Source organism: Tenrec ecaudatus, chromosome 12, assembly GCF_050624435.1.
Source record: "Tenrec ecaudatus isolate mTenEca1 chromosome 12, mTenEca1.hap1, whole genome shotgun sequence".
Classification (NCBI taxonomy): domain Eukaryota; kingdom Metazoa; phylum Chordata; class Mammalia; order Afrosoricida; family Tenrecidae; genus Tenrec; species Tenrec ecaudatus.
Genome location: NC_134541.1, coordinates 120422836 through 120483783, shown reverse-complemented (window position 1 = coordinate 120483783; position 60948 = coordinate 120422836). Strand labels below are relative to the sequence as shown.

Genomic DNA, 60948 nt, shown 5'->3' with positions numbered 1-60948 from the left:
CTCCCTCCAACCACTTCATCAATCCTTTTTGTATCAGTTTCCAAAGTATCATTCTTAGCAGTCCAATTCGTTTTAGTAGCTTTCAGTTGCTCAAAGGACACTTCCCAAACCACAACCTGTCAGAAACCCAACACAATCTTGGCTATTACTTCTGAATTGATGACTGCTTGCTTCTGTCACAAGGTGTTAAGACACTGCTCTGCACCAGCGTCTTCTTTCAATGGCTGCTTTATCAAGGAATTTCATACTCCTTTGTCAGGGTTTCAAGAAAGTGAATAAACATGGTAAAGTTTACTGAAAACTTTTATTGTAATCAAAAAGTGACATAACGGGGTTGTAATGAATTCAGCAAATCATTCTGCTGATATTTTAGAACTGATATCAGCTTCTGCCAGGCAATTAAAAAAATTTAAATGTGAAAATTTCACAGTACAGTAAACTCCACCCCAACTAATCAATGGTGGTTAAAAATAATAGGCCCTAGCAAAACCTCTTCTGTTACATGGTCACAACTCACAATTCTGTACAAAAGTTCGTGTTATAAAGCTCTGATGTAAAAATCAAATAATCAAGCAGCAATATTTTAAGTGCAGCACAGGGTCTTCCATGTCATTATTTACAAGGTTTGAATTTCTTTACATTATAACAAAATTCAATATAGATGACTTAGTAATTAAGTCAATTTAAAAAAATCTGTCCTTTTACACAGTGACAGATTTCACTTTTTGGTCATCTTTCTCCTTCTCCTTTTCTTTATCTTTGTTCTTCTTTGACTTCTTTTTCTTGTGTTTGTGTTTTTGGCTCTTTTCCAATTCAACTTCAGTACCTGCATGCTTCTTATGTTTCTTATGCTTTTTATGTTTCTTGTGCTTTTTCTTTTCTTTCTTCTTCTTCTTCTTCTTACTATCTTGACTTTCTGCTGAGCTGGCACTGCTACTGTGGCTTCGGGTTTGGCTTCCAGAAGGGCTATGACTTCTACTGGGACTAACACTTGGGCTGCTTTGACTCTGACTCCTGGTTATGCCTAATTGGCCCACAGTTGCTGTGTCCAGATTCTCTTTTGCTTTCTCCATCACTTTATCTTTCAGTTCCTTGGAATTTTTCCCTGATGTTTCTTCTTCTTTTACAGATACATTACTTTCACTGTCACTTTCATTATAATCTGGTTCAAAAGCCGCTTCATCGGTTTCTCTAGTTAAGTCAGAGGATAGTCGAGAGGAGTGGCTTACCTGGGGCTTAGGTTTGATAGCATTCTTGTCAATTTGCGCAGTAACTTGTTCTTTTTCAATTGGTGTGTCTGGTGGGTTAAGTATATACAGTAATTTATTGCCACTTGACTCTTTAGTATTCCTTGCTTCTGAGACATGCTTCTCACGATCCTTACATGTATTTTTATCTACAGACTTTATCTCTTCAGTTGAGCGTTTAGTATCATAAGTAACTTTGTGATCGTGAGGTTTTCTGTCTCTTGGGGGACTTACATTACTTTTTTTGGAATCTGCTGTTCCCTTCTTAGGCAAATCTCTCTCATCCCTTGGTTTATTTTTCTGTCCGGATGCAGAATCTTTATTGCGAGGGGGAGAGTCTTTTCGTCTTGACTCACTTCTTTCATCCCTACGCTTGGAACTGGAATAATCTCGGTTGTCATACTCAGGTTTTTTGTCTCTATTGGGAGTGAAGTCTTTATTTGAGGAGCCACGAATGGAATCATGCTTATCTGAGGTTCTAGTTTCTTTGGAAGATTGAGACAGATTTTTAAAACTCACTTGTTCATTTAGACGGTCCAAATTACTGTCTTTCTCTGGTTGACTGCTGCTTTTACGCTTCTCAAGGTTGTCTTTTTCCAATATAGAATGATCTCGATCTTTGGTTTTACCCTTTTCACTAGATGCAGAGGTTTTTGAACTTCTAATCTCATGCATTATTTCATGACTCACTTCCTTGGTGAGTTTCTGAACTTTCTCTGATGGCTCACCCTCTCTTTCATTATACTTGACTGTATTTGAAGTCTTAGTGCCAACATTTTTAATAACACTGGAAGGTTTTCCTACACTTGATACAGGTTGTGTAGATTTAACATCATCTTCTTCAGATTCAAAGTCATCTTTATCCCATTTGGATTGAGGAACCTGAATCATAATAATAACATCTTCAGCAGGAGCTGTATTGTCATTATTATACTCTTCCATAGTTTTAATGACAGTTCGTTTTGCATCTGTTTTTTCTTCAGATTTCCGCACAGGACTGCCACCAGTTGAGCTTGTACTGAAAAAAAAGAAAAGAAAAAATAAAACTAATTAATGATAAACTATTAATTGTTAAGCACTGATAATTTTAAAAACTGCTAAAATTTCACTTAGACATGACGTCTGGATAGCATTAAAGATCAACTATTCTGCTATCCTAGCTATAAATGATTTAAAGACAGTTATTATACAAAAGTAAAGGGATCTAATATATGAGTATTAAAACAAACGTGTTCGTTCTCAACTTTTTTTGCAGTAATTTCTTTAAAATAAAAGAACCTGCCTAACCCTCAGATCAGGACAATTTAATGTATTTCACTTTAATAAAAATGTAAAACATAGGTAAAATGGACATCCCCTATTCAAACATAATCGTATATCCATAATCATAAATACCTGGTGTAATCCACAAGAGTTGAGGTGGATCCTTCAGTTCCAGTTACTTTTCGCCTGACCTTTCCTTTGACTTTTTCTTGTTTAACTTTGCTAGAGGTTGACTCCAATTTTTCAGAGGGTTCTTTTACATTGGCTATAGTTTCTGTACTTCCAATTTTTTTCCCGGTTTCTCTGTTGAGCTTGATCTTTTTGGCTGGGGCAGTTGATGATGGAATTTTGTCCTTTTCAGGGGTCCTATCCATCTTTTCATTATCAGGTTCCATTTTACGTTTTGGTGACGGTTTCACTGTTTCAGTTCCTTCTGGTTTGGAAATTTTCAAGGAAGATGATTCAAAATCTTTATCCAAACCCTTTTCTTCAGTTTTCCTTTTTCTTTTTTCTCCCTTGTTATCAAGTGACTTACTTTTCTCACTGGGCTTCTTAGCCTTTTCTTCCTTACTAGCTAGCTTTTCCAGTTTGACATCTTTGGAATAGTCCTTTTTCACTTTTTCCTCTTTGACTGGTTTTGTCTCTTGGTGTTCTTTTGCTGACTTGGAGTGAGCTTTTCTGGGGGTACCAATGATTTTTTCATCTTTTTGAGAGGAAGATGTTAATTTATTAGCAGTGTCAGCCTTTGGGGTCTCCTCTTTGGCTTTTTTAAGCGGAGGTTCAGATCGAGGAGATTTTTCACGTTCTCCATCTGCTTTTTCTTGAGGTCCTTTAGAAGGTTTTACATTTTCTTTTCTAGATACAGTGGTAGAGCCATCATTTTTACGTTTGGCCTTGTCACCTTTTACTTTCGGTTTTTCCTTTTCTCTCTTCTCTTTTTCAGATATTGATTTGTAAGTGATAGATTCTGCATCCATTGGTTCATCTCTGACAGGTGTAGCATCATCTCTACTTGGGATAACAAATAGCGAGTCTGTTTTATTTTCCTCACCCCCTGTAGGTTCTCTAGATTTTCTAGATGTCTCTAGTAGCTCTGGATTCAGAAAAGAGTCACTTTCTTCTCCTTTCCTCCTTTTTCTGTGTTTCTTATGTTTATTTCCTTTGCCGTCTCCAGCAGCATTTTCACTCTCCTTCTCTTTTGTTTTTGTATTATCCTTTTGATTATGACTATCTCTTGTTGATATCTTTTCTGGATAGTTGCCACCTATATTTCGACTCCTGTGACTTTGTCCAGCAGAATAGTCTTCTCTGCGGCCTCTTGTAAATGGAGAATTCCTGATATTGAGTGGCAAAAATCTCTCTGGAGAAAAGTTCTCTCTATTTGCTGATGGTCTAGGCTGTGCTCCAGTAGCATAACCTTTATAGTACTTTTCGTACCACTCTCGGTATTTTCTTTCCCATTCTCTGTAACGCTCCTTTTCAAACGGGTCTCTAAAGTCAACACTCCTCCCATAATAAGCTTTTATATCATAAGGTGGCGGAACTTCTCGGAATCTATTAAAATATTCACGCTCTGTTTCTCCTTGAGGTACAGTGCGTTTAGTAGGAGACTGTGCCCTAAAGGCTTGAGGTGATCTTGATCGTGAATGATACCGTCTATATTGTGGTGATCTTGACCTAGATCGATGGTATCCATGAGATCGAGACCGCGAACGGTAATTTCGACTCTTGCCTCTGCCTCTTCTGGGATATGGAGGTGATCGGGAATAGGAACGAGAATGAGAGCGGCTAAACGATCGAGAATAAGAACGTGAGCGTGTTGAACCAGATCTTGACTTAGAGTAAGTATATGAACTTCTTGAATATGATGAACCACTATAAGGCGATTTAGACCTAAAAATAAAAATAAAACAATAGTTGATAGTTGAGAAATATGTACAAAAGAAAATACAGTCCTCTCCTAGCAGTTTGTCTTTCTTTATATCAAGTTTTATCCTAGGGGATTCAAGGGGCACCTTGACATTCACTGTGATGGGAGTAACGTATAGAGACCAGAACGTCATCACTCTGTTAACAAAATAAAAGTGAAATCTAACAATTTGAGTGGAATCTAACAATTTGAGTGGAGTGCAATGTTCCATGAGTTATATGAGCTAATTAAACAAAATGCCAATTACATCTAAACTTTACTTCCTATCTGATCAATTTTTGGTCCTATATTGCTATAAACACATTTCAAATAAAAGCTTACAAACTAACATCTTTTAAATAAACTAGCTGAGTTTTTGCAATTCAATTATTCTACCAGTAATTTGTAGTCTACTGTTAATCATAATTACGCAGGTTAATGTTCCAGCAAGAAGCTGTAGCCTTATGGTAAAAAAAGTGCTCAGAAATGTCCTTGGGCTTTTCTCTCTCTTTCCATAAACAATTTACCAATTAATTCTTACTATAAATAACTTCAAGGGACAAGGGTAATTTAATCCCCATAACTGCTAGCTCTATACAATAGAATTTATGTAGAGACATTTCAATAAACTATATCTCCAATTCTGTAAGCCTAAACCAAATAAAAAAATTCCATTAAATGCAATGTTATTTATATCCATAGCTAATCCCTGGATATTCAAAGTCCCATTTGTATTTCTGTTGTGAAGGCTTGTAAAACACTAACCTGGAAAATGAGCGCCTACGCTCCTTTTGAATCTTTTTGTATTCCATCAATTCCTTAGCAAAATCATTTGTAAACTCATCTAGCTTGGACTTTTTCTTTTCCCTAGTAAAATAAAGTTAAAGAGTGAAAGTTAACAAAAACCATTTAAGAAAACTAACAAGACAAATGTAATTAGATCATGAATGAAATTGCCATTAGTTTTCTACCATAAAACTATAGACAACTAGGAATCCCTGAAGTTTCTTGTATGGCTCTGGTTTGATTTTTAGGTGATTTTTCTTGCACTACCTGGAAACACTGTAAGATTCCAAAGGCACCTATTTAATGTTCACATTCTCACTCAACTCACTGTCATGGGTCAATTCAGTCTGAGAGCGACCCTACAGGACAGAGTAGAACTGCCCTTTTGGGTCTCCTGAAACTTTAAATCTTTGTGGGAGTAGATATCATCATCTTTCTCCCAAGCAGCAGCTGGTGGGTTTGAACCGCTGACCCTGTGGTTAGCAGCTCACTGTATGGCCCACTATGCCACCAGGGCTCCCAATATTTACCTTAGAGAATGAAAAAGTGTATAATAATTTCAAATGAAAAACTCACTCTTCTTTTAGTCGCCGCTGTTCTCTATAGAATTCTTCCCTGGACAGAGGTGGTGCTTGTGTTGTTGGGATGGTATTTGAATGAGCTGTCTGCACTCCTGATGATACCCAAGGTGTTGATAAGTTGGCAGGAGCTGGAGGAAACCCTGGAGGAGGGACACTATACCCAGCAGGTGGTGGCTGGCCAGGAGGAAACTGAGGAGAAAACTGTGGGGGAGGAACGCCTGGAGGGAGAGGAAGCGTATGGGGAGGTGGTGGATACAAGGGAGGTGGTGGAACAGGCACAAAAACGGGAGTGGTTGGTAGTGATGGGCCTTGAGTTCTCGGTGATCTCTCGCTGTGGTGTCGTCCACGGTTTATACTTCTGGAGAAAGAAATCCCAAGATATTATTCCTTCCAACTGAGATCATCTGAAACAAGCAAGCCTGTCTTGTCTATCCTTGATTAATTTCAAATTTATAAACAATGGAGCAGAATAAACTACTAACGTACAGGAACATTAGTATCATCTATCTGTAAAACTAATTCTAAAATAAACCGCTAATTATTAAGGCTACTTAGGTACAAAAGTGATAAAAAGTTTATAGGATTCTGTATATGGTAATAATATAGTTATAACATGTTTTATGAAGCTCAGATTTAGTATCATTCCACACTTGCCAACCACCCGTTACTTCCTAATCTCTTAAAGTAGCTCACAGATCAATGTTTCTATGAATTGGTTTTCAAAAATGCCTCTTAAGGTCAAACCATTAAATGAAAATTACGTCCTGCAATCTCCTTTTTGAGGGAGAGCATGACTTAAGACACCTTCAAAGTGGAATGTCAATTTTAATGTTTGTAATTAACAAATGAAGATTTACATTTTCTCTCAGAATTAAGTATAAATACTACTGGTGAAAGTTTCTGAATTGTGACTTATCAAAGATTAAAAAGTAAGAAAGGATCACACTGGAAGGTCTTTGGTGGTGGTGGTCTGGTAGAACCCCTGAGACCACTGTCCTTCATCAACTTTCAGGTCAGGTACTGAACTCACCCTCAGGGCTCAAGTTTCAGCCAAGCACCATGAGGGGAACAGTAACATGAGTTAGGTTTGTAAATTTAAAAATAATTAACCATTTGTAACCAAAAGGGCAAAGTTCAGAAAATTGTAAAAACAAGGAGAAAGAGGGGTAAAATAAATGATGTTCTATTATGGGAATTGCAATCCACAACATTAAACAAATGTGTATGAAGTATTCAATGGAAAACATTCATCTGTTCTGTCAATCTTCACCCAATTCACATTAAAAAAATTAAAAACCAAAACAATACAGCAAGCCCTGATAGTGCTGCCCCTTGTATTAAAAGCCCTGATGGTCAGCACTGGCCTGTTAATTACAAGGCCAGCAGTTCAAATATACTAGTTGCTCCTCACGAGACATATTAAGACTGTGCTCCTATAAAGATTTACCCCAGAAACCCTATATAGTTGTGAATCAGAATCAAATTGATGAGAGTGAGGTTTTTGGATCAAACTGATGAGTGTGAGGTTTTTTGTTTGGCACCCAATATAGAAGCAGTGGCTTAGATTATAGCTATTATTCTTTTTTTAGTTAGAAAGCATAGTATTATTTTTGTACCAAACTGTCATGAAATCTACAGATAAAAGTAGCAGCTTTCACCAGCTTGGCAATTCTCAATGGGTTACAGAATATACTCTTGCTGTAATTGAAAATAATAAACACAATTTCCTCCTAAACTTCTTAAGGACAACTACTAAGAATTAAGATAAACATTAATAAGTCTTTCTCTAACAAGTTCTTTGAGTTGTAATTTTCCATATGCTCATGACATATACTTAATAGAAAATTAGCATTATTTAGCTCAAGTGTTCTAAGAATAAAACTGGAACTGGAGTTGTTCTGGCTAGTGAGATCTCCATCATCATTTCCACAAATTTGTTGCACCGTGGCAGTACCAATTCTTAGGCCTTTAATGATTTTATAAAAACAGACGAAAAATCACTTTGCTTAAGTAGGATTTGAAATGTTCTATTTTTAATCTACTTTTAAATACTATTTAGAAAACCTATTGGAAGTTTTATATTTATTTTACAAACCCTGAAATCAAAAGTCCCTAGGTTATACAAGTAACAGTTCAAATCTACCCAGAGCTGTCTTAAAGATGGGTCTGGCAATCTGTTTTAGAAATTTCACTTAAAAAAAAAAATTATTTTACAACTCATAACATTCCATACATCAATTGTATCAAGCATATTTGTACATATGCTGCCACCATCATTTTCTAAACATTTACTTTTTGAGTCCTTGATATCAGCCCCCCCCTTCCAATGACCCTTTGATAAACTAAAAATGATTATAATTCTCATATCTTACACCCACGTTTCTGTGGTTCATCACCCCCCCGGGGGGGGGGCGAGGAAAGATTATTCGTTGCCCGTTGCACTTGTTTCCCCTTCCGCCCATCCTCATGTTCATATTATTGCTTTCAGCATGCATACCTATAGCAGCTCCTCTCGCCCCTTCGTATTTGTTGTGGTGGAGAAACCAGATATCCAAGCTTGTTGGAACTACGTGAGGGGAAAAAAATGACGCTAAGTAATTCTACGTAGGTATAGGTACATGGCCTTTGAATACAAAGACTTTAAGACACTTATTTAAACTAAACAGAAAACTTTCTTATTCCCTGGTTCTGAAATTTGTTCCAGAGGTGTGAGCAATTATTACACTTAAATCATCTGTCTTTCTAATTAACTATAGCAATAATCAAACTTCAATATAGAATATTTTCCATATTGTGTTCAAGTAACATCTTGTAAGTTACTCTAACTTTTTGCTATATAAGCAGCTTAGACAGTAAGGTGGGTGGCACCATTTCAATTCTACATTTAAGGATATGGAAGCTGAATTATAAATGCTCATTTGCAATTACTATATAGGTAATAAAAGTAGCCCCGATTGTGCAGTAGTTCAGAGTTGAGAAACCCACAGGGGACAGTTCTACCCTGTCCTATAGGAGTTACTATGAGTAGGAATGGACTAGATGGTAGTGAGAGTAATGGAGAAGCTGGGATTCAAACTTAGGTCACCTGCCTATCATTATATCCCATGTTCTGTTAGTCTCTTATTTAACATACTTTGTTTCTGAGTTTTAGGCTATACAGCAGTCTTTATGAGTTTTAGGCCATAAAGCAACCTTAAAGTGGTGTTATATAACGATTGCAATAATTAGACAGAAATATAGTGCGTAAATAAATCTTAAATGTTACAGATTTTAAATATCACGCAGGATCAGCCAGGGTTTCATTTTGCTTTATAAAGGGTTGCTTCTGAGTAGGAATTAACTCAATGGCATCTAATAACAACAATAAAGATTTCATTAATGCAAACTCTACCAATAGAATTGTAGTATGCTGCAGTGAATTACTTAATATGGCTCTTCTAGTTATAATCTTTGTACCTCTCTCCAAACCACTGGGTAGGGGCATTGGAAATAGGATATACAGAATTCTAATAAAAAGACTGATCACATTTGCCGTATCACTGGGTACAAGATGAGCAATCTCAGAAGTCATTTTCCACTACCATAAGAGTCAGGAGGGGAGTGTGTCCTTTGGACCTACAGATCCCCATGTACTGAAGCTCCCCAACCCCCAGTAGACAGCTATGACATCAGAAAAGCAGTGGCAACAGAATCAAGAGTCAGAGCATGAGACTGAGAGGTGGGCTTCCTGGCCCAAAGAGTGAATAAAGCTCAGTGCCTTTAATTAGGAGGTTCCACGGTGGAGTTTGTTGCTTCCAGGTACTGAATTGTGGGAGCTAGGTTTGCAGACCTACAGTGCTAGAGTCAAGCGCCTTCAGGCTCAGGCTTATGTGGAGCAGAGTATCTGCTGGAAATTTATCAGCACCAATAAAGGAGCTTTGTAACACCTGCTTCACAGTGCAGAGGCCAAGGGACCACATGGCTACTATGCAACTAAGGACCAGAGAAAGGAGTGTATGCAAGCTGAATTATAACTTGTTAACTCCCTAATACACACCAAAGGCACAAGTATTGTCTGTGAAGTTCTGTGTGGCCACTGCAATGAATTATCGAACCCAGCCGAGACAGAGATGGTTAAGAAGATTGGTGGATGAAAACATTTTGGATCTCTGCCTCATTGGAATTGGCCTTGAGCTGATGTTGAGCTTAATTCTCTTTCCTTTTTTTGTGAAGTTAGCCATGACTCCCACATCATTCTCCTAGTAGACTTTAACCATAATATATTGATTTACACAAATAAAATTTTGATCTAGTTGAAGAAAACATTTACTGTATATAAGTGATACAAGCTGACCCGAATATCAGCCGAGACACCTAATTTTACCACAAAAACAGCATTAAAAATGTGCTTAACAACTTGGCCTATACATGAGTATATATGGTAACCTGTAAAGAAAACAGTTTAGTATCAAAAATAATTCCAAAGCAGAGAGAAGAAAATCGAATGTAGGGAAACAATTAATCAAAGGCCTAAAAGACCAACAAATCCGTCTTCACTAAGCCTGAGACAAGAACTAGATGGTAGCTGGCTACCAAATACCTACTACTACAACTTAGACAGAACAAGAGAAAAATATAGAACAAAATCCAAAATCATAAAAAGGACCAGACTTACTGGTCTGATAGAAACTGATGGAACCCTATACTCTGGTCCTTTTATACCCTCTAATCCTCTTAGAGAGTACCTTTCAGCCAAACAGTACACAGGTCTGTAAAGAGAGCAGGAACACTTGTGAGGAACATGCTCCTTAGAACCAAGCAACCACAGGAAACCAAAAGCGCAGTGAGTTAAATGGCAGAAGGGAAAGGAAAGATGGGTGACTGGACACTAGGAACTCAGGAAGGAAATGGGAAGAGTCCTGCTATGAGGGGGCTGTAACTAATATTACACACACACAAAATGTATACAAATTACTGAATGGGAAATGAATTTGCTCTGTAAATTTTCACTGAAACCATAAAAATGTTAAAAAGGGAGAAAAATTTGTTTACTCAATAACTGAAGAATTATCAAGATAACTATTTAAGACATGAACATAAAAAATGAAAGTATTTTCTATTTTAGAAAAGAAACTTTAAAAGAAAACAAATCTTATCATATTAAATTTGAAACAGTTTACATACAGTATTAATGTAGTAGCATATATATTCGAGTATAAGCTGAGTTTTTTTTTTTTACTTGAGCCCTTGGTATGAGCTCATCATTTTTTCCCCTCTCTCCCCACTCCCAAAGCAGAGTTTTGAAAGCATATTTTTAATGCATTTTTTGGTGGTAAAATGAAGTGCCTTGGAGGAAGGATATTTGGGTCGGCTTATACTCAAAGTATACATAGTATATACGATAGTTTACAATCAAGCCATCAAGTAACACGTTATCGTTTGAGTTTCATTACTTAATTAGAAAAAAAGCGTATGAAGATAATTTTAAACATATACTTACTGTTCCCAACCAGGTCGACCCCCACCTGGACGAGCAGTATTTATTCTTACTGGACCTTGCACACACACACAAAATATATAGATAGTTATGAAGTTGCACCTTAAATAAAGCTAAAATTATTTTTTAAAGGAAAAAGGGCCAAACCTGAATGCTTTTACTCACCAGTTGTAGGGATCAACTGTCCATGTAACAAGGACTGTCCAAGCAAAGATGGGGTCCCAAGGACAGGAACCTGGTAACCCTGTAAGAGAAAAAAAAGGAAAAACTTAAAAACAAGAATACAATTCCTCCTGTACACAGCACCTCCCCTAATTTAAACTGCCAGTAAAGCTTACCTTCTCTTCCATAAGAGCAGTGATTGCAATTGAGGGGGCTCCCTTGGAGTGCTCTGATGCCAGAGCTGCAGCTGGCAAGAGTTTATTATCAGAATCTCTGGAAAACAATGTAATTTAGAGTACACACATAGAAACGTTATCAGAAATAGAAAACAATACAAATAACTTCAAAATAAAAAACATTTTTGATGATTATGTTTATTATGTGTCATCTTCATTAAGAGGAGTTCAGAGAGAGAACTGAGCCTTTGGAAGTCCCTCACGCGTACACTGTCAAGTGGGAGAGTAAAGGAAGGACCTCCGCGAGAAGCGCTACCAACAGTACAGACAGTAGCACTTTCCAGATGCAGGCTTACAAGTGAACTCAAGTTCCAACTCTGCCACCAAGCTGAAGGGGTAATAGTGCATAAAATAACTTTCTGGGTCTTATTTTCATTATCAATCAAATAAAAGGTTAAGCTTCAATTGTGGGATTATTAATATGTAAAAGTTTCATCCTTAAGATTTCCTTTAGTTCACCCATAACAGATCCCTGACATTTCAAAAGATAACTGACATAAGAACATGTATTGAACGACATGGTCAAAGGTCTCTTTCATTTCTGAAATTCAATATTTAAATGAATTCTCACCACCTTATTTACATAATTGGAGCTCTAGTGGCACAATGAGCTAGGCCTTGGGCTGCTAACCTCGAGGCCAGCAGTTCAAAACCATCAGTAACTACTCAAGAAAGGCTTTCTACTCGCACAGAGTTCCAGTCTTGGAAACATACAGGGACAGTTTTATTTGGCTGAGTAGGGTTCACCAGGAGTCAGAAGCAAAGGCAGTGAGTTTGTCTAAATTTGTGTTACATTATTATATTCCAAAGTAAGTATTAGTAATGACTTCTCTACCTCTACCAATTTAAAATGTTTTTGTGGTAAAACTATGTTAACATAGAATTCATTACTTTAGCAATTTAGAAGTGTATTATTCAAAGGCATTACTTATATGCAATGTACAATATTTGCTATGTCAAAATCCCCCCCACAAACAAATAAACAAAACAACAGAAACTGCAGCCATTAAAACACGCTATTTTAACATTATTTATTTATTTATTTAGGATACAACTTTTCATTTCTGGCCCTCAACCAGTGGCAATCTCTAATATCTACCTATTTTTCTATGAGTTTGCCTAGTCTAGACATTTAACGTAAGTGCAATCACACAATTTTGGTTTTTTGGGGTCTGGCTTATTTCAAGGCTCATCTGTATCAGGGCTCAAGAGAAAACAAATGCCTAGAATATAATACTGGCAATATATGCACAAACATATCTGATATAAATGATGGATGGATTGTTGTTTTTTTTTGCAGGCTTTTATTTATTTATTTATTTATTTATTAGCATTTCCATCTTTGGATGGATTGTTTTAAGAGTTGTAAGAACCCTGAACAAAATGATCTTTAATAATAATAAAAAAAGTTAACCTAACTATAAGAAAAAGGGAAAGTATCAAAAATGTAATTTTTTTTTAATGGCAGAGTAATACATAGAATCCCTGTTGGAATAGTGGTTATAAGATGGGCTACAATTTGAAAAGTAAAGTCATTTTTATGAGCATACCTACTTTAAGGAGCATAGTAGTTCACACGAATGATACACACATGCTAAAAAAAAAAAGAGCTAAAACAATTGCTAAACTCCCCTCCCCTCAGAATTCACTTCTGAGAACAGCAACTGAAGCTACAACTCGGAAAGAGAGGCATGTCTGATCCAAGCACACAGGAGTAAGTGAAGAGGGAAGAAGAGTGTAACACATCCTGGTCCACCAAGCCCTGAGGACGATATTCCTTCTCAGAGCAGCCAATGCACAGAGAGGACCATAAGGCCGGCCCCACCAGAGACACAAAGTCTCACTGACTCATGGCGCTATGAGGGACAACACTGGAGGCAGTGTGGGTCTTGTGCCAGATCTAACCCCACCATAGTGGGCAAAACGCTAAGGGCGTGCAAGAGCAGCAAGGGGAGCAAAGCAATGAAGTCCCCGGGGAATGCCAAAAGTAGATTGTGGGGCCAAGACGTGGCACCCCATCAGACTCAACTAGAAAACAACTCCTAAAGGTCAACAAATAGACCTGGAACTATTTATAGGCTTTTCTTTTTTGTTGTTGTTTTGTTTTCTTTTGCTCTTATTTTTGTGCTTATTGTTGTCTGTGCATGTCTATCTAGGTAAGATAGACAGGATAAACAATCTGGAGGAGAAAACAACGAGACCAACAGTTCCAGGGGGACAAGGAAGAGGGAGAGGCAGGGGAAAGGAAGGGAGGGTTAACAAACCCAGGGCAAGGGAATAACAAGTGATCTAAAATTGATGGCAAGAAGGGTGTAAGGGTGCCTGGCAAGGCTTGATCAAGGGCAATGTAACCGAGAGGAATTACTGAAACCTAAATGAAGGCTAAGCATGATAGTGGGACAAGAGGAAAGTAAAAGGAAATAAGCTAAGAGGCAAAGGGCATTTAGAGGCCTAAATACAGTCATGTACATATGTAAATATAATTATGTATAAGGACAGGGAAATAGACCTATGTACATATATTTATATATGAAATATTAAGGCAGCAGACAGACACTGGGCCTCCCCTCAAGTACTCCCTCAACTTAAGGACACTGTTCTAATAACCTGGCATTCCGTGATGTTCTCCTTCCCAACACGATCACTGAAGACAAAATGGATGCTTAAGTAAATGTGAAGAAAGCTAATGGTACCCGGCTATCAAAAGATACAGCATCTGGGGTCTTAAAGGCTTGAAGATCAACAAGTGGCCATCTAGCTGAGAAGCAACAAAGTCCACATGGAAGAAGCACACCAGCCTGTGTGATCACAAGTTGTCAATAGGCTCAGGTATCAAAGAGCCAGAACAAAAAATCCTATCAACGTGCAAGAGGGGGAGTGTAGTGGAGACCCAAAGTCCATCTGCAGACAATTGGACATCCCCTTACATAAGGGTCACAAGTCAGGGTCCAGTATAGCACTGATGAAAAATACAACTTTCCTCTAGTTCTTTAATGCTTCCTCCTCCCCACTATCATGACCCAATTCTACCAGACAAATCCAGCCAGACCAGAGAATGTACACGGGTACAGATAAGAACCGAAATCTTGTTTTCGTGCATGTTAGTGTCTCCACAGGTCTGTCTGAATAGGACAGGCTGGATGAACTATCTGGAGGAAAAACAACGGGACCGACAGTTCCGGGGGGACTTGGGGTGGGGGGGTAGAGGGGGGGAAAGGAAGTGGTGTTAACAAACCCAGGGACAAGGGAAAAACATGGGACCCCAAATGGTAGAGAAGGGGGAGTGGCAGGCCTGGTGGGAAATGATCAAGGGTAAGGTTGCTTAGAGAAGAGGTATACTCTAGCCCAGGTGGCGACGAAGCATGGTAGTAGGGCAGGAGGAAAGTCAAGGGAGATGGAGGAAAGAGCTAGGAGTCAAAGGGCATTCATGGAGGTCTAGACAAAGACATGTACATGCAAATATATATAGGAGGATGGGGAAATAGATCTATGTGTCTATATTTATAGGTCAAGTATTAAGGTGGCGGAAGGACCTTAGGCCTCTACTCAAACACTCCCTCAATGCATGAATACCTTCTTTTATTAAATTGGAACTCTATGATGCTCACTCTCCTGACACAATGGCTGGAGCCAAAGTGGGTGAACAAGTAAATGTGGTGAAGAAAGCTGATGGTGCCCGGCTATCAAAAGAGATAGTGACTGGGGTCTTAAAGGCTTGAAGATAAATAAGCGGCCATCTAGCTCAGAAGCAACAAAGTCCACATGGAAGAACACACCAGCCTGTGTGATCGAGTGGTCCCAAAGGGATCAGTTACCAGGCATCAAAGAACAAAAAAATCATATCATTGACTGCACACCTCCATGATAGGATCGCTGAAGACAAATGGGTGCATGAGCAAATGTGGTGAAGAAAGCTGATGGTGCCCGGCTATCAAAAGAGATAGTGTCTGGGGTCTTAAAGGCTTGAAGGTGAACAAGCAGCCATCTAGCTCAGAAGCAAAAAAGCCCACATGGAAGAAGCACACCGGCCAGTGCGATCACGAGGTGCCAAGGGACCAGGTATAAGGCATCATGCAAAAAAAACCACGATATAAGTGTGTGTATGTATGTGTATATGTATATATATACCATATTAAATGAAGGGGGAAGTGCAGAGTGGAGACCCAAGGCCCAAGTGTCGGCCAATGGAGATCCCCTCATAGAGGGGTTTAGGAGAGGAGATGGGTTAATTAGGGTGCGAGGTAGTACCGATGAACAACACAGCTTTCCCCCAGATCCTGGATGCTTCCTCCCCCCAACTACCATGATCCGAATTCTACCTTGCAGGCCTGGATAGGACAGAGGCTGTACACTGGTACATATGAGGGCTGGAGGTACAGGGAATCCAGGGTGGATGATAACTTCAGGACTAAGGGTGTGAGGGACGATGCTGGGAGAGTGGAGGGTGAGTGGGTTGGAAAGGGGGAACTGATTACAAGGATCCACATGTGACCTCTTCCCTGGGAGAGGGACAGCAGAGAAGGGGGGAAGGGAGACTCCGGATAGGGCAAGATATGACAAAATAACGAGGTATAAATTACCAAGGGCACATGAGGGAGGGGGGAAAGGGGAGGGAGGGGGGGAAAAAAAAAAGAGGACCTGATGCAAGGGGCTTAAGTGGAGAGCAAATGCCTTGAGAATGATTGGGGCAGGGAATGTATGGATGTGCTTTATACAATTGATGTATGTATATGTATGGATGGTGATAAGAGTTGTATGAGTCCCTAATAAAATATAAAAAAAGAAAAGAGGAGAAAAAAATGATTAGGGCAAAGACTGTACAGATGTGCTTTATACAATTGATGTATGTATATGTATGAACTGTGATAAGAATTGTATGAGCCCCAATAAATTGTTAAAAAAAACCCAAAAGTTATAGCCCTGCATATTTGTTCTGTTATAATTTTATATATTATGTACTAGTTTCATAGGTATTCAATATTCAATTTTTAAAAATAGTTAAGTCAGTTTATATTGTGATAATTCTAATTAATTTGATTACACGGTAAACCTCAAAAAAAAAAAAAACAACAAAAAAACTGAAAACAGGGAATCCAGGACAGTTAAAACCCTCAAGACCACTGAGAGTAGCGAAACGAGCAAGGTAAGGGGATGGTGGGGTAACCAATCATAATGATGTACATATAACCCCCTCCCAGGGGTAAGGACAACAGAAAAGTGGGTGAAGGAAGACATCAGTAAGTGTGAGACATGAAAAAAATAACAATTTATAAAAATATCAAGGGTTCATGAGGGAGGGAAGTTGGGGGAGCAAGTTAAAAAATTAAGGAGCTGATACCAAAGGCCCAAGTACAAAGAAAATGTTTAGAAAATGATGACAATTGTACAAATGTACTTGACACAATTGGATGGATTGTGCTAAGAGCTGTAATGAGTCCCCAATAAAATAGTTAAACATAAAATACTACATCATCAATCTCGTTTTGTTCTTTAACAGGTAGAAATGCATATACTCACCGAAAAGGTCCATCTGATTTTTCTGAGTGGACTGATATGGACACTGTTGCAGTTATATCAGGAACAGGAGCTGGGGTAGAAGATGAAGTTCCAGGCACAGGAGGAGCCAAGGAAGATTGATTAGAAGTCAATGAAGATATGGAGGGAGCCGGGTGAGTTGATGAGGATGTCACTGGAATCATAAGAGGGTCCTGTTGTCTTGATATTGGCGATCTCATCAGAGGTTGCAGGTTCCTCTGAATAAGTGGTCTCGGGGGTGGTATTGGGGGTGGCGGCGGCGGCAACTGTTTTCTTAGTCTTTTTGTATAACCAGTCTCATTTTTGAAGTTATTAACAGCCTATAGAAAGCAAACATCAAAATTCAGAGAAGTTTAATGTAATTAAAGTAATTAAATCAATTAAAAGAAAAAAATTAATTAAAAGGTTACCTGTCGTAAAAATTTATTGGCAATTAAAGCATCAGGAGAGACATCGTTCTGATGACATGTTGGACATGTATGTTCATCTGATTCAAGGAGTGCTGTTCGTATACCTGAGTATGGTAAGATTTTAAATATTAAGTATTGCTAAAACTCTTCACTTTGTAGAAAGAATTAAAAGGATGGTCTGCATCAGCTCAGTTTTATTACTATTTTCGAAGCACTGCAATTTCCATTGTTATTATTTCCCCCATAAATACTTAGTCTTGGAAACCCTCTATAGGATCACCATGAGTGGGTCAGACCTCTGATTTAATCATTTATTCTACCTGGTGTCGTCGTTTTCTCATGCTGCTAGAACAAAAACTACTACTACTGTGTGGCTTCAAGAACAGAAATTAATTGTCTCAAAATCTGGAGGTTCAACCAAAGTAAGTAAACTCACTGCCATCACGTCGATTCACTTGACCTGTCCTAGAGGGTTGCTTTGAGTCAGAATTGACTTGATGGCCTAGGTTTGGTATGAATATAGCAAAAACCCGACTTTCCATGACTACATGCTCAACAACAATGATCAACATTTCATTACTCTAATACATAGTGTTGCTTCTAGAAACACACAAATATCTAACATTTCTTACATTCATCACAATAACTGTTTCCACAGCAGGGAATGACAACTGCATCAGTCATAATATCTTTGCAAATGAGACACAACAATTCATCTGGGATAGGATCATCTTCTTCTGAGGACGAGGATGGCTCCTCTGGTAAGAAGGGGGGCTTTTCTTTCTTCCCAATTGCATATGCTTCTCTGTAAAGGAAGATTTCAGCATCTTAAACTAGTTGACAATGCAAAATTATCCCTAAGATATGCTACATGTTTTATTACACAAAAATGGGAACATGTAATTCAGTGCAATTCTCAACTAGTACCTTCCCAAGGTAAGGGTGACACTCAATATGTCCCCTGCAACCGCAAAAACACAACAAAGACAGAGAACGAAATCCTAAATAAATATCACATAAAAGAACAATTGTTATAAACATGACTAAAAAGCACTTTAGGATTATTTAATCCATAGTTAAAAAACTGAAGGCCAGAATCGTAAAGAATAGCATAGACTCAATGCCAGTTATTTTTAAGTGACAGCGAGACAGAATTTGAACATACACATCAGAATACTCTTTAATCATCATTGTCTCTATTCTACCACGAGCCATGGGAAAAACTCCGCCCTCCTCCATATTTTAACAGTTCATAAAACATGTAGCTATTCAAATGCCAAAAATGAGAAACTACAATTAGTACTGAAATTATACAGTTAAGGGAATAATGTTCAGAGGAAAATACATCTCTACCATATAAATAGAAATGATTTCAAAATCAGTAGTCAACTTAGTAATTAGTATTTAAAATGAGAAACAAATCTATTTATAGTCTACTGAAAACATTAAGGACTTAGATAATTAGATTATGTGTTACAATAACATGAAGTAACACCTCATTAAGACATTCCTGCCAGGCTTTTGTAGAAATGAGCCTTACAGATATATTGGACATTAAATGTATTTGATAACACCATCAAAAAATTTAAAAAGCTATTCTCAGACGGCTTCCATACCCCCCTTTTCTAAAATTAGTCAAATTTATACAACATAAGGATTCCTAAAGAAATCCTTTCTAATGTCTAATTTTAGGAACAGCGTGTGTTTATCTCAATGCTGAAAATGAAAAAAAAAATCTCAGCTGTACAGAGTAGGGTACCTTAGGTGTGTTATTTGTGTTGCAGTTGCTCCATAGACATCACCACGATTCCAGAAATAAGTATCAATTTGCTTATGCCCCACTGTTCCCAATTTGTGAAAGAGGAGTCTCCCACTGCCCAAAAGAGAGGAAAGAAAAGGGGGGAGGGGGAGAAAAACAAAAGAAAGAAAAAGAGAAGGGGAAAGAAGGACAAAGGATAGAAAAGAAACAGAAAATAGTCTGAGTTGCTTATCAGCAGTGTTAGTGGAGAGGGTGAAAGCTTTCATTTAAAATATTTGGGCACCCATCTTTCCCCAGTATTTTCTGTGTGTTTGGCACAAATAGGGTTAATATTTCAGCATTCAAAAAGCAATGAAGTTAATTATATTAGGGTTCATAGGTGATGTTAATTTTCCAACACAATTTTCTATTTTTAAAATACACTAATAGCGGTCTGCTCTTGAATAAACTAGCTCTAAAAATTATCAGGTTAAAATCTAACTATTTGGAATTAACTATGAAATGTCTGATTTCAAAGTAGCATTAACAACAGACTGCTCTAAGATGAACCACAAAACACAGAATGATGGCTGATAAATAGATGGGGTGAAGTTGAGGAAGTGAGCAGGACTGGGAGTTTAAGAAAATGTTAATTCTTATCTGTAAACGAAAACACTGTATTTACTAAAGCATATACTGCAACACACTAAATCTTTTCAATATAATTCCAAACCACAGCCATTTCATAATTCCCACCTGCTCACTATACTTACTACGCTTCCAAATTTATAGCATGAAGCTGAGGAAAATGTTTTCTTACATATAATTTGATGTAACTGAACACAGCACCTACTCTTTAAATTGTGTTCAATTCTTTAAATTGAACACAAATAAAAGAATTGAACACAAATACCTATTCTGTTAATCGTAATCATTTGTAAGACGTATTAAATATTTAGCACCGAGTTCTTATCACAAAACTACTAAATAAAAAAAATTGCAAGGCAAGTCTCCCAGAATCTTTTAACATCCTTTGCAGGAGATTCTTATGCTCAGTAGTGAGTCAAACAAAGAAACGTGAACATTTTGTTGTATGAGTTCCAAAATGCTTAAAATAACTGAAGCTATTAATACAAGCAGGATGAATGGGAGGTGCTTCTAGTGATGTGCTCTGCCAACTAGGTTTCTGTCCATTCCATTCTAATCTAATAAAACCTGGGGGAATTTTTTTAATATAAAGCACATTAAGGCATTTATTTTATAGACCAAGATGATCTGAATTAAAAGCTTATAAATTTATTTCTGTTGAAAACTTAGTCTCATATGGTATATCCAAACCTATCAAAATACCTCAATAGTTGTTCATTTATTCTTGGCCCTTACATTAACCTCAATTACCTCAGAGCTTTTTTTCCCCTAAGCTTTTTATCAAAACAATTAAGTTATCTGTCTTGTTCATTTACCAAAAATGCAAATAAGATTATGTGAGTATGTATGTAAATGAGGAAGAAAGCGGGAATGACAGAAAAAGAAAAAAAAAACACCAAAAAACCCAGAAGACTACAAGGGAAGTGGCACTCATTGATAAAATATCCCCAAATCTCTTTTAAATTTGTTTTAATGGAGCAGACTGCAGCCTCTAATTCGTAACACAGAAGTGCAACATGTGGAGACTAATGGTCATCGCAGTACCCAAACTATAGGCTCAAAACTGAGACCACTATACGCTCGGTCTGACTGTGGTGTCTATAAATCACACCGAATCTAAATACTTACGCATCTATAGTTGGTATTGCGTATTTTCCAGTGTTGGTAAGCATGGCACCTTTCATGTTAGGGTCTTTCACTTCCATCATAAAACTTCTAGGAATTCCAGTGCTCTTTTTAATTCGAGGACCAGATTCAAAGTTCTTATCCTATTCCAAGTGAAAAGGGGGGAAGGAGAAAGATGTCACATTTAATATCAGTTCAACATTATTTAACTACATAGACTATTCATAATGCTTTGTATATATGACTCATTTATTCCTCACAACAGCCATGTAAGGGAAAGCGTTGTTATCTCCAGTTCACCGAGAAGGAAAAATAAGTCTGCAAAGGAAACTTGTTCAAGCTAACTCAGTTACCAAGTGGCAAAGGCACGAAGTGAAGTCCTGGAAATTTGGCTCCACAGACCAAGCATTTATGCAGTTGTAACAGAGAAGGCGATATTTAACAAGAAAAACAAGGTGACAAAGAAATAATTGTAAAAATATCCAAAGCAACTGAACTATATCTTTAGACTTACCCCATTTGTCGGGCAATTCTTTATATAGTGGCCAGGTTTACCACAACGGAAACAGGTGTAAGAAGGTGGTGGTGGACCTAGAGGTTTCTTCATGTAACTGAAAGGGGGGAGGGGAAATTACATGTATATGAAGACTTCAAAAAATAATGTGTTTTAATTAGCTGGAAAACCCACCCTAGAAGTTCCTATTAGTATATTTATGAACTTACTTGATTGGGTCATATTCATGGCCAGATTGAGACATCATTGCTTTAATTTTATCTTCTTCAGAAGCATTGGCTTCAGCCAGATTGGCAGTCTGTTTAACAGGCAATTATTTGACATACACATTAGAAACACATTTAAGACCACACAGCCAAAGACATCACCACTCATCCTGTAAAGAGCAGTAGCAACTAATCTTATGTAAAGAAAACTATTAAAATGTATAATCTGAAAAGTTGCTGGGAGTTTCTTACACCATTCTATGATGTTTGGGTGTCTGCAGGGCTGAAGAAAGGAGGCACTCCAACCTTAGACCCTGTTTGTACCTCCTAACCACCAGATACACTTGTGTATAAGGAGAGTTTTCAGCACATTTTTAATGCAGTTTGTGGTAAAATTAGGTGCCTGGGCTGATATTCAGGTAGGCTTATACTCAAGTACATGCGGTATATGTGCATATAGTTCCTCTAAGAACTAAGGGCTAAGATTATGTCATAAGAAGCACTTGATGATTTTAAAAATAAATTCAAGCGTTGTAGGCTAAGGCAATCACTAATGCTTAGTGCTTAGCTTGAAGGAAGGGTAGGCAAAAGATATAATTCAAAAGGGCTTTTGGTAGTGGTGCGTTTCAAATTATGCACTTTGAGCTTTAATAATTTTAAATTAAACTCTCCACATGTTTTATGGATTTCAGCTTTGAAGTATTACCCAAAATAATCTAGATATAAGCAGGGTCTAAGGGAGTGATTCTAATAACTTGAATTTCCAAGGATCTAATACTCTAGCCTATTTCATGGGCTTTATCTTCACATTCATCCACAAAACAAGCGAACAGTTTTAACATTTTATTGTAATTTTATATACAAAAAATGCTCAACATTAACAGAGCTTAGAACAGTAACATTTACAGAAAACTGAATTACAGATGTTTAACAACTAATTTGTTTGAACCCAAACATTAATTTACAAAGTTTAAAAAAAGAGAAAGACCCCAAACCTCCAAAATGCCCCATCTTCCCCGTGAAGAAATGACAGCAATAGACTCAAACTCAAGCTGCTGAAGAGTTTAGCTCTGTGCTAAATCACCTTTTGTTAAAAATTTGAGAGGATTTCATCCCACTTTATGCTATAGAAATGCCCATTTAAAATCTGAATTTTCCCAAAATAAGAGCGTAAAAGTAGTATTTACTAGGACATTGAGGGGAAGGGATACACTCTAGGGGGAAAGGACAGAACTACTGGAAAACTCATCTCTTCATTAATCTTGGTTGCTGAATTTACATTTCTGATAGTAGTAGGGAAAAAAAGGATCTTTGAAAAACTTCCTTCTTGGCCTTCAAAAGAGTCTGCCTATTTCCGCCCCCCCCTTTAAAAAGAAGGTATAATTTACAAGCTAAGCCTATTGTTTTTTAAAAAAGTAATCCAATGCTAGTGCTATCCCAAACAAAATGCACAATTGTTGAGCAGAAAACGCAAGCAATCTTTTTGTAAGACATGGCATATGCAGTTAATTTTAGGAGGCAACAATTTACCTCTGCCAGACATACACATTGGTATATTCTTGCAAACAGCTGTGTACACTTACACAATTCACATTGTCTGTGTTCAAACAAATTAGGTTGTTTAAAGCTTTTACTAATGCAGACACACTACAAGTCTTTAGCACAGGAAATAACTATCACATTTAAAATGTTGGTCACCATGGGATAAATCGCTATATCCAAGAAACCACCATGCCAATCGTCCACATTAAGGAAAGTTTCTATTTTGGCTGCTTAATGAAAGTCCGCCTACTTTAAAACCCAAATCAGAGAATTCCTCCAGACCTGTTAATTTCCAAAGAATAATTAAACAAAAAATATAAAGAAAAATAGTAAGCGTAGCTCCATGTTTCTTCTATTCCGAAGATGAACCATATTCCAATATTACGCTGAGGCTGACAAAGTACTCTATCTTTCCAAAGGAGTAACTACTCTTTACAGGATAGTAACAATATACACAGTGGTTCTGAACACCAGATCTATCTCCACCCCGTTCTAACAAATAGTTCCACATAAAAAAATGTGTAAAAAAAGATTTATATTTTCAAGAATATATATATACCTTTGTAAGCTGGGCCAGAGAAATAGATGCAGAAGAGTCATCAATCTGTTCACAAAAAATTAAACATACGTTCAAGTTCCACACTGAAAACATCTGAAAGTGATCATTTAGCCCTAATACCATTTAATGTTCAAATACTGGATACTTTCTTAGAAGTCTGCTATGGAATATATTTTCTGTTTGAAGCCAGAAAGGGCAGCTCCCAATCACCGTCACCACCACACCTCATCCTTCTCTAAATATTCCAAACACAGCAATAAAAGTTAATAGCTGACAGAGATCCAATTATAAAGGGGGAAAAGCGGGGTAAAGTATTAGGAAATTTATTATGAATGGTGATGAAATACTCTTAAGAGTACACATTTAGAGCTGACTCTCAGTGCTCTCTAAATTGATCATGCTCAAGACAATGCACACTCTGAGAATTTAAGAAATCTTTCTACCTTTTCCACAATGCTATTATTCTATATAACATTTTAAAAACAAGCAACTCTTCAAAGGCCCAGTTAATGCTTTAATAAATAACAGCTTCCACATAATTTGAACTTTTCTGGGGAAGGGGAAAGCATGTGCCGATCAGCTTGAGTTGTTCATCCTTTCATACAACGTGTAACAATAGCTTCTGTGATTAAAAAATAAACAAAACAAAATCCTTAACTTTATCAGGGCCAAGATGTTTAGACAAAAATTAGAGAAAGTAAGAGTTTCCTGGATTCCTCAAAGGCAAGAGAGGTCATTTATTATGAACTCTAATATTTGGGGGGAAAGGTTAATCCAATCAAATGGTGCAAGTATTATATGTCAAGAATCAAATCCACTGCCAACAAGATGATTTTGATGGAAAGTATAACAGGACTTTAAAAAAATGCACCTACAAATATAAAAATTTCCATTTGATTCTCTGAAATGGTTTTACTGCAAGTAACAAAGTGAGTGTATATAGGTTATATGTGCATATACACACACACACATGAATGTATGCATTTGGATGAAGGGTTTTAAAAAGTCTGGGAAAAAAAACTCCCATGTTCTCTTTCAATTCTATTTGTCCCTGAAAATTTTTTGAAGTTCCTTTGCTTCTTTAGCATATAAACCTACGATTCCATATAATTGTACCAAAATGAAAATATCATTAGCTTTATATGTAGTTAAGTGGGTTGCTTATTTAATATATTTTAAGATTCTCATTGGTCAGAACGTTTAGTTAAAACAGAACGTAACAAGATGTCTGTATCAAAGAAAAGAAACAACAATAAAATAAAAATCCAAAGAAGTTGTGTCTTCACCATCTATTTTCAAGTATTCCAGAGAACTAGGAGTATTAAAATCAAAGTATGATGTGACGCGCAAGCAGAAATGTAACCAGTATGTACAAGAATTAAATATATGTACATAAAAACCATACTGTCTAAATTTATGCTGCATCTAATAACTATCTTAAGGTTTTAAAGTTAGTATAATGAAAAGTATTACTGGAACACTTCTTTTGACAAAAGATTCTTTGCTTCACATGAAGAAACTGTTTAAGGAGTCCATAATGAACGAATCCTTTAGTTTAGTATACATAAACACATAATACACCGATAGCTTCACACTCTTGCCCAGCTTAGATGAAGTGTTCTTTCTCAATGGGAAAGTAGAAAAAACAAAAATTTAAAAAACCCTAACTATCCTACTTTTTATTAAGATCAAATCCTGATCCACTTGTGTTTTGGAGAATTATTTAAATTTATATAACCAGAACTGAACAAATTGAGGCCAATCATAATCTATACTGTTTCTAAACAATAAAACAAGTAACATCTTTTAAATAGCCCACTATAACCTAGAATTTGAATACTGATTTGTTAGATAGAAAGAAAGCAACCAGTTAGATTTTCTCTCCCATTGGAACAAACATTTTGACCTTTCCACTCTGAACTTTGGATATGGCTATCATTTTTCTCTTGCTAGACTTTTCTGCCTTTTTGCTCTCTGCCAATCTCCTTATAAGTACTATACCCTTACAGAGTTAAAAGTGATTCAGATCTGCCACCAAATCTAAATCACATTTTTTTCTACCAAATAGTCACCACAGCATATAACCACCTTATAATCCACAAGCCAAACTCATCACAAATTTAGAAAGGCATCCGATTTCATTTTCTACACAGAGCAAAACAAAACAAACCCACTGTCATCGTGTTGATTCTAACTCATATTAAAGAAGCCTCAACGATGTTTCTGAGACTGCAAATCTTTATGGGCACAGACAGCCTCATCTTTCTCCTGATAAGTTGCTGGTGGGGTTGAACTGCTGAATCTTGCACCTAAGCCAGTGCCACCAGAATTCCTTATAGAGCAAAACAAAAAAACCAACTCATTTGTCATCGAGTCGATTCCAACCCATAGCAACCCCACAGGACAGAGTAGAACTGCCCTTGTGGATTTTGGAGGCTACAAATCGTTATAAAAGCAGAAAGCCTCATCTTTCTCCCATGGAAGGATTGGTGGATTCAAACTGTTGACCTTGCAGTTTGGGTCCCAACATGTAACCCAGTAAGCACTCAAGCTCTTTACATACAGTAAAGGTAGTAAGAAATAAGTAAAAATGAAAATGTTAAAAAATTAAGAAGCTATATTCCTTTATGGCAATTATCCTGAAATTAAAAGATCCCGGGCCTTACAAAAAAATGTAATCCTGATGTTCAGCAGCAGGAAGAAAGAACTATCAGCTTTGGAATATGAACCTGGAAAACTGACTATGTAAAACAAGACAGGGCAATTTGAAATCGTCATCCTTGATTAGAGCCGGCTTAAGGTTGCAAAATTATACATAGCTACTACACTCAAAGAAAAATTTGGTTGAGAGCTTATCTTTCTGAAATACGTATAAGCCACATGATTAAGTTTCCTAAAACGGGGACTAATTAGGTTTAATGAACCTAATTTAGAATTTCTCATTCTAAATGTCAGTAAAAGAACTCTAAGCAAATAAATGGTGGGGATAAGTCACTGATGACTCTACTTCAGATAATTCTACCTAAAACATAAAATCACTTTTAAAATATTAAGAAAAAGAAAACTCTTAAGTTTAAAATAAATTGCTTCTTATAAATGTAATACAGACATGCCAGGGAACACACGAGGCTAAAAAAAATGTTAACTTTATTGTGAACATGTGATCTGTGTTTACACACATGCTAGTAAACAAAAGGGAAATAATTGTTTTCAAGAAATAAACTTCATCTCTATTAGTTTAAATACTATATAAAATGTACTTTATACAAGATGTGTTACATTAACTACTACAGTCACCAAGACAATCAATCTAATTTGTGCTAGCATTTGGATACATAAAAATCAATTTTAAACCAATCACCAGCAAAAACAGAAACTAGGACAGTTTTTACAGCATTATGCTTAAAAACAACAACAACAAAAAAAAACCCCACCCCCTCAAAAAAGCCCATGTATCACCCCAAGAGGGGGACCCCAAAACACTAAAGGCTTTGATCTTTGAATCCATGAAAACTAAAGGCTCTATATTTAAGATAACAAGTCCAAAGTTCAGATATGTCCTATGTTATCATGTATAAGATCCAATGAGCTAAGGTTAGTGAAATGCCTCATACACAATTAAAGATCAGTAGAATTTATAAAGGATAAAGTGAAACAGCAAAGCAGTACCCTTGGATTCTGTAAGATTGAAGACATCTTAAATTGTGTACAATACCAAGCCTGAGCAGTAAAATTCAGAGAACCATCACGTTTACAGAGCCAGTACTATAAATCTGCGTTCTAAAACAGACCGTGTTTAACTCCCACAATTTAGGAATTCTGCTGCCTTTTAAAAATTCCAAGTCGAAGAGGTGTTATACTTAAAAGTTCATCTGTGATAACAAAAATGTATGACATTACCCTGGTTATAGGAGTTACATTTAACAAGCAAGAACTTTCAGCTGGCCTACATTTTATGCATCATTTTAATGTCTTATAAGGGGGAAATGTTTTAATTTTGACATTTGAGTAGTACAGACAGAACTATTATTAAAATGTGGGGAAAAAAAACAAACAAACCCAAAAACTCCAAACATGCCAACTGTTTAAAATCATTAAAATTACTGAGACATTTATAGGGCTTTGGGGGGGGGGGGGAGCCCAACTTCAGGTTTCACTTCATATTTATGAGTACAAATAAAGAATAGGTGTTCAAAACTGTCAAATGTAGTTAGACTAAATAATGATGTTGCACCAGTGATCTCTGAAGAGCTTTTCCTTCTATGGTGTGTTTGAACGTGGACTGAGTACCAAGCTTTAATGTAACTTTCACATGTTGCTGCTGCAGTTTCAATGTCATCAGCTGAGGGTGGGGACAACTAACAAAAACTAATTGATACAACGTGAAAATGGCAAAATATACACTCCAAACATTTTTTATTGCAGGAAACAAAAAGCACACAACAGCCTGTACATACATACAAAATACTAACTATAGACAGACAGATGTAGAACATGTTATCATGTTCATCAGTGTCAAACCTACATGATCTAGAGAGGATCATACATTAACTGTTCAACACAGTGTCATACAGGGGGAATGCTCTCAGATTTAATAAGAAACAAGTGTTTGGTTTTTTTTGAGGGGGGGCAGGGGAGCACAAATTACCCATCTCTACAAAATATGTGTGCAAATTATGCCATATATATCCATATTCAACTGAGCTGTCATCAAAATACATTTTATTTACAATATGTATGATGATTGGTTGCATATTAAGTTCTAAAAAAATTTACTTCAATGCTACATTATAAAAGAAAAGCCAATGTGTAAAAAAAGTGTGAGATTGTGTTTTTACATACTGCTTTTGAAGTTCCCATCACTGGTTCAGTTCGACTTCTGAAACACAAAAGCAGTAATAAAAAAGCTGGTATTAGATATAAGCAGGTATATTTCTATACTTTTTGTTATAATCACACATTTTTATGAACACAATTTTTCTTTGGTATAAAGTTTTAAAAACAGCCAATTATTAAAATAAAAATTTTACGACCTTTCCAGTTTAAGATACATTTGTAGTTTTTCTTTTCAAATATGTATATTTAAAAAATCTATATTGAGAAATTCTAGAATAGATATACCTTACCACTAAAATTAAACTACTTCTGGAAGGTAGTAATAAAAATTCAACACATTTCATGGTTCATTATCAATAATCACATAGATATTATTGCAGTTACAAACCTATAGCTGTTAATGTTTTTCAGATTTGGCTTTCAGAGAAATTGCTAGGCTCTAAAATGAACTTAAAGAAATCTCAAAACAATGATTAAGGATTAAGAAACCTAACTTTCTCCAAAACGTAACAATCTGATAGTGTATTGGTTGAAAAAAATGACTGCAATGTAGAATTAAACAGACAAGTCAAAGTTTTTAAAAAGTATGTATTAATAAGCCAGGAAGAAATCCCTTCAAAATTCCACACAAAAAAGGGAATGAGGACAGAATTATTAAATATAACCATCCTTTGATATTCATATAATTTGATGCCAGTACCTATATCCCCTCCCTCCAAGATCTCATTATAAAATGGGCATAGTATTTGCACAATTAAATTACCTCAAGTTTACTTAGATAATACCTAATGTAAATGCTACGTAAGTAATACTTTTTGAGCTCTTTGGGGATTGTTTTGACCATGCAATTGCTTATTAGGAGTTATTTTTTCACAGAACAAAAGTGTGCAAGGCAAGACTGAGGATCTGTGAAATGTTGAGGGGCTACCACACCTCATTTAAGTGGATTCCATGTAGTACTTAGTTTGAGGCAAATTCAAGTTTTGCAACTTTTTTAATAGATTTTCAATCTGTGGTTGGTTAAAAAGAATCTCTAGACTCAGAAGGTACATACAGGAAAATCCAACCACATACCCTGTAAATGCTTAGTTTTAGTCGCTGCTATTTTGACTATATAAAGAAGTGCTAATATCTGAAAGGAATTTCTATAGGTTTGTTCATATTTTGGATGTCTTAACATAAAAAAACAAAAGACAACAAAAATCACGAGGTGAAATTTCAAGAACACATTCCATTTCTTAAGACAGAAATCCATAAATTTGTCAGTGACCAAAATTTCAAACAGTTACATAAGTATCTCACTTACATGAGTCAATTCTCACTGAGAGTGACTTTAGAGGACAGGGTAAAATTGCCCCCCTTGTGGCTTTCTGGAACTGTAACTGTTTATAGTAGTATAAAGTCTCATCTTTCTCCTGCAGAGGGGCTGAGGCTTTGGAACCACTGACCTTGTACTTAGCTGTCCAACTTGTTACTACCTGTTAATTAATTTAGCCTCTTTTACATATTACAATTCCAAAATCATTAAACATTTAAGAATATAAAGGATCTGAAGTTTTAATTCTGCCTTTTGAGCAAATTTTAAGTGTTCGAATAGTCCTAAGAAACTGTTCTCCTTCCAATGAAATACTGGAACTTAACATGTGCCAAAACTATTCGTTGAATATTTATAACCCCCAAATTAGGCATTCATGTCCCATTTCACTTTTTGAGGAAATCTGAGGTATAGAGAATAGGTAACTTACCCAAAGTCACGTAACTGGGATGAAGCAGGAAGGGAATCAAACCTAAGCCTGATTTCAGCCTATGTCACAAGTTCCCAGACTTATTTGGCCTACTAATGCCGTCTTTCCAGACAAAGACAAAACTCAGTACCCCTCTAGCAATTAAAAACTGTTGTAGTATAGTTGACTATCTAGGATAAAGTGCAAGTATCTGCATTTGGATCAACGGCTGGATTGTTCTAGCACCCCCCCAGGGGTAGTATTGCTATCTTCTTAAACATCATATAACTCTATAAGCTCTCTGCTGGAACCCGTCAGTGACACAGGGCCAATGTTAGCATCACTTGATGCTGCCAAAACGTCTTATGAGATCTCGCTCAGTAGATTTTATACTTTTTTGTGATGAAAAATGGTTAGATTGTGTGAGTGTGTGTATATAGAGACGGGGGCGGGGGGGAGAAAATATGCACAGTAGGGGTCCTCAAACTACGGCCCGCAGACCACACGTGGGATCCGGGGGTGTTTTTGCACCCACTGCATGTCCTGCTTAGCAGCCGACTCGTCCAGTGTGCACAGGAATTTGTTCAGTTTTTTTTAAAACTATATTCCGGCCCTCCAACAGTCTTAGGGACAGTGAACTAGCCTCCTGTTTAAAAAGTTTGAGGACCCCTGATGTAAAGGCAAAAAATAAGAATTAAGAAAAACTAGGGAAGGATAGGAGTATTTACTCATGTACTTGAGTATTATTATTTTTTTTAACCACTTTACTCTCTACTACAGGCTTACATTAAAAAAAACAACACCTTTTCATAGTTAAGATCTACTCAATGAGTAATGAATTCAGTTCTAAAATGTGTTTTCCCCCTCCACAAAATAAAAGTATATTTTGAAAAATAGTAATACATGTAATTTGATACTCACATAACATATGTCTTGCTTGTAGATTTCACACCACCAATAGGAATTCTTCTAACAATTACAGATGAATTCTTAGGGATCAGAGCATTATCATCAGTATATTCTGTAAATAAAAGTAAAAGAGTCAAATTTATTTGGGGATTTGGGTGTTCTATTCCTCAAACACCAGAACATGTCAACCACATATAATTTCATGGGCAATGGACTGTAACACAGTGTAATCAGTAACTCCCTTTCCTTGCACCTAAGTTACTGATATTGTCAGAACAACTATTCAAAGCCATAAGGAGTCTGTTTTTTACAAATGCCACTAATAATGCTAGCAGGTCCTTGACTTTGGCATCTCTAATTTTTGTGGAACCCTAAATCTCAGGAAGACTAAGTTCTTCTCTAGCTCACTTGTGCCAGAAATGCTGTATCTGAGCAATGAGAAAAATCTGTCGTTTGGAATGAAGAAACTCTGCCTCCTCTAGCACCTCAGCATGAGGTAAGCATCATGACTTCTGCTCTCATTCGCTTTATTATTGAAGATACAATAAAAATCACAGCGTATGAATCAAGCGTGAATAGTTTATAATAAAGAATTAAAATGGATGCAGCACTGAACTGAATATGGATTCAAAGAAGGCCTCTCTGAGGAACTTATACTGGCATAAAACCTGAATAAGCAAGAAAATTTAAGGAAATAATGGAAAGAGGGGACTAAAGAGATACAAGTCATATTGATTTATGTTTTGTTTAAAACTTCAACAGGAAGTCACTGATTTTCTTTTTAAAAAGTATATGGTTAAATAGGTAGAGAATGAGAAAGGGGTGACTAATAAAGCCACTGCTTTATTTTTCAAGTAAGAGAGAAATGGACACAATATTTTCAGGTAAAACCAACAGGATTGCTGATGGATTAAAAATGTTGTTTTTGAAAATGAAGGAGAAAGAGAAATCAGTTATGAATACCTGAGTTTCTCATCTTACCCAACACTGAGTGAAGAGCAGTATCATGTCCTAACAGGGAGGATAAAAGCTAGAATGGACCCCATTTTTCAATTCCTTAGACTATTATTTGCAGTATTTTTTGAAAAAAAAAAAAGAAATTAAGAAAGAAACTGGGCCAGCACTTACTATGGTAAATATTTGCTAAGGAAAATGTTTACAGAATTGCCAAAAAGAATAGCCCACCCCTGGGAGAAGCATAAATGTCCTGAAAATACATTTATACTCTCTTAATGAAAGTTTATTCTAATATTAGGTTTACATATTCACGTAAGTTATTTAGTATCAAGCATCTATCTGTTTTTCCAATTACTTTAAGTTTTAAATATTGGAATGCATGTTAGACTTTTAAATGAAAATCAAGCTTTGCTATTTTTTGTCACTATTCCATGTTTAAATAGAGACCTTTACAGCATATTTCATATAGTTGACTATATTCTCATAGGTATCCAACTATGCAATCTAATTTTCTCGATGTAGGTATGCCAATGTAAAACTACCATTATCTTGGATAGTTCATGACAGCCCCAAAATCCAAGCAAAAGTATGAGTATGAAACACTAGAATCGGGCAGGCAGAGAACCTTTAAAGCTAGTTCTAGGAACCCAAACCCACCTCTGCAATACAGAATGGAACCGCTCCATTAAGTTTTCCTAGACGGCGCCTTGGTGAGCTCTTAGCCAGTGCCAGTGGTTCAAACTCACCAGCTGCTCCAGAGAAGACGAGGCTGCCTACTCCTGTGAAGAGCTGAAGTCTCAAAAACTCAAAGGGACAGTTCTACTCTACAGAGTCCTATTAGGTTGCTATGAGTCAGAACTGACTCGATCAATGTCAGAAAGAGTCTTTATGGAAGCAGACTACCGCAGCTTTCTTGTGGAGTGGCTGGCGGGTTTGAACCTCCAATTTTTGTTCTTTTGGGTCACAGCCTAGCACTTAAATTGGTGTCACATACTTGAAAAGGCATTTCTGACTAACAACTCTCAAATGTGCCCACAATAGCTGTCAAAGACAACTTATTAAAATCAAATGTTTTTTTTTTCATATAACTAAACTAAGATCACTTGGGATTTTGAAAGTCTAAAAGCAAGCAAAGCAGAATTCTTGAGTGTAAAACATGAAGTTCTGCTCCAAGCATTGCAGTCTAATCAAGATTTATTTATAAGGGTTTAACAGACAGAAGCTCCTGTAGTGCAGCAGTTCTACTTGGCTGCAAACTGAAAGGTGTGTGGTTCAAACCCAGTCACTCTGTGGGAGAATGATACAGACAGCTTGATTCCCAGAGGGTCACTATGAGTCACAATTCCTTGGCAGTGGGTTTTTGTGGGAACAAAAAAAACATGGGCAGACTCTGAAAATTATAAGGAATGTGTATAGAAATCTTCCTTATTAGGTAATTTAAAGTATTCATTTAAAGTAAGTTAATGTTCCACATTCTTTCCTGGGCAATTTCCTAGCTCTGAAGCTACATAATATTTATGGTGCATGCTTTACATGACAGGATGATGCTAAAACCAAGGAGCATTCTTATGTCAGCTGTGACACTAATTTCTTACAAAATTCGCTAAACATCTACCCTTACCCTTCTAATTTGAGGATTGCAAAAGTGTACATTTTCTTCAACCCCAGCTCCTTCTCCCAAACATCTAAATTGAGAAAACCAAAAAAATCAAACTCACTGCGAGTCAACAGTCAGTCACAGTGACCTTTTGAGAACAGAGTTGAGCTATTCCTATGGGTTTGCACAGCTACAGATCTTTATGGGAGCAGTCAGCCTCGTCTTTCTCCCGAAGAGTGGCTGGTGGGCCCAGACAACTTGCTTGTGGTTAGCACTCTAAAAGCACAACCCACTACACTATTAAATTGTGTACTACTCAATCAAAAGGATGTAATAATACTCCATCAAAGTATGAAACCTAGTGTGATCATTTAAATAATCTTAATATTTCTAGTAATTTCCTTTCCTCGCATTGATAAGTGCTTATTAACATATCAATATGGCCTAAAATATTTTAAGTCCACATGTACTATGAAATGACTTTAGTATTTAAGGGATACTTTTGGTAGCCTTAAAAAAGGCTATTTTCCTTAAGGTATTTTCTGGAATAACAAGGAAAAACAAAAGCACTCAACCTATTTCTACATGGTTCATGAATGCAAACAATGTTTCCTCTCCTTAAGTACTGGGACACTACCTATAATTACACTTACCAAAGAGTCAGATGAAGTGTCCTTAAAGTATGACACTTGTTTAAAAAAAAAAAAAGGGGGAGGAAACAATTTTTTTCATTTGTTATCATTAATACAAATATTCTTAGGTTGTGCATATTTCTGAGTTGAGATGTGCCTAGCCTGCTGTTCCTTAGCCTAATACGATCAATCTTACTATTGGGAACGGAAAAAATAATCTTCTCTGTGACAAAATGTAAACTACAGGCAGGAGTTTGGGTCTTCCTTCTTTCTCCCCCCCCTTTTTTTCTATGGGTCTTACCTATTTCAATGAACTCAAGCCATAATCATTTTCAGCCCAATTTTAAATTCAAAATTCTGGAGCCCACTGAAAGCATTACTGTACTGAGAAACAGCAAGAGGCAGTCAACACAGCCTTTTAATATTTACAAAGATGTGTGTATACAAACCCATAGTTACATTTCCAATATTATACTTAAAAGGGGGGAAAAACCTTAAAAAGTTTCCAATCCGTGGCTTATTTGTGCTCATACAACATCCTGTTTTTCAATCTCCTAATATGGCCAGTCACGTTGTCCAGCAATTCTTACTTCATAAAAATCAGTACTTCTGATAATTATCGAATTGCTCAATTTTTCAGTGTATAGTGATGAGCTCAGTTTACTAACTTAATTGCCTTTATCACCCATTCTGGAATTTACACACAGGCCTGTCACATCAGACCGGAGCAAGTTCCAAAAACCACAGCAGGATTAGAGATCTTCAAAACCCATCAAGTGAAGGTCCTTTCTTCACAACAAAGCCAACTAACTCCCCTGCCATCATCCCCCCAATAGGGTCCCCAAAATGTTAGCTCACAAAATTATGGCAGGATCAACTAACCTCACAATTGCTCTTCTCCCCTCCTTCGGAGGGGTTTAAAGTTAGCAAACACACACACACACACAAACGCACACAGGCGCCCCCCCCCCAAGGCTGTCACTCTTAACAAAACAAAAAACCCACCATGTGAGAGGAATCATCAAAGGTCCACGGTTGGGGATTCGCCTGCTGGAGATGACAGTGAGGCCAGCTAAAGGCCCAGGCAGGCTGCTGCTATCCCGGGGATCCGAGCTGTCTTAAAAGTTATTAGGACCAACAGTCCCACACGGGACATCATGGCGGTTAATCTCTTCCGCCAGTGGCCTGAAAACCAGCAATGGACCTTCGCCGAGCGCAGCATCGGGAGCCCCCCGAGGCTCTTACCTTCTTTCGTTTGCGCGTTGGTGATCTGCAGGTCACAGTCAGCGGCTTTCAGCTTCTCTCTCCCCATAATCTGCTTCTTCAAGTCGCAGAGGGAGATGTGGAGCCCATCAAAGGTGACGGTGTCATAGTTGAGTTTAGAGGAAAATTTATAATGCACACAGGACATGGTGCCAAAGGATTCCTACGGTTCAGCGAGGAGACGTGGACACGCTCAATATATGTATATTTATCAATTTAAGAGCAAAAGTATGTACACACACAAAACACTCAGAAGACACGGAAAAAACCCTACGGCCTTAAATACCCCCCCTAACCAAAAGCAGGGGTGCGTAAGAACAATAATCCAGACCCCCAAAACTCAGAAGCCCTTCATGTGGGAGGAGGCGGATGGGGAAGGGGAGAGATTCGAGATTCCGCCACGGCCAATGTCACCCAGCTGGACACCCCTCGCTCATGCTAAGGGCCGGCAGGAGACGGGGCAGGCGGTGCAGTCTGTAGCGGCCAGTCCACACGGTAAGAGTCCGAGCGACCCCGGCGGGGTCAGGGGTCCATAGCGCGTCCACACCTCCCGGCGGGTCTCTCTCCGTGAATCGGGGTGACCCAGACCTCGGGAGAAGGTTGCGGGGGAGAGGGCCTAGGCCCGGAGTCCACGAGCGGCTTCTCGCCTCCTCCTGGCTTCCGGACGACTGGCGGCAGCTTCCCCAGGCCCAGGCCCAGGCCCCCGCCACACGCACAAACCCCTGTCGCCTGCTCCCCGGCGGCCACGGGCGGCCCGCGGCCTAGGCCCAAAAACGCACGGTCGGCGGAGGAGAGGCCTTCCCGCAGGCCGCCCCGGGCTCGGGCTCGGGTTCAGGCTCCACCTCCCCCCCCGCCGCCGCCGCCGCCGCCTCCGAAACAAAGCCGGTACTAGGCCTCAACTAGGCCTCGAAGCACTTCCTCACCACCCCCGGCCCCAATCAGCGGCCGGGTGGTTTCGGCGAAGCCCGGCGACCGCGCCGAGGCTCCCGGGCGCTTCCTCTCGTCGTGTGCTCCGCGCTTCTCGCGTCTTTCGCTTCCGTCGACTTCAGGCCCGGAGCCGCGAGAGTTTGCCCGGACACCGCCGGGCCACCGCGCGGCCTTCGCTGGCTCCCTTTTCGTGCCCCCCTGCCGCTCTCAGGCTCTCACCAAGCGACGGCAGCACCTCCGAGCCAGGCACTATGGCGGCGGCGGCCTGGCTGCGGGCGAGCGCCCCACTCCGGGGTCTCTTAAGCAGGAATTGCACGGGCGACGCGCGCGGGGCGGGGCTGGCGAGAGCGGCTGGGCGGGCCGGGAGGCGGGGCGATGACGTCACAAAGCGGCATCGCCCCGCCCCCGCCCACGTGACCCTGCGCTTTATGACTCCGGAGTGCGGAACCCGGACGAGCCGGGAGAATGGAAGGGACCATCTGGCTGCGAAGGGAAGGGGCGAGCGCAGAGAACTGACAAACAGGACGGTTGCGGGCAGGGAGGCAGGCTTTAGCTCCCGCGTCCTGTTTGTCCCGAAGAGTGGCGTGCAGAGAGGTGGCCTGCTCACTCCTCTTTCCCCCCAACTCCTATATCCACACCCCCAAACCTTCCCATCCAGGTAAACGTGGTTGCTGAGAAATAAACTATTGGTTGTTGTACAAACACTCTCGAGTCCCCCCTTCTTCTAACCGGAGTACCCTCTCCGTCCTTCCAAAATACAAGTTCCGGAGCACCTGCTGGCTGAAATTGATACAGTTGGAGTAATACTTTGGACACTTTCGATTTCTCCCGCTGCCTTGCAGTCAACGCTGCCGACTCCCAGCGACCGCCAGTGGGTTTCCGAGACTCCTTGTTTACGGGAGTAGAAAATGCAGGGTTTTTCCTACCGACCTGCTGGCGGTTTCGAACTGCTGACCTTGGCGATCACAGCCCAACACGTGACCAGGACACCACCAGAGCTCCTACTTTAGAGTTCCCCCCTCTTAGAGTTCTTTACCTAGGTGAAAATGAGTTTGTAAGAGTTGGTTATGGAGTGTTGTTGTGGACTAAGTGCATGGATGTTTACGAGTAGGGGCTTCGAAATTCCGTAGAGAAATTTCATTACCGTTCAGTTTTATTTTTCCATCGGCTTATCATACTTTTTTTTAGACTAGGCCTGATGAGTGATGCCATCCATGTGCCTCAGGAAATGGGGTTTAGTGAGTGTCAGTTTAAGAACAACAAAAAACCCGTAAATGATCAGTAATAACCATGATTTCCAATTTATTGATGAGGGAATCAAAGCTAGTAATGGTGCATGTTTTGAATTTTCTGAAGGGAATTGGGACTTTGTTGCAGAATCGACATAATGTAACTTCTTGGAGAACTTATATTAAACGTGATATGAACGATAAAATTACACTTAAAGAGTGTAATAATATAGGTGGGTAAAGGTAGGAGAGGCGTAAGGGGGAACCTATCATAACGATCAACATATGGCCCCTATCCCAGGGGGACAGACAGCAGAAAAGTGGGTGAAGTGAGACAGCAGTCAGTATAAAACATGAAAAAAAGAAGAATTAATTTATAAATTATCAAGGGGACACAAGGGGGGAGGGGGAAAATGAGGTGCTGATGCCAAGGACACCAGTAGAAAGAAAATGTTTTTAAAAAGATGACAACATATGTAAAGATGTGTGTGACAAAATGGATGGATGCATGGACTGTGAGAAAATCTGTAAGAGACCTCAATAAAATAAAGTAAAATATTTTTGTAAAAGAGTGTAATAATTTTAAATGCATTGTCTACACCCACTCAACCTTTTATAGACTGGGCTCAGAAGTAAATCTCTGCACAGGATCACTAGCCAGGAAGTGATACAGCTTGCCTGGGATTTTGTGATCGTGCCGCAACCCAGATTCCTACTGAACTGGATTTAAATCAAACATTTTTGTTTGGAAAAACTTCCTGGCTTCCTTCTCCAAATAGTGCCATCATGAATCTCTAATCATTATTTTCTTCCTAGGACTCACTACTGGCTAACATGATACATGTTTACCTGACTCCCTTCTCCCGGAAAGCTGGATGGTGTAAACAGCTAATGTGTTAAACTGCTAACCAGAAGGTAGGAGGTACAAGTCTCCCCGGAAGTGCCTTGAAAGAAAGGTCTAACACTCTATTTCCCAAAATCAACCATTGAAAACCTGCGGAGTACAGTTCTACTCTGCACACACATGGGGTACCCTTTTCTAAACATGAGTCCAAATTACTCAACAGCAATGGGTTTGGTTTTATTTTGGGTTTTCTCAATTCAAGCACTCTTCTGGGAGTTGAAGGCATAGTACACACCTACCAAATTTCTCATCAAGAGCATTCCGATTCATAGGTATCCTAAGGAACCTGTCTTACAGGTTCACTTAACCTGCAGGGGTCCTCAAACTGAGGCCCGCTGGATGTTTTTGCCCTGTTTGTTTTTTTACTTCAAAATAAGATATGTGCATGTGCATAGGAATTTGTTCATAGTTGTTTTTTTTTTTTTTAACTATAGTCCGGAGCTCTAACGGGTCTGAGGGACAGTGAACCGGCCCCCTGTTTAAAAAGTTTGAGGATCCCTGCTACTGTTCGCCTAACAGTAATCCTACGTCAGCAAAGCCAGGCACTCAACAATATTTGTTGAATAATAAAATACACTTTGAGTGTAATTTATAGAAGTACTCTGGCAATAAGATTTTGGCATGCTTCAAAATGTAACCACCATTTAACTCAGTCACCCACATCAGCACTTTTTATGTGTAAAAAGTCTTTTCCATTCTTGCCTTCTTTGATAGCACACTGTCTTTTGCTGGGCTCTGTAGAGAAGAGACACATACAGAAAGGTTTTGCTAAAAGAAATGGCTCACAGTTGTAGGAGTCTATGAGTCAGATGTGAGACTTCAGGCTTCTTCTGACTCATTTAGCTGCAAGGCTGATAAACCCAAGATCGGTAGGCAGGTCAGACAGCAAGATTCCGATGGCCGAGGTGACTAAAGCCCAGGTTGACATGTCAGATGGTAGGCTGCTAGAGACTGCCAGGAACAGCAGGCAATAGGAGAGGCCAATGGCTCGAATCCAAAGAACTGGGCCAGATAACAAATCAGATGTCGGATCCAGCCTGGGAAAGCTTGCTGAGGAAACTCTTTTTTGATTGATTGGCTGCTGATGACAGAGGGAATAACTATATCTGAAATTCCACAGTGGATTTCCTTGAAGGTGGATAGATTTAAACCTATGACAGACAGCACTGTACTTCTTGGTGGGGTTTGCAAAATCCCTTCTGAAGAGGAATGTGACTCTATTCCTCTTGATTGCATAATTTCTGGAATAGTAAATCTTATGGTTTTCTAATTCAAAATGGCCAACACCAGTCCACCAGTTCAGCTCTCTAATGCCGAAGATATCTATGTTTATGTGTTCCATTTCATTTTTGACCACGTCCAATTTTCCTCGATTCACACTTCCCATACTCCACGTTCCAATCATTAGGAGGGTTTTGCAGCTGTTTCTCCTTATCAGCAAATGAAGATCCATAAGGCTTCACTCTCTTCAAGATATACGCTTCTATTCAGGCATATTTTGAGTGCCTTCGAACTCGAGAGGAAAATACATGTCTGATGAAAGGATACAATCCTGACACATAACATAACTTTCCTGATCTTAAACCATTCGGCATCCCTTTGTTGTATGCATGAATGACTGCCTCTTGGTCATTGTGCAGTTGCTGCATGTGCATGATTGTTCTGGAATTCCCACTCTTCAAAGATGTTATTCCTAGTTTGTTTTGCTTTTTAATGATTCACAGAGTCAAATGCCTTTGTACAATAAAACACAAAGAGTGGGGTAGTGCATTATCTATTGGGCTACTAACCACAGGTCAGCAGTTTGAAACCTCAGGAGAAAATGAGGCTTTCGTCTCTCCTAAGGATTTACATCCTCAGAACCCCACAGGGGCAGGTCGACTCTGCTTATAGGGTTGCTATGAATCAGAATCAGCGTGATGGTATTCAGTTTGGGTTTATTTTATACCTGCTCTCAGCCCCAATCCATCTGACATCCACATCCTCTTTTGAATCTAGCTTGAATTTCTGTCAGCTCCTTGTTAAGGTACTGCTGTGACCATTGTTGAATGATCTTCAGCAAAATTTTGCTTGCATGTGATATTAATGATAGTGTTTGATAGTGTCCAAATTCTGTTGGGCCACACAATGAGCACAAACATGGGTCTCTTCCAGTCAGCTGGGCAGCTAGCTATCTTTCGTATTTCTTGTGAAGACTCATGACCTTACTTGCTGAAAGCCAAGAGGGCTTGGCACACTTCCCGATAAAGATCAAAGACTACATACAGCCTTCAGTATGAATTACAGCTCAATATAAAACTAATAGAATTAATTGCAGCTCAATATCAAAAAAATAAAACTAATCATAACTGAACTAGACAACTCGATAACTAAGACTAAGATGTGCTTGACCCAAGTCATGATATTTTCTTTTAAAAATACTTCATTTTGTATTAGGTGGGGATTACAAAGAAGGAATTGGTTGCATACTTTGGAGGAAGTAGCCAATGAAAACTTTATGCACGGCACAGATATCTTGTCAGATACCGAAGGCCTAATGACTGGAAGCAGAGCATTGGAGATTGTGCCGGAGGACTGGAAATAGGACTGAGGAGGAGCTGCTTTCTCAAAGCAGAGTTGGCTGTGGTGACAAGAATAAAGCCTATGAGAGTAAAGCCTTCAAGATCTTTATTTGCTGATGGGGCACAACCCCAGGTAAGAAGAAAGAATTACAAAAATCAACTAATAAAACAAAACTTGGAATGCACGAAGTATGACCCTAGGAAAATTGGAAGTAGTCAAAAATGAAATGGAACACATAAAGATTGATATCCTAGATGAGTGGTTCTCAACCTTCCTAATGGAGCGACCCTTTAATACAGTTCCTCATGTTGTGGTGACCCCCAAACCATAACATTATTTTCATTGCTACTTCATCACTGTAATTTTGCTACTGTGATGAATCGTTATGTAAATATCTGATAGGCAGGATATATTTTCATTGTTACAAATTGCACATATTTAAAGCATAGTGATTGATCAAAAAACACTATGCAAATAAAATAAAAAACAAAAAAAAACAAAAAAAACACTATGCAATTATATATTGTGAAACATTTCTAATTACAAATAAATTAAATTTTGTCTTGAAGCATGGTGTAGCATGGGTGACAATCTTCATGCTGGGCACTCATATGTGGGCGTATCTGCATGTGGGTGGACCTGCCTGGAGAAGGATAGAGGAGCAGTGTCTCGGTTCCTAAGACCATCGGAAATAAATGTTTTCCGATGGTCTTAGACGACCCCTATGAAAGGGTCCTTTGAACCCCAAAGGGGTTGCAACCCACAGGTTGAGAACTGCTGTCCTAGATGTTAGTGAGCTGAAATTAACTGGTGTTGGCCATTTTGAATCAGAAAATCCATATGTTTTACTATGCTGGGAATGATACAAACAGTAGGAATGAAGTTGCATTCATTGGTAGAAAGGCTATTTCAAGATCTATTCTGAAGTACAAATGCTCTCTGTGATAGGATTGTATCTATCCGCCTACGAGGAAATCCAGTCTATGCAAGCGTTATTCAAATTTATGCACCAACTTCTAAAGCTGGTGATGTAGCAAATGAAATATTCTACCAATTTCTTCAGTTGGATATTGATCAAACATGCAATTAAGATGCATGGTTCATAAGAGTAGCAAAATTACAGTTATGAAGTAGCAACAAAAGTAATTTTATGGTTGGGGGTCACCACAACATGAGGAGCTGTGTGAAAGGTTCGAGACATTAAGAAAGTTGAGAACCACTGGCTTAGAGGAAGCACTTTGTCAAGTATGGAGATCTGATCTGTCTCTCACTAGCTCTCTGGTCCTGAAACTGCCCTATCCCTGGGACAGCAGGGGACTATGTCCTGGTGCCTAACCACTGGAACTTCAAAGGGAGATCCAGACCCCCTGGGCGGTGGTGAGAGGAGAGGTAACAGAGGCAACAGAGGCAGAGGACAGGCTGATAAGGCTGAGGAATTTAAAGACCATTAGGGAGGGGGGAAGAAGGCAATGAGGAGGAAAGGGAAAGGAGCCAGCCACAGGTAGGCCGGGAAGTAGTGGCTAGACAGAGTGTCCCTATTGCAGTTGGCATGTGGCCATAGCTCTTGAGACTTAGCAGGGACCTAGCAGGACTGGCTATGTGACACGAGTTCTAGGTCACCTGGCGACTGTGCAACTTTCTCCTGTAAACATTCTTGTGTTCACAGAATATCCAAACCACATATTACATACAGAATACTTTATGGATTGAAGTCCATATCAGTTTATTTACTACTAAAGGAAATCACTAGCCATTTTACTTTAAAAATAAAGATAGAACGTTGTGTGGACAGAATATAGAGAAGAGAATTACTAAGAGTTTAGTTTCTTGGAGTTACCTATTTTTCCTCCTTGAGTCATGCCTTCCTTCTCATCCTTTGGAATCCATTTCTGCATGTCACTTTGGCCAAATTCATACCCAGATGGAAGAAACAGTAGTTGAAAAATATGATAAGACATAAAGCTGAAGATTGCATGATAGAATTTGGCAAGACCGACGACGTGTTCATAGCAATATCTGTTTTCCACAACCCAAACGTTGACTCTGCATCTGGACTTCCCCAGATGGAATTCACAGATACCACATGAATTCCATCTGCGGGAAGAGATGACGGAGCAGCTCAATGTCAGCAGCAAAGGCCAGGCCAGAGGCTAACTGTGGAACAGATTATATAAATTCAGATTGAAGTTGAAGAAATTGAAAACACGTCCACCAGAGGCAAAATACCACGTTGAGAATATCCCACCTGAATTTTGAGAACATTTCAAGAAAAGATTTGATGTGTTGAACAATAGTGAGAGCAGACCTGGTGAGCTGTGGGAAGACATGGAGACCGTCATTCATGAAGAAAGCACAAGGCCATTAAAAAGACAGGAAAGGAAGAAAAGATCAAAGTGGAGGTCAGAAGAGACTCCCAAATTTCCTCTTAATTGTAGAACTTGTACACGGATCAAGAGGTGATTTTGTGAACAGCACAAGGAAATACTGCATGGCTTAAAATCAGGAAAGGTGTTTATCAGAGTTGTATCCTCTCAACCTTCTCATTCAATCTGTCTATTGAGCAAATAATCAGAGAAGTTGGCTTATATGAAGAAGAATGTGGCATCAGGATTGGAGGAAGGTTTATTAACAGCCTAAGATACAGATCACAACACCTTCTTTCCTGAAAATGAGGAGGACTTGAGGCCCTTACTTGTTAATGAAGATCAAGGATTGCATCCTTTGGTATGACTTAGAACTCAATGTAAAGAAGACCCAAACCCTCACAACTGGTTCAGTAGGTCACATCATGATAAATGGAGACAAGGTTGAAGTTGTCAAGGCATTTGTCTTGCTTAGGATCTACAATCAATGCTCATGGAAGCAGCAGTCAAGAGATCAAACGATGTTGCATTGGGTTGATCTGGTGCACAGTGTTCTTCAGAGAATTGAAAAGCAAGTATATTACTTAAAGACTAAGGTGCACCTGATCCAAGCCAAGGTATTTTCAATGACCTCGTATGCATGTGAAAGTAAGCAATTGGATTAGGAAGACAAGAAGAATTGATGCATTTGAATTGTGGTGCTGGAGAATATTCAAAGTACGGTGGACTACCAAAATAACAAACAAATCTGTCTTGGAAGAAGTACAGCCAGAGGCTTCTGAGAGGCAAGGATGGTGAGACTTTGTTTCAAGTGCTTTGGACATGATGTTAGAAGAGATCAGTCCCTGGAGCAGGACATCAAAGTAGCCGGGCATCAAAACAGAGGAAGACTTTTCACCAGGTGGATTGATACAGGGGCTGCATAGATGGGTTCAAACTTAAGAACAATTGGGAAGATGATGCGTGTTCAGTTCCTTTGTACATAGGGTCACTATGAGTTGGAACTGACTTGACATCACCTAACAACAACAACAACAACAACTCCTGCTTCTTGTCGTTAGCTGGAAACACTTCCCTCACTATCCTTTGAGTTTTAGTCTATTTTTTGTCTCTGTGGGGAAAAGGTGTGTTTTTTGTCAGCAACATATTGATGGGTCCAATTTTGTATCCAGTCTGTTACTCTCATCCTCCTGACTTCTGCATTTACTCCATTTACATTCAGTGTGAGTATTGATATGTTTGGGTTTCTTGCTGTCACTTTGCTGTGTGTGTGTGTGTGTGGTGTTACTGGTGTCTTTGTTCTTTGTAAATTTCTGTGCTGAATTTCCTTTTTTTGTGTTTTTTTCTTGGCCTTTGCTGTTAATTTACTTTTTTCTGATCACCTTCTTTCATATTTTGATGAGGTTATTTTTATTTTCTTTGATGTACATTGCTATTTATGATTTTCTTCCCAGATCTAAGACAGTCTGTTCTCTCTTGATAAGTAAGTCTTCCTTGCCACTTGAGATTTTGTATCTAAATTTTCCACTATTTTTTTTGTATTTGTCTTCACTGTGGATTGAAATATTTTGCCCCCTTATTTTCAGTCTTGCAAGTGTGTTTTCTTTTGAATACTGTTTCAAGAGGGTTGATTTCTGGATGTTGGTGTCTTATATGTTGGTTTCAAGTGTGACTGCTTTTGTTGTTGATTCTCTGGTCCAAGAACTCTGCTGAGTAAAGCTAGTCTTGTTTTACTAACTCCTAGTGTGCTTCATCAATGTGGACTTAGTTGATACTTCACTTAGATGGCTGCTTGTTTGAATATAGCCTTTAAGACCGCAGACACTATTCTAATTGATAGCTAGGCACCACCTGCATTCATCACACTTTGCTGTAACATCCTTATCTTCAGTGATTTCTTCATGAAGGTGAGCATTTGGCTGTGCTGTAGGAACTAACTATTCCTGGACTGGGGCTAGAATTAAGTGGGAGTCCAGAATCCATCTGCTTGTCCACAGGTTATGAACCACTCTGGGTTTTTGTTTTACAAAAACCACTACCACCAACAAAACAAAAGGCAGAACAACACCCCCCCCCCCAAAGAAACAAAAAGGAAAAACTCCATCAAGCATCCCCCTGGGGGCTAAGGCATCGATGACATCAGTCTATCCAATGACACAGAATTTAAGATATTGTTGAGATGAGTTTATTAGAGGATGAACCAGCTGCGAGCTGCATCCACGAGTTGTTGCACCTTTGTTTACTTGAGATTCTTTTGACTTCTTGAATAGTTATCGTCTCCTCCTATATTGCTAAAGAAGTTTTCTTCCAGGATTCTTTGTATTGTTTTCTCTGCGGATATATATATATTTTTTGTTTCTTCCTGTTTGGGAACCCCAATCAGCCATAAGTTGCTCCTCTTCCCTGTGTCCCATCCCACATAATTCTTGGGCTTTATTCAGACCTTTAAAAAATATATTTCTGTTGTTGATTGTTTTATTAGCTTAGACTAGAGAATTTTGTCTTCAAGTTCACTAATTCAGCTTTTCACTGCTTAAATTCTATGCCTTTGCTCTTTTAAAGTGTCATCCAATTCTATTATATTTATTGTCTGGGTTTCTTTTCGGGGGTGGATGTTATGAAGTAGTATTACTAGTTTTCTATTTTTCCCATAATGCTCTCATTCTCTTCCCCCATGTGCTGAAGGCATCTGAACACTGCATGTCTGAATTCTTTTAAAAAGCAGTTTTATTGGCGTACAATTCACATATCACACCTTTGAATAGTCCAACCATATGAAGACGAGTTCTGTGGTCATCATCACAATCATTTTCAGAATATTTTCTTCTTTCTCATGTTCATTGCTGTCAGTTCCACACCCTCTACCCCTGACCTTTCCTGCCATGTCCCTAGGTAATTATTAATCCAGTTATTGGCTCTCTTTCTTTTTAAAAAATAGTTTAAAAAATAGTTTTATTAACATATACTTCCCGTATATGTTCTGTCTCTTGCTTTTCTGGGGTATACTGAATTCATTTTCCAGTAGTTCCACTGTCTTTTCTTGCTTAGAAGATGCCTTTGACTTTATTGGTCACGTATGTATGCCTATCTTTCCTGCTTCTTCATGTGGAAGGAAATTGCCTGCTGTTTCTGCAACATCATGATGTAATTGTGAGGAGTGGTCGAGTGACTGCGTCATGTGAGAATAGTTGACTCCATCTTGTTTTTCTTCCACATGTTGATTTTCCCTCTATGTATTGTAGAGGGATTTTGTCATACGTGTGTCCAGCTCGCCATCTTCACCGAGAAGTTCCCAAGCCAGGATGTTTTCGGTGGCTCCGTGTGCATGTGAAAGCTGAGCAACGAGTCAGGAAGACCAGGGCAGAATCGATGCATTTGAGTTATGGTATTGATAAAGAATATTAAGTATATCACAGTCTGCCCAAAAAACAAACAAATCTGTCTTGGAGGAAATATAGCCAGAACACTCTTTGGAAATGAAGATGGTGAAACTCTGTCTAGCATACTTTAGACATATGAGGGCCAACTCCCCCCAAAATGGAATTTTTTCCTCAAACTATGTTATCATCTTCAAATACTCTCCATTACACTTAATATGCAGATTTGTCCAAACTGCTACTCCATTTTTGGAACCATTTTTCAAACTCATCAATTTGGATGGCTGACATCACCTCCTTCATTTTTTTTCTTCACCTCTTCTACACCAGCAAATCGCTGTCCTTTCATGTTCCTCTTCATTCGTGGAAACAAAAAGAAGTTTCATGGAGCCAGGGCAGGTGAGTAAGGGATGTGGGTCTAGTGAGGCATGCTGTTTTTTGCCCAAAACCTGCACACTGGGAGAGCTGCTTGAGCAGGTGCAGTGTTGCGGTGGCAAAACCAGTCCCCCATCTGCCACAAATCAGGCCTTTTTTGTGTGTCTCACATTGTTATGCAATCTTTTCAGAGCCTCTGACTCAGTGGTTCTCAACCTGTGGGTTGTGACCCCTTTGGGTTTGTTGAATGACCCTTTCATAGGCGTTGCCCGATCCATAACAGTAGCAAAATGACAGTTATGAAGTAGCAATGAAAATAGTTTTATGGTTGGGGGGGTCACCACAATATGAGGAACTGTATGAAAGCTTTGTGGCATTAGGAAGGCTGAGAACCACTGTTCTAAATAGAACGCTTGATTAGCAGTCTGACCTGGTGGATCAAACTCTAAATGGATTACTGAGTTGACATTTTTGTCTGTTCAGGAAGTTGATGGGTGTCCGGAGCACAGTTTGTCATCAATCGACATTTCACCTTTTTTGAAATGAGAAAACTACGCGTACACTTAAGGTTTTCCCATAGCATTGTCCTTGGGAGCTGTGTTCAACGGCACAACCGTTTGTGTGGCATTTTTCCTGAGCAGGAAACAAAATCTCACAGTTGCATGCTGTTCTTTTAAATTGGTCATCACCAAAAAAGAGGTTGGAGAGAAACTGCTTTTACAAAAAAATTCACTGTGACCAGAGAGAACCTTCCCAGGAGGCACCACTGTGTTCACTAACTCCGAGTGAGCTGCTCCATGCTCTTCTAGTGGGGAAAACGCGTACTAGGAAAGCTCTGCTCCACCCATAGCAGTTCGTTTTTTTTTTGGGGGGGGGGGTGTGGTGTTAGACACTTGTATTATTAGGCAGGACCAATACTTGGAGAAGGAAGTCATGCTTGGTAAAGTAGGTTGTTGTTAGTGGTCGTGGAGTCACTTCTGACTCACACAGACCTATTTCCAACAGAATAAAATACTTTCCACTCGCACAGTTATTATGTCAGAGCTCATTGTTGTGCCATGTGTCAGTTCACCTTGTTGAGCTTGTTCCTTTTTTTTTTTCGCTGACCCTCTACTTACATTTGCACCCAAGCACACGTGTGTGCACACATACAAACCCACCCTCTCACATACACACATATATAAAGAGGTTCAAAATTTTTGTGGAAAATATAATTAAAAGATAATCGAATTTTCCTACAAACTTTTTGAAGTGCCTTGTATGTTACACATACACCCCATTTTTTCTGAACCATTTGATAAGATTTTGTAGGTACTGAATCATATCCTTTTTATGAACTGCAAAGACAGGTAAACCTAAACAATATATTTTTTACAGTTTTGTGGCACATAATACACATACCATGTCGCAATACATTATTTAGCTAGGTCTTTAAATAGTCGATAAATCCAGAGAAAACACAAAAACACAAAATTCTGTATAGCAGTTACTTCTGAGATGGAAGGTTGATGGGGAGGAGGAGCCTTGGGGGATGTGATCTATTTGGTAATGATATTACTGCCAAGTGCTTTTCACTTTTGAAAAGAAACAAACAAAAAGAACAATGAAACTAAAAGAAAAAACTGAAAAGCAAACCCACTGCCATCAAGTTGATTCTGACTCATTATGACCCTATAGGACAGAGTAAGAACGACCTTTTTGGGTTCCTGAGACTCTACATATTCACAGGAGTAGACAGACTCCTATGATCATCATGTGTTCTTTGAGGAAATCTATCAACATTACCCCTTTGGAATTTCAAAAACCATCTTTCTTAATCTCCTTAGCTGATCTCTCTCCCTGGAATTCCACTGGCCCAATATATCCACCTTAAACCCATTTTTTATTGGACCTCCGTTTTGAAGGCATCCTAAGGATATTAAGAAAAGTGAATTCCCGAGAGAGCTTGGCTACAGCCATCCACGTCTCTCAGAGACATTTGCAAACATGATCTGTTTAGAGTCAACCTGCATGGGCTGGGCCCTTCATAGGAATACTCTTTACCTCACCACTATAGATGCTACTTGAAAGGAGCATAATATTGATGGGTGACAGATGCTCTTTATTTTGTGAACCAATTGGTTATTTAGATAAAAGATGATCTCAGGATGTACTTTCAACAGACGATTTCATGGCAGTAGTCTCAGGTTGTTCCCTAGTCTCCATTGGTTCAGTAAGTCTGGACTTCTTAGAAATATGAGTTCTGTTCCACATTGTCTGCAGTTCTATCAGGATCGTCGATTGTGGCCCCGATCAGAACGTCGGTAGTGATAGGTATCATCTACTTCTTCAGGTCCTGGGGTAGATGAGGTTATGGCTCATGTAGGCTTCTAGCCCCGTGGACTAGTTTTGTTTCTGAGCCTTCATTTTCCTTCTTTCTCTCTCTTGTTCGGCACAGTAGAGACCAAGATGCATATTTTAGATGGCTGCTCACCAGCTTTTGCGAGCCCAGACACTACTTCTCAAACTAGGATGTAAATCATAAACTTTAAAAGTCATGTCATGCCAATTGACTGTGTTGTTACATGAGACTATGGTCCTAAGACTTTAAAACACTAAACCAATCTTGCAAGAGATTTAGTTATGTTTAAGAAATATCTGTAATTGAGTCCTCTATGTGCTTTTTCATTTGTATAAGTATACATTCATGCACACACATATACGTATATAGATACACACACACACAATTGTTTTTGTTAGGTGCCATTGAGACAGTTCTGACCTATAGCAGCCCTGTGCACAACAGAATGAGACACTGCCCTGACCTGCACCATCCTCACAGTTGTCCCTGTGCTTTAGTCCATTGTTTCAGCTACTGTGTCAACCTACCTCTTGGAGGGTCGTCCTCTTTTGCACTGCCCCGCTATTTTATCAAACATGATGTCCTTCTCCAGTGACTTGACAATCCTGACAACATGTCCAAAGCACGTGAAACCAAGTCTCACCATCCTGGCCTCTAAGGAGCATTCTTTTTGTACTTTTTCCAGGACAGATGGATTTGTCCTTTGAGCAGTCCATGGGACTTGCAAGATTCTTCTCCAGCGCCACAGTTCAAATATATCGATTCTTCTAAAGTCTTCTCTGCTCAATGTCCAAATTTAACATGCACACGAGGCAATCGAAAATAGTATGGCTTGCGTCAGGTGCAGCTCAGTCCTCAAAGTAACATCCTTGCTTTTCAGTGCTGTAAGGGGTCTTGTGTAGCAGATTTACGCAATGCGAGCTGTCTTTGATCTCTCGACTGCTGCTACCACGAGCCTTGATTGTGAATCCAAGCAAGATGAAATCCGTGACAACTGCAACCCTTTCTCCATTTATCATGAAGTGACCTATTGGTCCATCCAGTTGTGAGGATTTTGGTCTTCTTTCCATAGAAGGATAATGAAGGATGCAATACTGAAAGATAGTACATAGAAGGATCCACACGGAAGGATGCAATCCTGATTCTCATCAGCAAGTGCTTCAAATCCTCCTTGCTTCAAGCAAGCAAGGTTGTGTGATCTGCACATCTCAGGTTTTGACAAGGCTTACAATCTTGATGCCACATTCTTCTTCTTAGGACTTGTACCTGGCTCGAGAGGCATACTGCATGGTTTTAAAAAAGGAACAAGGGGATACTGTATGGTTTAAAAACAAGAAAGGTCTGAGACAGGATTGCATCCTTGTACCATATTTATTCAATCTGTATGCTGAGCAAATAATCAGAGAGCTGACTTAGACGAAGAAGAGTGCACACATATATACCTACTGATGTACACATACACAAACACATGCAGCACATGTTTTTATTTTTGGTGGTTGTTGCTATTATTGCCAAATTATTTATCTTATAGAATTTTCCAAAAATGTCTTTTCTGTTCGTGTACTTCTTAGTAACTTCATTTGCCTTAGTCAGGAGGAGGTTATGTTATTTTAAAGATTGGGCTAGATTTGCAGCACCAGAACTTGTTCCATGACTTTGAAAAGCTTATTTAACATGTCTGGGCCTCGATTGCCTCCACGGTCTGTAGGATTATGGTGGGATCTGTGTAGTCGTAGATGTTTAGAAGGGCCCCAGGTTTAGTTTACTGTTCTACTGTTGTGATCTTGATAGTCATAATACTTTTTTAAAAAAAACAAGAAAGCCTCACATTTTTCATTTTACACATATTAAGTCCCACCCATTAGGTAACTGGTCCTGATAACCATATTTGTTACGGTTGTTGTGCGTTGCTTTTGAGTTGATTCTAATTCATAGCAACTTTACGTGTCACAAAAGAAAACATTACCCAGCCCAGCGCCATCTCCACGGTATGTTCGAACTCATTGTTGCAGCCACTGTACCAATCTAGTTTGTCCAGGGAACCTCCCCATCCCTCAGCCCTTCCCCCCCCCAAACTTTTTTATTGGGAGACAACACTGTTATCATATCGTTCCATAGTTCAATCACATCAAGCAGTAATGTACAATTGTTATCACAATCAGTTTCAAAACATTCTCTTTCTTCTTGAACTCCTAGATATCATCTCCCCTGCCTTATTCTACTTGCGCTCTCTATAAGTTCATCAATTTTGGATTTCATATAGCCCCCAAACAGAAAAAAACATATGGCAAAAATTCAAGACAGTGACAAAATACAAGAGAGCTAAACACCACTGTGAAGAACAAGAAAATTCCTCTTGTTTTCAGTGATTCTCTTCTTTACCCAATAGGATGTCCTTCTCCTTTTCTTAGTGATTTATTTACTTTTCTCATGGCACGGCCATAGTAAGTTTTTCCATCCTTGCTGCTGAGTGTGTTTCTTCTAAGACAGAAGTGTTCATTCTTTTGACACTTCATGGTATGTGTATTTTCAATATTCTTCACTAGTATCACAACTGAAATGCTTCAATTCGCCTTCTGTTTTCTGTTTACATAGTTCAGCTTTCCACCACATACGAACTCATTGAAAAGACCATAGTTGGGTCAGGCGCATCTTAGTCACAAAGTGACATCTTTGTATCTGAGAATGTTAAACATGTGGTTTGGGGTGAGTTTACCAAATGTAGTCTGTTGTTTGTGAAACAGGGTTAGAGCAGCACCTTCTTGGTAGGATTGTTAAGCTAGTTCAACGCCTGTAATGTGAGCTGTATAAGGTGTTCAGGGAAATACATTCAGATGGAGAGTGACCTTGTCCTCTCTTGGCGATTTAAATCTCTTTGGAATTGAAGAACTATAATAATAAATGAGTGTGTTTTTCATTTACCGTGTTTCCTCTTCACCATACCCTATGACAAGCATTTGCGTCCTCCCAACAGTCCTGTGAGTAAGCCCCTATGTCATCTTGTCTTATAGAAGCGGCAAAGAGGTTCAGGGAAGTGAGTCATGTGCTTGAGGTCACATAACTAGGAAGTGGTGAAGCCACAATTTAAATCTGGGTGTGTCTGGCTGGGAGGAGCCATATAAAGCACCAACTCTGTTTTACTGTCTGTCATCGGCGGCACGCTAACTTGGCTTCCATTTGGGGACCCATGGGAGGGGCCCTGCTTTAGTTATTTAGCGATTTGACCACACCAGCACTACAAGGGGTGGTGTTAACAAATATAAATCTATTTTCTCACAATTTTCAGGATCCCAGAAGTCTGAATTTGGGGGAAGATTTCCTCTGTGGACTCTGTTCTTACAGCCTTGGGATCAAACAGAAGAATGATTGTGAGGATGGCAATGACCAGACCATGTTTCCTTTTATTGTCACTGTGAGTTAGCACTGACTGGTTGGCACCTAATGACAACAAAATGCAACAGTGCTCCTCCCACTTCCTTCCTGCATTTACTGCTTCCATCCCTCCTTTCTTATCCATTCCGGTCTTCTGAGCTTTAGTCTCAGGAAAAAGCTGCCTTTTTGATCTTGTATGGTTCAATGTTCTAAGGACTGAGCTACCTACTTGCTGTATTCACTCTATAGGCCTGTTTATTGTTTGGCTGAAAGTTAAGTTGGTGGGGGTGGGGTGGGTTGGTGAGTTCAATTCTAGCCCTAAAGAGTGATCAAAGGCCATAGGTTCTATTAGCCTTTATCACACCAGCAAGCTTGATCATTAAAAATAAAAATGTTTTTTTTTATAACAACTTTGAGTTTTGTCCTACTTTTTCTGCCCATGCTATCCAGGACCCGGAATTGTGATCCCATTCAGAAGGGACAGCAGTGGTAGCCAGGCACCATCTACTTCCTCTGGCCTCAGTGTGATGGAGGCTGAAGTTCGCGTGGTCCATTAGAGTTCACTGGATGAATTGTCTCCATCTGGACTCTACCTTGCTGTGGATGGGAAAGGCCAATACTTGCCCTGCTCACAAGCTTTTCAGATCCCAGCTGGTACTCACTAAAGTAGGAGGCCGAACGTTGCCTTTGTGGACTCTGTTATGCCAGTTCGCTTGATGTCCCCGAGGCTGTGTCTCTTAGTCTCTAGACCCAGTGACTCGGTCCATCAAGATGTTTTGCTATAGCTAAGAAGCTTGCATACCTCTGCCCTGTTTGCTCGATTATAAACACGGATATATTTTGAGCAATATAAATGTGGAAAAAGAGTCTGCAAAGTCTAAGTATAGTCATGAGTATAATCCCCTTTGCCTACTCATACCTGTTTATCTTGGCCATAGAGTATCCACTTGTAGCTTAATGTTCATTATTGCTGACAATGCAGGATTATGTGTGGAACAGTGCTTACCTTTGTTGTCTGTAACTCCTTGAGCACCGTCCATGTCTTCCTTTCATTTATTTCGCCTGTTGTGCTGAATACCCCCTTATTGTATGTTGCCTTCCCTTTCAATCAAATGAATGTGTGGCTGGTGATCTTATCTGGTTGGTGATCTTTCCCACCCCACTTCCCCCGCCCCTGGTAACCATCAAATATTTTTGTGTGTGTATAAACCTTTCCTTAGATTTATGCAATAGTAGATTCATAGGATATTTGTCCCTTTGTGATGGATTTAGTTCACTAAGCGTCATATCCTCCAGGTTGATCCATCTTAGGAGGTGTTCTATGAATTCTTCCTCATTCTTAGTATTGCATGTATGTACCATCGTTTGTTTCTACATCCAATCACTGACGGGCACTTAGGTTATTTCCATCTCTTTGCTATTGTGATTAGTGCTGCAGTGACAGGGAGGTGTCTATATCAATCTGTGTCCTATCTCGTATTTCTTTTAGACACATACCTAGTAGTGAGATTGCCGGTTCAAATGGTATTTCAATTCCCAATGTTTTAAGAAAGCAACAACCATTTTCCACTTCTCTGCATTTCCTTCCAAGGCACAGGGTTCCAGGATTATTATTTGTATTGGTTTCCATTGGATCTCTCTTGTGTTTGCTGTCGAGGGGCTCTTCAATGTCTCTGCCTTGGTCCTGGCTAGCTGCACTGCACGATCCCCAAATGCCTCCTGAGAAACTGTTCTGCTTGACTTCTCCAGTGGCGACAAGCTTGGCTCATTACAACAGAGCAACAGCCTTTGGTGCCCCCTGTCCTCCGAAGTCTCCCTTGAGGAAGTGCAGAAGAAGGTACTCTTCAAGGATAGGGTGAAACCCATGTAAAAGTTCTACTACGAGTAGTCAGTAAGCACAAGTAAGCCTATGCTTACCTTGCTTATTGGGTAATTTTCTCTCTATATACTGTGATACATGCTTAACGGATACCATCGCATTTACCTTGACCCTGTGAGGTCAGCCCAATTCTCCCAGTTTCAGAGAGGAAAACTCAGAAAGGGCAAATGCCACACATCTCAGAGATAGGAGGGCAAGGTCACAGCTAGCAGTGAAGAAGTCAAGGTTCAAAGCCAGATCTTTTAGATACCAGAGTAGATGAGCTCACTCTTCCCCTTAGGCATGCCTCCTGGGGGCCTGTCTCACCTCTGTTCATCTCAGGCAAATTTTGCTTTGGTTGGTTCACTGTTCTTCTGGATAAGAGGTGTGTTAGTATGGGCACTTTAGAGAAATTCACAGAAACTCATGTATCAGAGAGAGTTTTATATAAAGGTTAAGTGCACATCAAGAAAACATCCCAACCCAGTGCTACCCAAGCCCACAAGTCCAACATTAGCCCATATGTCTGACACCAATCCACAAAGTCCTCCTCCATCTCACAAAACACACACAATGACACCGACTGCAGGAGGAAAGCCGAATCAGTGAGCATGTAAGCATCTCAGCATTGGCAGGAGTCTCCACACGGCTGCTCCAGCACCCAGGGCTACATTGGGGTAGGTCCATGTGGCTTCTCCTCAGGGATATTTTGTAGGAAGTGAGCCTTGCCACTTGAAGCAGGGAACTGGCTAAGGCAGCTGCACCCTGGTCTGACCATCACAAAGCAAGAGACCCGAGAACTAGAAAGGCGAGGCTCACCGAGCCATTTATCCCTCTTCTCTTCAACTAACCCCACACGTGTTCATCAGCCAGGTTGGCACAATAAACGAACTACCTCAAGAGGGATGAGGAACACAAGAAGAAAACACTCGTGGGACAGGCATACTTTCCCATAGCCTAAATTGAAGAGCAGCTCTATGCTTGGCATGTTCTAGGCACTTGAGGTACTGATGTGAGCATGACAGACCAGTTTTTACTTTTTTGGAGTTTCTATTCCAGTGTGAGAGAGACACATCTAGTTACCAGACAGTGAAGAACGGCTGATTCTGGAATCTGGTAAGTGGCACGAAGAGCTTAAGTCAGGGAAGTGAGATGGAGAGCTTGAGGGGTGGGGTGAGGGTGACTTCATATTGATGAGCAAAAGAGGCCTCTGTGTGGTGATGATTTGTGTTGAGACTTGAATGGTGAGAGTTAGCTGGGCGAAGTTCTAGGGAAGAACTTTCTAGGCAAGATGCAGCAGTGCTGAGCTGGGCCTGTGGTGTGGATAATGAGGAGGCATGGGCTGGAATGATGAACAGGGGTTGATCATAAAAGTCAAATAAATTAATTTAGATTTAAGAGGAATATCTTCGAGAGCAATGAGGATCCAGCACCCCCACCTTCTTGGCAATCTATGGATGGGTGCTGACAAGGGCTCCCTAGTCTTCAAATTACAGCTGAGTGAAAATTACCTCCAGGCACCTCTTGGTATGTCCCAGGAAGTTGCAGGACCAGGGTAGCCTAGTCTCATCAGGTGTGGTTAATTTAAAAGGCAAAGTTTGGGCGACACATGCAACACAGCTCACAACACCTTTTCTATTGCTCACACGACCCAGGTGACAGCTTCAGACAGGTGAGGAAAGATGCCTTCTTCCTGGAAGATTTAGTCTCAGAGCTCCTAGGCACTTGTTCTACCTGCCATGCAAGCTGGTGACATAGCCTTCTCCAGAATGAGTCAGAAGGAACCCCAATCTAGACCTGCAACTTGGTAGAGGGCCCGAGAAGGGTTGAAAGTAGAAATCCTCCCCATGGAGGGAAGAAAAGGAAAAACAAGGAAGGGGAAGAAGGGAGCATCTCTATTTATCACCGACTTGGCGCTCATACATGGAGCTTCTTCCAAATACATGCGCTGGCAATTCTGATCCGGCAGGTCTTTGCCAGGTGCAAAGTGATTCTGATGCACAGCCAGGATGAGGCATCACTACTTTCTAGGTGGAAGGAACGCCAGATACAGGCACCACATAGCCTTGGCTCAGCATCACTTAATGTCCAGAGCCAATTTGGATTAACCAATAAGTAAGGTCAGCAAAGGCTTATTTGTGCTCACTTGTTAAGCTATAGTGAGCAATTTTACAACATCAACGATTCTGCTTCAAGGTATGATTGACATCTATTTCGCTCCCAACCCCATAGCACTGGCCTACAAAAGCAGAGCCTCTTTTCGAGTTTACAACCCCGGACAAGAATGAAGTCCACAGTAAGCAAGGTAAGGATGGGCCTATTGTGATTACATGAGTGCCACGGGGTAATCTATCCCTGCATAGGGCTTCGAGTCAGTTCCTGCAGGTTCAGTGAGGGCCAATGAGGTGAAATTGGAACTGATCTGAATTTAAAAAATTGGGTGAAACAGTCTTAAGAGCCCAAACAAGGCTGGAGCTCTGGAACAGGAGCCTTGAAAGAGGTGTAGGAAGCCTTAGGAACCTGCCGCAAGAGACTGGATTCTTGCCAGGATCGTGGAGAGTAAGACACATTCAAAGTGGGGCGGGTGGCCAAGATCTCTGTACGGGCCACCGTTGTTTCTGACTTTGCTGGTCAAGAGATGCGGTTGCTGGGCAACACACGTGCTGCCCTGGTTTTCCAAGAAAGAGCTGTTTCTAGCAGGACATAGACCCACAATACTTCCTGCTCCTCCATGTTTTACAAATAACAGTCCATTCCAGTTTCATTTTATTGATCATGTCTGAACCAGGAAGAGCCAGTCCCAAACCTGGATTGAACCTGGTTTCAGAGATGCAAGAAGCATCTGCCCCCGGTGTCCGCACTGCAAAATGAAGCCAGTAATCATAGTACCTTATTTATAAGCTCCTGCAGGGAATAAAGCACCAAGAGAGGTGGCTGCACAGAGCAGGTGCCAAGTAAACAGGTACCATCCTTGTGTGGTTTCAGGTACTTTCACAACAGCCCCGGAAGGGAAACGAGCTCATTATTATTCAGGTGAAGAAATAAGAACTCAGGTTCAGTGACCATGTTCATTTGTATTTCATTTACCAAAAACAAAAAAAGACCCCTCCCCACAAACACCCTCCATGACCAAATCCTCTAATTATCTGAGGCCTAGTGGGCCCAGATTCTCCATTGCTCTAGAGACCGGAGACAGGAATCGTATCTTGCAGGGTTGCCTTGAAGTTTCAATGCGACAGTTAAAAAAAGGACTGAGGTCAAATTCCACTTCTATTCAGGGCCCGAAAACTTCTACCAGATCAACACTCCACAGCTTCCAGCTATAAACTCTGCACAAAACGCAGACACTGGGCAGCCACCCAAACCAGGCAGGTGTTAGGGGTGTGCTGCCGCTTGGAAGAAAGACAGGCCTGGAGATTGTCCCGGTTTTCAGGACAGGGCAAATCTCTCCAGAAACCTCTTCTAGAAAACCTGGTCTTATTGGCCCAGAGAAGCAGGCAACGGACCAGTGCAAACTGTCTCTGGAAACCAAGGGGGCAAATCCTGGAAAGCAGAAAAGTTAAGGGTCAGAAAAGGTGGGCCCCAAATTCTGTGTATTCACAGGAAGGGTGTCCAAGTCTCTAGCGCAGTGGTTCTCAACCTTCCTAATGCCGCGACCCTTTAAAAGAGTTCCTAAAAAAAAAAAATACAGTTTCTCATGTTATGGTGACCCTCCAACCATAAAATTATTTTTGTCGCTACTTCATAACTGTCATTTTGCTACTGTTATGAATCGGGTGACCCATGTGAAAGGGTCATTTGACCCCCAAAGGGGTTGTGACCCACAGTTTGAGAACCGCTGTCTAGTGGCACATATAGGCAGCATGGAGTCCTGCTAGACAAAACCCATGGAAACATGATTTCATGTATCCCACTGCAGGGGAGTGTATTAGTCTGGGTACTTTAGTTCTCGGGTCTTTTGCTTTGAAACTCATGTATAAGAGAGAGTTTTATATAAAGGTTATGTGAACATGAAGAAATCATCCAAACCCAGTGCTGCCCAAGCCCACAAATCCAACAGTAACCCATTAACCCATATGTCCAACACCAATCCACAAAGTACTCCTCCATCTCACAAAGCAGACTCAATGACGCCGAATGCAGGAGGAAAGCCGAGTCAGTGAATGTGTAAGCATCTCAGCGCTGGCAGGGGTCTCCACATGGCTGCTCCAGCACCCAGGGCTGCATCAGGGTAGGTCCATTTGGCTTCTCCTTGGGGATGTCTTGCAGGAAGTGAGCCTTGCCAGCTGAAGCTGGGAATTGCTAAGGCAGCTGCACCTTGGTCTGACCATCACAAAGCAAGAGACCCGAGAACTAGGAAGGCGAGGCTCACTGAGCCCTTTAGCTCTCTGCCCTTCAATTAACCCCACATGTGTTTATCAGCCAGGTTGGCACAATAAACTAACTCAATCCACCCCTTGCCAAAGTGGCACCTGTACATAATTCTTTAGCTTCACGATTGAAATTAAGTAACACCTACACCTTAATCCTATAATCCTGTGAATATGTTCCCCCCACCTATGAAAGTTTGTAAGCCAACCAGTCCATGCCTTTATTCCCCCCAATTTTGAGTATCCAATTTATATACTGCCCACTTACTCAACCCATTTCTCTGAGAAGACAATCATATTTTTTGACATGAAGAGTCTTCAGTCCAGTTGGAACCTTGTGAAGTCTGCATCCATAAGCAAAGTCAAATCCGGGCAGGCCATCCATGAAGTCAGCAACAATATTCACCAGTTCACAGGCTCAAAAATCTCCATCTGGTCGGGTTCTGGTCAACTCAATGTGGGCTGCCTCACTCAGCCTCCACAGGGTGCCCATGGGTCGCCTTGCCTTTAGACCATGGGCTTTCACCTATATTCAACAAGCCTAGCCCCCTCATGCTAGGTCATGAACCTTAGACCAGTCAGCCTGTTCTCATCTCCTCTTTTTCCTGCAAACCAAGTCCACAGGTGTCAGTGGCCAAACTCAACCCGTCTCTTTATTGCTGCTTTCTCCCACTTCCACTCAACAAGTAGATCCAGGTGGGCACCTAGCAAGCATTTTAGCCTGCTCTCAGGCTTCCTTTAGCATTCAGTCCCAGAGAGGAGTTTTCTTTATGGCTCCAGATTTTTTCCAGCTTCTGAGAAAGACTACTGGGTCCTGAGTACTCCAAAGCACTGGGTGGGGCATATCTTTCCTTGCATATCTTTCTTTGCAGGCGTGGCCTAAACCCATTTAAAGATAAAATGTTAATGGCTCAAAGCAGTGGGCTTACAAACTTTCTGTTTTCACACTTCCCATATTTTCCCAGAAACCAACTGAGTAAACAGTGTGGCTTTATCTGTCCTCTGGCTAGACAAGAAAAACTGCCATGAGGGAGAGGTCAAACAAACATCTACTCTCCATCTTATGATCTGTTTCTCCAGTAGCCCACTCCCAAGGTACCATAATGTGTTAGTCTGGTACTTTAGAGAAACAAATCCACAGAAACTCATATATAAGAGAGTTTTATATAAAGGTTAAGTGCACATCAAGAAAACATCCCAACCCAGTGCTGCCCAAGCCCACAAGTCCCACATTAACCCATTAGCCCATATGTCCAACACCAATCCACAAGTCCTCCTCCATCTCACAAAACACACGTAATGACACTAATTGCAGGAGGAAAGCTGAGTCAGTGAATGTGTAAGCATCTCAGCGCTGGCAGGGGTCTCCACACGGCTGCTTCCACCACCATCCCCAAATCTCTCTGTGCCTTGCA

At 39.7% G+C, this 60948-nt stretch overlaps 1 protein-coding gene across 4 annotated transcripts; it reads right to left on the bottom strand.

Moving 5' to 3' along the window:
• Nucleotides 1-285: 285 nt before the first annotated feature.
• On the bottom strand, nt 286-37096 carry RBBP6 (RB binding protein 6, ubiquitin ligase). 4 transcript variants are annotated; one of them, XM_075564624.1, is made up of 18 exons: nt 35838-37095; nt 31419-31518; nt 28780-28816; nt 23938-23982; nt 21840-21928; nt 21631-21727; nt 21120-21259; nt 18238-18410; nt 17606-17709; nt 17178-17515; nt 11601-11697; nt 11428-11530; nt 11266-11320; nt 8284-8352; nt 5782-6144; nt 5185-5286; nt 2643-4403; nt 286-2265 (listed from the first exon to the last, which is right to left on the bottom strand). In XM_075564624.1, exons 1-18 carry the CDS (start codon nt 36001-36003, stop codon nt 702-704), a joined length of 5403 nt encoding a protein of 1800 aa, XP_075420739.1. In that variant the 5' UTR covers nt 36004-37095; the 3' UTR covers nt 286-701. The 4 variants fall into 4 exon arrangements, with proteins under 4 accessions (XP_075420739.1, XP_075420740.1, XP_075420741.1 ...); XM_075564625.1 differs by having other exon boundaries at nt 11428-11506; XM_075564626.1 differs by lacking the exon at nt 5185-5286 and having other exon boundaries at nt 35838-37096.
• Nucleotides 37097-60948: the final 23852 nt, after the last annotated feature.

Bases quoted from the DNA above. Each gene is read 5' to 3' on its own strand.
- RBBP6 (XM_075564624.1), bottom strand. From the start codon at position 36,003: ATGTCCTGTGTGCATTATAAATTTTCCTCTAAACTCAACTATGACACC. The intron at 11,698-17,177 runs GTGAGTATATGC...ATTGTTTTCCAG, and splicing joins AAATCAGATGGACCTTTTCG to AGATTCTGATAATAAACTCT. The intron at 5,287-5,781 runs GTGAGTTTTTCA...TTATTTTACTAG, and splicing joins CAGCGGCGACTAAAAGAAGA to GGAAAAGAAAAAGTCCAAGC.